This window comes from Coregonus clupeaformis, unplaced genomic scaffold (assembly GCF_020615455.1).
Source record: "Coregonus clupeaformis isolate EN_2021a unplaced genomic scaffold, ASM2061545v1 scaf0145, whole genome shotgun sequence".
Classification (NCBI taxonomy): Eukaryota; Metazoa; Chordata; class Actinopteri; order Salmoniformes; family Salmonidae; genus Coregonus; species Coregonus clupeaformis.
In genome coordinates this window covers 443,194-502,768 of record NW_025533600.1, presented here as the reverse complement: position 1 = coordinate 502,768, position 59,575 = coordinate 443,194, and the positions used below count along the sequence as shown (strand labels likewise).

The 59,575-nt window shown below is 43.9% G+C and overlaps 6 protein-coding genes across 10 annotated transcripts; 3 read left to right on the top strand and 3 right to left on the bottom strand.

Moving 5' to 3' along the window:
* Window positions 1-1,306: 1,306 nt before the first annotated feature.
* On the bottom strand, window positions 1,307-13,596 carry LOC121557109 (ankyrin repeat and SAM domain-containing protein 4B-like). The gene is made up of 2 exons (XM_041870983.2): window positions 13,326-13,596; window positions 1,307-3,026 (listed from the first exon to the last, which is right to left on the bottom strand). Exons 1-2 carry the CDS (start codon window positions 13,484-13,486, stop codon window positions 1,865-1,867), a joined length of 1,323 nt encoding a protein of 440 aa, XP_041726917.2. The 5' UTR covers window positions 13,487-13,596; the 3' UTR covers window positions 1,307-1,864.
* A 2,170-nt stretch (window positions 13,597-15,766) lies between these two features.
* Window positions 15,767-20,266, top strand: LOC121557110 (peroxisomal membrane protein PMP34-like). Its single transcript, XM_041870984.2, has 9 exons — window positions 15,767-16,052; window positions 16,257-16,317; window positions 16,587-16,653; window positions 17,013-17,167; window positions 17,400-17,516; window positions 17,618-17,763; window positions 17,876-17,971; window positions 18,175-18,257; window positions 18,406-20,266. Exons 1-9 carry the CDS (start codon window positions 15,978-15,980, stop codon window positions 18,551-18,553), a joined length of 948 nt encoding a protein of 315 aa, XP_041726918.1. The 5' UTR covers window positions 15,767-15,977; the 3' UTR covers window positions 18,554-20,266.
* On the bottom strand, window positions 19,106-26,605 carry LOC121557113 (decapping and exoribonuclease protein). Its single transcript, XM_041870986.2, has 7 exons — window positions 26,528-26,605; window positions 23,627-24,126; window positions 23,120-23,346; window positions 22,664-22,883; window positions 21,885-22,020; window positions 21,623-21,717; window positions 19,106-21,480 (listed from the first exon to the last, which is right to left on the bottom strand). Exons 2-7 carry the CDS (start codon window positions 24,118-24,120, stop codon window positions 21,327-21,329), a joined length of 1,326 nt encoding a protein of 441 aa, XP_041726920.1. The 5' UTR covers window positions 24,121-24,126; window positions 26,528-26,605; the 3' UTR covers window positions 19,106-21,326.
* A 22-nt stretch (window positions 26,606-26,627) lies between these two features.
* Window positions 26,628-32,148, top strand: LOC121557114 (serine/threonine-protein kinase 19-like). 4 transcript variants are annotated; one of them, XM_041870990.1, is made up of 7 exons: window positions 26,628-26,727; window positions 26,940-27,038; window positions 27,142-27,287; window positions 30,349-30,584; window positions 30,968-31,065; window positions 31,260-31,348; window positions 31,901-32,148. In XM_041870990.1, exons 1-7 carry the CDS (start codon window positions 26,721-26,723, stop codon window positions 31,937-31,939), a joined length of 714 nt encoding a protein of 237 aa, XP_041726924.1. In that variant the 5' UTR covers window positions 26,628-26,720; the 3' UTR covers window positions 31,940-32,148. The 4 variants fall into 4 exon arrangements, with proteins under 4 accessions (XP_041726924.1, XP_041726923.1, XP_041726922.1 ...); XM_041870989.1 differs by having other exon boundaries at window positions 31,884-32,148; XM_041870988.1 differs by having other exon boundaries at window positions 26,629-26,727; window positions 31,260-31,407.
* Window positions 32,149-32,408: 260 nt separating this feature from the next.
* LOC121557115 (ras-related C3 botulinum toxin substrate 1-like) lies at window positions 32,409-41,086 on the bottom strand. Of its 2 annotated transcripts, none has more exons than XM_041870992.2 (6): window positions 40,720-41,086; window positions 37,006-37,077; window positions 35,516-35,633; window positions 35,203-35,265; window positions 34,413-34,576; window positions 32,409-34,085 (listed from the first exon to the last, which is right to left on the bottom strand). In XM_041870992.2, the coding sequence occupies exons 1-6, from the start codon at window positions 40,752-40,754 to the stop codon at window positions 34,025-34,027; spliced, it is 513 nt and encodes a 170-aa protein (XP_041726926.1). In that variant the 5' UTR covers window positions 40,755-41,086; the 3' UTR covers window positions 32,409-34,024. The 2 variants fall into 2 exon arrangements, with proteins under 2 accessions (XP_041726926.1, XP_041726925.1); XM_041870991.2 differs by having other exon boundaries at window positions 34,417-34,576; window positions 40,720-41,081.
* An 800-nt stretch (window positions 41,087-41,886) lies between these two features.
* On the top strand, window positions 41,887-46,970 carry LOC121557101 (small integral membrane protein 10-like protein 2A). Its single transcript, XM_041870970.2, has 2 exons — window positions 41,887-42,233; window positions 45,239-46,970. Exons 1-2 carry the CDS (start codon window positions 42,054-42,056, stop codon window positions 45,257-45,259), a joined length of 201 nt encoding a protein of 66 aa, XP_041726904.1. The 5' UTR covers window positions 41,887-42,053; the 3' UTR covers window positions 45,260-46,970.
* The last annotated feature ends 12,605 nt before the right edge of the window (window positions 46,971-59,575 follow it).

Here is a 59,575-nt window from a genome sequence, read left to right as displayed (position 1 = left end):
ACAACCCTGGCGTTGCAAGCGCCATGCTCTACCAACTGAGCATGTAAGGTTACACCCTAAAAGGTTGATCCATCATGTACCTGTTCAAAGTATAATGTAATAAAACACATTTTGGGTATATCAGTTAGTCATACTGTATTTTTTATCTAATTTGAAGCTCCACCTAGGTGTAACTCGACAAAAGATGTAACTCCACATATTATCACCAATAGCCATAATACCACTCCAGTGACTCATGGTTACATCAGAGATAAACTTTGAAAATGTCAGTGGTGATCCTATGCAATGTCTGACATAGTCTGATTTCATATAATGACCAAAATCTGCACACTGGTACATACAATACTGGTTGTAGTCACTTACAGTTCAGGTGAAAACAACTATTCAGATTTTTACATTTTAGTCATTTAGCAGACGCTCTTATCCAGAGCGACTTACAGTTAGTGAGTGCATACATTTTTTCATACTGGCCCCCCGTGGGAATCTAACCCACAACCCTGGCGTTGCAAGCGCCATGCTCTACCAACTGAGCTACACGGGGCCTTACTAGAAAGTTTCATAAGGAAAACATTTTAGACTTAAGTGATACTTGATCATCCTGACCATGACAAGTTGTCCACCAGACACATCCCATGTAGATAATTGGCATGAACTTGTCTTCTCCCTCTCTCTGTGTCCTCTCCATTGTAGCCAGAATCAAAAGCTTTCCGTCTGTGCTGCCTGCTGGTGCAGGTGACTCCTCTTCCCTTCATTGCCTGGTTGACTGGGTCAGAAGAACCTCCTGACCGTGGCCTGCTAGGATTAATTCTGTCTGCCTCTCTATCATACGAGCTATGTGTCTAATAAACATTTAAGATATTTTTTTAATTGGGTGGCAACAAAGGCTAGATTCACATTACTAGGGCTCAGAGTTTTTCCTGGTCAGGTCACGTGGTAAGGAGAAACTCATGGCACATTACAGTTCTGCATGGTATTTATCTACTTCATCAGTGATTCAGCAAGTGCCAAAAAATCCATAGTCAGAGAACATTAATGCATGCAACTCATATGGAATAATTTCACAAAATGAATTTTTAATGTTGATACAAAGGAATAAACAATAATTCTTTTCATTGTTCCTGTGTAAGTGAAATAGAGAGATACCCTTTGATCAACTGATTAAAAAACGTTATTCATTTTGGTTGTCATAAAAAAATCTATCAATGTACAAATCACAGCAATTAAAATTCACATACAAGATGGCACAACTGAATTAATCACAATGTCGTCACCTTTCTATCAATCATCAAAAGAGGGAACAAGAAAATCAAGATCAGAACAGTTTCCATTTAATAGGCTCTTACATTACATCATTATTCAAAATTAGTTGTGTGTTTCTCAGAGACATGCCAATGAGAGCATGCAGCTCAAATGGTGTTTGAAATCTGGCAGTGTTTCTTCCTTCTTCCTTCATGAATTGGTATTGCAAGATGGTGGTGGTGGTTGTGGTGGTATTATTGCCACTCCATTAATCTAAATGGCATTCCTGCTCAGTTCAACCATCTCCCATTTTCTCGTCACAGTGCCAGGCTTATCCAGCCTATTGAACCCCATTGTTTTGGGGTAATCAATGCTAACGTTAGTCTGCGGCAGCTATAGCAAAGTAATGACGGGCTGCAGTCTCTCCTGGCCCATTGACTAATTCCAAGATAAGAGAAAGATTCAAGAATTTGTCTTTAAAGGATAGAAAACCAGGATATTTATTTCCACTTCAAACTCTCAACTTCTTTCATTCAAAGGTATTGTCACTCTACATCCTCCTACTTGCATCCATCCTACTTGCTCCATTCAGCCATATTCAACCACCTCCAATATCATAATTTAATCACAGAAAGCTGTCCTTGATGGCGCCAGGTTTCTCCAGTGCACTTTTCCGGCGAGCGGCGGCTTCCAGGATCTTCTTGCGGGGCCCCAGTTGGATGCGGATGCCCTTGAGGTCGTTGTCGGAGCAGAGCATCAGCGCCTCCAGGTCCAGCTGTTCGCGGGTGAAGGCTGGGGAGAAGTCTGGCAGGGAGATGGATGAGAGGAAGGCGTCCAGCGGGGAGGTCTCCTCATCCTGGTCGTCATCCAGGCCTATCTCCTCCTGGTTCCAGGGCAGGTCGCTGTCCTCCTCGTCCTCAACAAAGCCTGTGTCCTCCCCTTCTGTGTCGAACCCCTCCCTGCGGATGAGGAAGCCCAGGTTTTCATTGTTCCCGCTGGGGAAGTCATCGGGCTCTATCCCCATCTCCATGGAGAAGTTCTTCCTGAAGACCATGTTCCCCAGGCCGGGCCGTTTGAAGATGGACTCCTTGGCTCCTGGGCCATCTCCTCCCTCGTCATCGTCATTAACTTCATCATCCGCAAATCTTCTAATCCCTTGGTCCTCTTCCTCCTCGATCTCGTCCTGCTCGGAGAAGACGCCCATGAACTCGGGCTTCCCAGAGAGGGTGCCGTTCTCCTGCTTGACGAAGATTACGTTCCCATCCCCTCCCACCTTCTCCGTCGTTCCTTTATCCTTTTTCCCGAATACCCTCTGGAGCGTCCCCTTCGACCGGGCCGTGAGCGAGCCCGAGGTATCGGAGGCGATCAGCTTGGAGAACTGCTCGTTCACACTGTTGATGGTGCCTGTCTTGGAGAACGACGGAGATGCCATGCTGGCCTCTGACACTGACCCTCGGTACATTTTATCCATCTTGCTCTGGTGTCTCTTCTTGACCCTCTCACACAGCTTCACCCGCGTTTCCGCCTCTTTGGTGGCCTCCTTCTTCAGCCTGGCCACTTTCTTGGCGTTCTGGATGGTCTGCTGCGATGCGGCGCTGTCCAGGAATCGCACGCAGTCCATGCGGTCGCGCGATGCTGCCACATCCATAGCTGTGTGGAAGTCGTTGTCCTGGGAGAAGAGGTTGGCGCCAAAGTTGACCAGGAAGCTGAGGATGTGCATGTGACCGTTGGTGGCGGCGTGGTGCAGTGGCGTGTTGCCCCAGATGTCGCTCCTGTTGGGGTCCCCTCTGGAAGAACACAGAAACATCTGTCAATCAATCAACCAACCAATTAACCAACCAACCAATCATACATTTCTAAGACACAAGATTGGATCAAATATGTTTTATCTCTGTGACTTCTGTTCAGCTTTGGCTTATCGTTGTAGGTGTGTAAGGTATGCAGTTGGACAGGTTTTATGTTGTAAGTCAAAAAGTGAGTACATGAGTACATGGACAAAGTTGCACAGCTGCGAAGGAAAGCCTTTGTTCAACTAGGAACACTGACTTTGGTACATTTGCTTTTGGATTATTCCACAGTTTTTCTGTGTGTATTGTTTCTCTAAACGCTGATATGACAGTATTGATTCCTGATTTGAAGTTATGGAACTCATTGTCTTGATAATTTGTGTAATCGTAGGCAGTTTTTAAGTACACGTAACTGTGGATCATTTGGCCAATATCGCTTGTTTATTGATGGTGCTGGCAGCGCCCAGTCGGAGGTTTCTTTCTCTTTCTACTCTTGGATCTGAACGGGTCTCTAGGATCTGAACCGGCACTGGTCTGTTTGTGTCTGTTTTTCCACTGGCCTTTTCGGAACGGGTCTGACTGTCCTCGGGTCCATTCGGAACGGGTTGCTGTTTTTTAATTTATTTTAGATGCATTTCGGGTCGGGTGGGAAAGCCACGGATCCATTTCAGAACTTTTTGGACCCGTGAAGACCTCTACCTCAAACCCGGTATCAATGTTGAGGATATGAGAATGGAATGGTTTAGACTCCCCCACCCAGGCACTGCTGTCCATCTTTACCAATACGGAAGAGACAACTATAAGGATCAGATGGTCTCCTACAGGGGAAGGACAGCACTGTTTAAAGATGAACTGAAAAAAGGCAACACCTCCTTGAAACTGACCAGGGTACAAGGCAATGATGGTGGATTTTTGCAAATGCTTTACTAAGGCAAAGTCCGGGTATGATGATTTCACCGTTCAAGTCCGTATTAAAGGTAAGGTTTCATTTTCTGTCAAATGCAATAACCTATACAGTCTACCTCTATAACATGTATTTATTTTCTCAAAACCTCACTTCAGTATTTTAAATCCTGTCTACCCTCGTGTCTGTAGCTGTTGGATCCCAGCCAGTGATCTCAATTGAGGCACTGAGAAGGGTAGCCATTGTTCTGAGGTGTGAATTTATGGGCTGGTATCCGGGAGAGTGAGGGAACCAAGGGAGCCAAATGATATGGTTGGTATCCAGAGATATAAAGGAACACTGAGGGATTCTACTCTGCCAAACTAACAGCAATCGATTTTCTATGTATTGTTCAACAGAGCCAAATGATATGGTTGGTATCCAGAGATATAAAGGAACACTGAGGGATTCTACTCTGCCAAACTAACAGCAACCGATTTTCTATGTATTGTTCAACAGAGCCTGCTCAATGAAATGATGAAGACAGAATTTCACGTCCCTAGTCAGCTTTTCCGGTGTGTTAAGTACATATATGAAGATGAAAATCATGAAGGGATATTTTGAGGATGCTCTCTAGTGTTTATCTTATTGGTTGCTTCTACTGTGATTGGACTATCTGTGACCATCGTCCGTCTAAATATAAAGGATCAAGTTAAACAGCAGTCAGATGACAACATTCAGGAAAATGAAAACCTCATCAAGGAACTACTTGTAGTCAAAGATGAATGCATTTTAGCTCATGGTGAGCGAAGGGGTCTCATTCAGGAGAGGGATCACATCGAAGAAGACCTCAACAATCAGCTGAAAAACCTAACTGAGGAGCAGGATCAGATCAAAGATGACCTCAATCGTCAGCTGATTGTACTCAATAATCAGTTAGACTTTGTGTACAGGAAGGGGAGTCAAGATCTTGAAACCATCCAAAAACATGCAGTGGATGTGACTCTAGACCCTGATATGGCACATCATCGTCTCATTCTATCTGAGGATGGGAAACAAGTGGAACATGGAAACATACATCAGACATTGCCTGCCAACCCAGAGAGGTTTGATACTTTTCTCAGAGTTCTGGGAAAGGGGGGCTTTTCCTCAGGGAGATTTTACAATGAGGTGCAGGTTAAGGGGAAGACTGAATGGGATTTAGGAGTGGCCAGAGAGCCCATCAACAGGAAGGGGATGAGAACAGTGAGTCCTGAGGATGGATCCTGGATTTTGTGGCTGAGGAATGGGAATGACTACATGATTCTCACTAACCTCCCTGTCTCGCTCTCCCTGAGAGAGAAGTTCCAGAAGGTGGGGGTATTTGTGGATTATGAGAAAGGTCAGGTCTTCATCTACAACATGGAGGCCAGGTCTCATATCTACTCTTGTTAGGCCTACTGCTGCTAGGTAGCTCTCTCTGCTCTCTCCCTCCCCTCTGTCTGTCCTTGATTGCAGGAGTGAAGTCTGGTGTGCGGGAGTCAGGGTTCCAGCTGCAGCTCATTCACCATAATCACCTCAGCCTTTAAGACCCGGTCAAACTTACCACTCATCGTCAGATCATAGTCAAGACGACCATGTTAGTCTCGCTGCCGACTCAACCTGGTTATTTTGCTCTTTGTGTTTTTGGTCTGTTCTATTTACTTTTTCTCCTGTGCCACAGATATTTGGAACCTGACTCCTGCCTCCGCTTCACTCCTGCCACCACCATCCTGCTCTCCAATACCGGACCTCTCTTTTGGACTCATCACGGACACTAGGACATTACGGTACCACACCTGCCCTGATCTGGATCTGTTACCCTCCCTGTAACCTGGACTTGCTCTTCCCATATATTTGGAAACCTGGACTTTGAACATTGTAAATAAACCTGTTAAAACTTCTATGGCTTCGTGTACTTGTCTGCATTTGGGTTCTTATCCAGTTAAGTCATAACAGTATGATCTGACCAACATGAACCCAGCAGACAGTAGCTCGGATACCACCCCAGAGTGCACTGAAATTTGGACTGCCATAGCCAATCAGGGCATTTTACTTGGCCAACATGATACCCTGTTTAAGACGATTGCTGAGGACAGTCAGGTGCTGCTTAATCAGGTTCAATTACTCACCAATCAAGTGTCTGCCCTTACTACCCCTTCAGCCCAGATCAGAGAGCCTTTTGTTCCTGCTCCAGAGCGCTATGACGGGAACATGGGAACCTGTGGCGATTTTTTGACTCAATGCTCGTTAGTGTTTGAACAACAGCCCCTCACCTACGCCTCAGAAAGAGCCCGTATTGCCTACCTTATTAACTCTACTAGCGGTTCCGCTCGTGCCTGGGGATCCGCGGTATGGGAGAGTCAGTCGGACATTTGCAACGCTTACGTTGCCTTCACCACGGAGATGAGGAAGGTTTTTGACCACCCCGTACGAGGCAAGGAGGCTGCGAAACGGTTGTTCTCTCTTCGACAGGGGGCTCGTAGTGTGGCGGAGATGGCAGTGGAGTTTCGGACTTTAGCAGCAGTGAGTGGTTGGAATGACGAGGCATTACAAGGAGTGTTCATCAATGCTTTGTCTGAGACTTTAAAAGATGAATTGGTGTCATATGATGAATCGGCTACGCTGGATAATCTTATTTCACTCACTATCAGGTTGGATAATCGGATTCGGGAGCGCCGCCGGGAGAGGAGTGTTAGTTCCAAGCAACCTGTCTGTCATCAACAAACTCCTCCCTGCATCTTCCCCTACGGAGAAAGCCGTGTCTTCCCGAGTCGATACGAGGAGCACTGAACCCGAAGCCATGGAGGTGGGTCGTGCACGGTTGTCCTCAGAGGAGCGTGCACGTCGTATTCAGGCTCGGGTCTGCCTGTATTGTGGAGAAGCTGGTCATTTCGTTCCTTCCTGCCCAGTTCGTCCGGGAAAAGGGCCGGCTCATCATTAATGGGAGAAGTTTTGGTGAGCCGAGCAGCGGATTCTTCCTCTTCTCCCCGCATTCTGCTCCAGGCATCCCTCCAGTGGCAGTCCCAGAATTTCTCTGTTAGTGCGCTGATTGACTCTGGTGCCGACGAAAGCTTTTTGGATAGAGAGTGGGCTCAACAAATGGATTTGGAGACTGTTCCTATGGACTGTCCGCTGCAGGCTAAGGGTCTAAATGGACAATTGTTGACCGTATTACCCATCAAACTGTTCCTGTTTGTCTTAGAGTGTCGGGAAATCATCAGGAGAACATTCAATTCCATATTATCGACTGCCCACAGACACCCCTGGTCCTTGGTATCCCCTGGCTCATAAGACACAATCCACACATTGATTGGGTGACAGGTAACATTGTTTCATGGAGCACATTTTGTCATGTGAATTGTTTGTGTTCTGCTCAGACTCCTGCCAGTACTGTGCCTCAACCTCCACTGGAGTCCATGGATCTCTCTGCTGTCCCTGACGCGTATCATGACCTGGCATCCGTTTTCTGCAAACACAGAGCTACTTCTCTTCCTCCTCACCGGCCTTACGACTGCGCCATTGACCTCCAGCCAGGAGCCCCGCCTCCCCAGCAGTCGCCTGTACAATCTCTCCCGGCCGGAGACGGAGGCTATGGAGAACTACATTCGGGACTCCTTGGCGGCAGGTATTATGTGTCCTTCCTCGTCACCTGTAGGAGCGGGATTCTTTTTTGTTGCTAAGAAGGATAAGACCCTCAGACCCTGTATTGATTACCGTGGACTTAACAACATCACCATTAAGAACAAGTATTCTCTGCCTTTGATTAATTCTGCTTTTCCCCTCCTTCATGGTGCTACCATCTTTACGAAACTGGATCTACGAAATGCGTATCACCTGGTGCGCATTCGTAAGGGTGATGAATGGAAGACTGCCTTCAACACACCCTTGGGACATTTTGAGTATCTGGTTATGCCTTTTGGGTTGTCCAATGCCCCTGCTGTTTTTCAGGCACTAGTCAATGATGTCCTTCGGGACATGTTGAATCGGTTTGTTTTTGTCTATCTGGATGATATCTTGATTTTCTCAGAGTCCTCCCAGGAACATGAACTACATGTGCGCCAGGTGTTGCAAAGGTTGTTGGAGAACAAACTGTTTGTGAAGATGGAGAAATGTGAATTTCATGTGTCTGAGACCTCTTTTTTGGGTTACATCATAGCTCAGGGGGAGTTGCGGATGGACCCAGCTAAGATCTCTGCTGTCACGGACTGGCCAGCTCCCTCTACCCGCAAAACAACTTCAACGATTCCTGGGGTTTGCGAACTTCTATAGGAGGTTCATCAAGGACTACAGCCGCATTGCGGCGCCACTCACCGCTCTCACCTCCATCTCACGACCGTTCGCTTGGAATGAAGGGGCCGAATCAGCGTTCGAAGAACTGAAACATCGCTTCGCCTCGGCTCCCATTCTGATGCAGCCGGACCCGACCGCCAGTTTGTCGTGGAGGTGGATGCATCCGACACTGGGGTAGGTGCAGTGTTGTCACAACGTTCTCCTGAAGATAACAAACTGCATCCCTGTGCTTTTCTCTCAAGGAAACTTTCTCAGGCAGAGAGGAATTATGATGTTGGCAATCGTGAACTGCTCGCCGTTAAGCTGGCTCTCGAGGAGTGGCGACATTGGTTGGAGGGGGCGGAACAACCCTTCATCGTTTGGACGGATCATAAGAATCTGGCTTACCTCCAGTCAGCGAAGCAGCTCAACCCCCGTCAAGCCAGGTGGGCACTATTTTTTGGGAGATTCAATTTTTCTCTGTCTTACCGTCCTGGGTCACGCAACGTCAAGCCTGACGCCCTGTCTCGTGTTCATTCGGCTGTTGATACTGGTAGTAACCCTGAACCCATTTTGCCTCCTACCTGCAGTATTGCAGTCATCACATGTGACATCGAGGGGATTGTTAGACAGGCTCAACATCATCAAGCTGACCCTGGGAGGGGTCCTCCTAACCGGATGTTTGTCCCTGAGTCTGCTCGCTCCCAGGTACTTCAGTGGGCTCACTCGTCTCCCCTTACCTGTCACCCTGGAGTTTCGCGGACCCTTGACTTTGTGCGACGTAAGTTCTGGTGGGCCACGATGGAGGCGGACACTCGAGCCTTCATTGCTGCTTGTACGGTATGTGCACGAAGTAAGAACTCCACCCAGGCCAGCGCTGGTCATCTACGACCTCTACCTATACCCAGCCGGCCCTGGTCGCATATCGCTATGGATTTTGTCACTGGACTTCCCCCTCGTCTGGTAAGACTGTCATTCTTACGGTGATTGATCGTTTTTCTAAGTTCGCTCATTTTTTGGCCCTACCTAAACTGCCTACTGCCAGAGAGACGGCTGATATTTTGGTTGAACATGTGTTCCGCTCTCATGGTCTACCCACGGATATTGTCTCTGACAGGGGTCCCCAGTTTGTCTCCCAGGTGTGGAAAGCTTTCTGTAAAGCTTTGGGCATTACATCCAGCCTGTCCTCTGGATATCACCCCCAGACCAACGGGCAAGCCGAGAGAGCGAACCAGGAGATGGAGACCGCTCTTCGCTGTGTCACTGGGTCTAACCCTGGGTCATGGAGCTCCATGCTCCCCTGGGTGGAATATGCTCATAACACCTTGACTAACGCTTCCTCTGGTTTGTCTCCTTTTCTGTGTGCTCTGGGTTATCAACCTCCCCTGTTCCCTTCCCAAGAGAGGGAACTGGCGGTACCCTCGGTGCAGTCCCACATGCGCCGCTGCTTCAAGGTCTGGAGGAAGGCCAGGGTAGCTCTGTCCCGAGCTTCGGCGTACATGCAGAGGCAAGCCAACCGGTCACCGGTCCCAGGCTCCCGGTTACTCTCCTGGTCAAGAGGTATGGCTGAAGTCACGGGACCTTCCATTGAAGGTGGAGTCTAAGAAGATGGCGCCTCGTTTTATAGGACCGTTCAAGATACTGTCTATTGTTAACCCCTGCGCGGTTAAGCTACAGCTTCCTGCCTCCCTACGGGTTCATTCCACCTTTCATGTTTCCCAGATTAAGCCTGTGTCGGTTAGCCCTCTGTGCCCGCCCTCTCGTCCCCCTCCTCCGCCCAGGATCGTGGGTGGGGGTCCGGTCTACACTGTCCGGCGACTTCTGGATGTTCGCCGCCGAGGTCGTGGTTTCCAGTACCTGGTGGATTGGGAGGGTTATGGTCCCGAGGAACGTTCCTGGGTGCCCAGGAGCTTCATTGTGGATCCTGCTCTGGTCCGAGAGTTTCATAGGTTACATCCCGATAAACCCCGGCCGGCCGCCAGGTGGCGTCCGTAGAGGGGGTACTGTTAGGCCTACTGCTGCTAGGTAGCTCTCTCCTCCCTCCTCTGTCTGTCCTTGATTGCAGGAGTGAAGTCTGGTGTGCGGGAGTCAGGGTTCCAGCTGCAGCTCATTCACCATAATCACCTCAGCCTTTAAGACCCGGTCAAACTTACCACTCATCGTCAGATCATAGTCAAGACGACCATGTTAGTCTCGCTGCCGACTCAACCTGGTTATTTTGCTCTTTGTGTTTTTGGTCTGTTCTATTTACTTTTTCTCCTGTGCCACAGATATTTGGAACCTGACTCCTGCCTCCGCTTCACTCCTGCCACCACCATCCTGCTCTCCAATACCGGACCTCTCTTTTGGACTCATCACGGACACTAGGACATTACGGTACCACACCTGCCCTGATCTGGATCTGTTACCCTCCCTGTAACCTGGACTTGCTCTTCCCATATATTTGGAAACCTGGACTTTGAACATTGTAAATAAACCTGTTAAAACTTCTATGGCTTCGTGTACTTGTCTGCATTTGGGTTCTTATCCAGTTAAGTCATAACAACTCTTTCACCGGCTGCACCTTCACTGAGAAAAGATATCCCATCTTCATCCCCTGTGGTAAAGATGATGTTAAAAACTTAACCCCACTGATCATCTCTCCTGTAGACGATACTGACACTGACTGACTCTATAATGGATGTCACTGCCGGACCATTTTGAACAAAGCAGGGCAAATTAACTGTTTTAAGAGTGATTACTTTTGCTTCTCAGTTTGAGTGACCTGTAATTTGTTTATCATTATATCTTTTGCATGGAGGTTTACAACTTCGGGAGAAATGTAAATTCAAACCGTATTATTTGTGACAGTGAATAACGTGAAACGTGTTTTCTGTATTTTTAAGGTATTTTTAAGGATACTGATCATCTCTCCTGTAGACGATACTGACTATAATATTGTGAAAAACCTATATCTACACAGTCTATAAAACGTTAGGAACACCTTCCTAATCTTGAGTTGCACACCCTTTGCCCTCAAAACAGCCTCAATTTGTTGGGCATGGACTCTACAAGGTGTTGGAAGCATTCCACAGGGATGCTGGCCCATGTTAACTCCAATGCTTCCCACAGTTGTGTCAAGTTGGCTGGATGTCCTTTGGGTGGTGGACCATTCTTGATACACACGGGAAACTGTTGAGCATGAAAAACCGGTGTGCCTGGTACCTACTACCATACTCAAAGGCACTTAAATCGTGTGTCTTGCCTATTCACCCTCTGAATGGCACACATACACAATCCATGTCTCAATTGTCTCAAGGCTTAAAAATCCTTCTTTATCCTGTCTCCTCACCTTCATCTACACTGATTGAAGTGGACTTAACAGGTGACATCAACATGGGGTCATAGCTTTCACCTGGATTCACCTGGTGAGTCTATGTCATGGAAATAGCAGGTGTTCCTAATGTTTTGTCCTCTCAGTGTATATAGCGATGTATACATATTAACACAGATGTCCATATCAACCTGTATCTAACAATGCAATATAATGAACAACACTTAAACTAATTAATGAGTCATTAATTGATGTTGTATAATAGTATTCCTATAAATAAATGAATGAAAAAGCCCTGTCACCAACGCTATACTCATGAAGTACAAACCAACCCTACCTTATGGGTTAATTGGTAAGCCATTAAGAATGAAAGTCCTCCCTATGTTCCATCACTACCTCTATAAAACTCCCGATTGCAGTATCTTAGCAACAGGTGATCATAAAACCGAGTTTGTTGCAGTACATCCCACTGCTGACGCCCAACATGGAAATACGCTGCTATGATCACAAAGATGAAATTTGGGTCACAGAATTTACCACTGCCAGAGTATGATAGACATCATTCCAACAATTTTGTAAAAATATACACTGAGTTCAATGTTGTGTAAACTTCATAATCCATTGTTAGTGTGCTTCAATTAAATAATCAAGCAATTGGTCTTGGTTGTCATCTTGACAGAAATAAATAAGAGAGATGAAAATCAGGTCTGTTTTTTTCCTGCAGTATGAAAGTAGGGGAAAGCTGTTAGGGAAATGAAGGGCTCTATTGTTTGTCATTAATTACATGATTCCCCTTGGCTGATTAACTATTTGGCTCTGCTCATGGGAAAATGTGGTCTAAAAGGCTGTGGGGGGACGGTTTCAGAGTGGCATGCATGTGTAATGCACAAAAAGAACATGGATGAAATGTGACATGGACATACAGTACATTGTAGAATATAGTTAAAATCAGTCACTATTTGAGGACAATGGTTTTAGTTGATAGAGAAACCTATGAGGTTGAGACCCATGAGACACAGCTAACGGCACCTCTCTCACCTTTGAATCCTGAATGAGGATAGTCTCTAGTAGGTTTATGGGCATCAGGAATGAAGTGTTGGGCATTCCTTCTATCACATGAATTAACAATAAAGCCCACCTTTGCTCTTCGATCAAGTGTTTGTTTTGGAAACGAGCAGCAGTCCTGGGAATATGATCAGCATTAGGCCACTTCCAAACTTTTATCCTTCAACTGCAGAAATGTATCCCTCCTAACAAAACATGTGTCATCAATATTAAAGGAGATCAAATATTACAGTATTCATTGGATTGGTACTATAGGTTTAGTGACTATTGTTGTAGGTTACTGGAGGAAACCTTTATTATTGTGTTTTAGCAACTCATCAATGTAGATTTGCGATTGGAAATATCAGTCTTCATATGAGGAAGAATTCAGAAAGGTACTGACAGTAATGGACAAGGACTACATCTAGGAAGATGTCAAAAGGCCAACCATAACCTATAGCTTCTGTCCTTCCTCCTTGTGTCAGGCAGAGTTTCTGCTATTTTTTCATTGGATTAAAAGTAAATTGATCTAAACATACATAGGGTAAATTAAATCAAAAGAGGTCCAAATAAATTCACATTCTAATAGTTTAAAATGAGTTAAATCAGTTATGAGAAAAATCATTTCTGAATTTGGTTTCAATTGATTGTCATTAGTGATTGTAAAAACTTCACAATAGGCATATATTGCTAATATGCCACTAAAAAGCTTTTGGGGTGTTAGGAATGGGAAGGTAGGCTATGACTTCTGAATATCAATTGCACTCACCCTCGGCTACATATAAGTTGAAGGGCCTCGGCGTGTCCATGAAAAGCAGCCCATAGCGTAGGCGTCATCCCGTCCTCGTCCGGAGTATTCAGGTCTTTCCTGGTGGCCTCTTTCAAGAGGTCCAGGTAGCCATCGATCGCTGCTTTGTGGTACCTAGACATGTTTACTCTGGGTTTAGAACACTACACTGTGAAAAAAGGCACGTCTTTTAGCAGAAGAAGTCTGGCATTTTGTTCTTCCTTCCAGCACGTTGGAGCGCAACAATTGCGCATTGGAGATGTGAGTGGTTTGGTCAGAGCGCTGGGCGTCATCATATCCGTGGAACTCACTGCCATAAAACAAAAGCAAAGTCCATTTGCGATTTTCATGCTGTCCCATTGAGGAAATTCAATAATCTACAATGGATATGCCGAGAGAAGTTATTAGGCTACTGTATAGGCCTAGGTTACAAGTTGCTAAATGATGGAATGGCAATGACAGAGACAATATATAGTCAACATAGGCTCAATGAATTGTGCATCTATATCTCAAGTAGGCTTTTATTAATAAAATGTAATGAGGTCATAAAACAGGACAGTGGCCATACCTGGCTGGGCGCGACAGCCGTATATAGGGAGGTCGTTATTTGCAGATGATGGGGCCTCATGGAAGAGGGGAAGAAATGTGCCATACATAGTCAGGAAGGTACAGGAAGCAATTGATGAGGTAGAGCGGTGGGCATTAATGTGGGGATTCAGGTTCTCTATAGAGAAAACTCAAACAGTGTTCTTTACCAGGAGGAAGGTGGGAGATTAAGTATGCTTGAGGTTATGTGGGAGAAACTTGGAGAGGGTGGGGGCTTTCAGGTTCCTTGGGATATACTTTGACACTAGACTGACCTGGGCAGAACACGTTGAGAGAGTGGTGGGAAAGTGTAAGAAGGTGCTAAATGTGATGCCCTGTCTGACGGGGAAGGAGTGGGGGGCTGGGCGTTCCTCATTGAAGAACATGTATGTTGCATTGATCCGATCTGTAATAGACTATGACAGTATAGCATATGGTTCGGCAGCCCGGATCTCATTGGAAAGATGTCATACAGGGACAAGGACTCAGAATATGTAGTGGGGCGTTTCGGACATCCCCAGTGGCTGCATTACAGATGGAGATGGGGGATATGCCATTGCAGGTTAGGAGACAGCAGCTGGCAATGAATTATTGGATCTACCTACAAGGACGTCCTGCGAAAGGGATTTTACAGGCATGCTGGGAACATGACAGAACACAAGCTTTGGGTAGGTGGGTAATACCCAGGCGAAGGAGATGGGACTGTATGGAAGGGAGTTTAGCACAACGGTAGCTATTTCTGTAAATCCACCATGGCTACTCCCGCCTCCAGTAGTTGATCTAGAAGTGTTGGAGAGACTACAAAAAGATAGGGAGAGTGTTGATCCATCTGATTTGTTTAAGAGACGTCTGGATACTGTGTATCAGGATTTTGTGGCCATTTACACAGATGGTTCAAAAGATCCAAGGACAGGACGTACTGGGTCAGCATTTGTAGTGCAGGAATGTGGGATGGAAGTCAGGAAACGTATTACAGATCATCTGGCTGTATATACGGCCGAGCTGATGGCCCTACTGTTGGCCTTGCAGTGGGTAGAGGAAGTCAAACAAGACAGAGTAGTTATTTGCTCTGATTCATGTGCAGTGTTAATGAGTCTCCAGTCCTTTAGCTCACGTAGCAGACAAGACCTGCTTTATGAGGTGCTACAAACCCATGGAAGGATTCAAAAGATGGGTATACAGATAAGATTTACTTGGGTCCCAGCCCATGTGGGGGTGGAGGGGAACGAGGCAGTAGATGTACTGGCTAAACAAGCACTTAGTAGTGGGGATGTTGAAGTTGAAGTTTCAATGAGCAAGGCAGAGGCAAAAAGACTGATATATACTGTGATGGTGCAGAGATGGCAGGAGCAGTGGAATAGAGATAATAAGGGAAGGCATTTATTTCAAGTACAGAGGAAAGTCGGGGAAGGGAGGACGGCAGGAAGGGACAGAAGAGAGGAGGCTATTTTTTTAAGATTAAGGGTGGGACAGCCAGTTGAATACGACATTAAATGTGATAGGAAAGCACCCAACAGGAAAGTGTGATTATTGTCAGGAAACAGAGACCGTGGAGCATGTATTGCTACAGTGTGAGCAGTATCAGAGGGAAAGAGAGAGGATTAGATCTAGTATGAGGGAGAAGGGGATACAGGAAATTAGTTTAAAGAGTATATTGAGTAGAACGTCATTAGATATAGTCTCAAATATTTTGTTATCTTTTTTAAGAGCAACGGGGCTGGTAGGTAGGATTTAGATTATCCGTCTCTGGCCCACACTCCAGTACAGTAGGTGGCAGTAATGCAACATAACGTTGGATGCCAACCGCCGATAAACCCCACTGAAGAAGAAGAAGAAGACACAACGAAATTTGCCTTGTTTATGGCACTGTCAGAGCACACAAAAGTCACTCAGCCACTCAACATGGAATGACAGCTGGTAAACTTACTCCACCACAACCAGTCTCACGGCGAAACTCGACCACCGCTTGTTTGAACGGGGTGCACTGCGGTCGCTGACAGATTTGGCTTTAGTACTAGCTCGAAGGTCTGCGGCCCTAAAGAATCAGAGATGTCCGACAATGCTGCATCGGCGATCAGCCTTCTGTCGTATGAGACACTGGTACACGCCGTGGCAGGTGCAGTGGTAAGGACATCTCAATGTAGTTTACCTATGCATGAACAGTCCTTTTATAATAAGACTTCTAAAACGTTCGAATAGCTACACTGAAATGTCACAACCGGTGCCACTAGCTAGTTTGTTAGTTAGCATACTGTGTCAGATTGTATCAACTTTTTGAATTTGTCGTGTAACTTAGGTTTAACTATCTCATAATGCATTTGTTTCTAGGGTAGCATGACGGCGATGTCCGTCTTCTTTCCTTTGGATACAGCAAGGATCAGACTTCAGGGTGAGTTGTAGAGTAATTGATTATCAGCAGTCAGTATATACCACCATCTTTGTTGTCAGTGTGGCCATACTTGTCTGCTATAACGTTGGACTCTGCACCCAAGGGTCAGTGAGTTCATAAGGAGATGAGTGATGGATATATAGAAGTGGAAACATTGACAAGCGAGACCTTACCACTGCATGAGCATACCAGAGCTGCAGACTACTTACAATGTTACAATAATACAAGAAGGATAACACTCCCTTTCCTGCCTTCGTTTTCTGTTGCAGTGGATGAGAATCGGAAGTCCAAATCCACTGTCATTCTACTGGCTGAAATAGCAAAGGAGGAAGGCCTGTGAGTATTGTATGGAACTGTACACATACTTTAATACAATTTATAATCCACATTAGTTTGATTTGAGTAGTTGACTGGAAAGGCAAGCTGGCCTCGTACCACTGCATACAGGGCTTCCATTGTGCTGTTGTACCCATAGATCCAGAATAGAGTAGTAGAATGGCATTCCTTTTAGTTCAAAGGAATGTTCCATGATATGTCCATTCCACCCATTGTATTTCTATGACTACTTTTATGTGTCGGGACAGGAGTTTTTCTCAGTCAGATCACATGCACAGGAAAAACTCCTTGTCCTGGGTTCCCATGGCCCAACGACTAACTATGCTGATTTCCCTGGTCTCTCTCCTCTCCCCTCCCAGGTTGTCTCTGTACAGAGGCTGGTTCCCAGTCATCTCCAGTCTGTGCTGCTCCAACTTTGTCTACTTTTACACCTTCAACACGCTGAAGCAAGTCATGGTGGGTAACCAGGGCCGGTCCAGACCGGGCAAAGACCTCCTCATGGGCTTCATCTCAGGTAGGAGGACCAAACAGAGACCTTTTAGTGGTAATGGCCAAATTGTCACTGTCAACCATTTCAAACCTACTGACACCTATTTAGATGGACTCTATCATTGTTGCAGTTATATTAGGGAACGGGAGTCTGAGAGGCGATAAACAGAGAGATTAATTGAAGAAAGCAGATTTGACCTCCATATTGAAATGTATTTAAATGTCTCTCTGTTTCCCGTGTTTTGTTTCTCCCCCAGGGGCAGTGAACGTGCTCCTGACCACGCCCATGTGGGTGGTCAACACCCGGCTCAAGCTGCAGGGGGCAAAGTTCAGGAACGAAGACCTCCAGCAGACCCACTACAGAGGCATCTTTGGTGTGTGTCTGTCTGTTTTTGCTATTCACTGTTGTCTCTTTTCAGTACCAATAAAATTGTGACTTACTATCATCATACAATGTGTGTGTTTTCCATTGCAGATGCTTTCTCGCAGATCATAGCCAGCGAGGGAGTGGGGACTCTTTGGAACGGTACACTGCCTTCTCTGATGCTGGTCTTCAACCCTGCAGTCGTGTTCATGTTCTATGAAGCCATGAAGAGGAGAGCAGGCCGAGGAGGGAGGAAGGTGAGAGAGGGAAGGAGAGGAGGAGGGAGCCAGCTTTGACACCTCTGTGGTGTATCTGAGTGTCAGTCATGCTGAAAGTTTAAGCCTTTGTTTTGTTTTTGTCTGCTCCTAGATTACATCAGCAGAGATCTTTCTCATTGGAGCTGTGGCCAAGGCCATCGCTACCACGGCAACGTACCCCCTGCAGACCATCCAAGCCATTTTAAGGGTAAACAAATACACATGCACACTTGTATATATAAACGCACACACCTGCTAACTGAACACTCATAGCAGTGTTTCCCCTATGTTACCCATCAAACAGTGTCCAATATCATGATCACGTGTCCTGCTCAGTAAAAGAAGTCCATCATATTTCCTGTACCCACAGCTCATTTTGTTGATTAAACTACTGTCTTTCTCTCCCCCCAGTTTGGGCAGCACAAAGCTGAGGGCAAGGGAGGTCTACTGGGCAGCCTCCGAAACATAGTCTACCTACTTATGGACAGAATCAAGTGAGTAGATCACACACACAATGGAACTCTTGCATCTCAACAGTCTGACTACAGCAATGTGGTTGGACATTTTCAGACCGTCTTGTGCCAATGAGTGCATCTTGTGTTGATCCATCAATATGTTCCCTCCCTGTCCTCTCCCCTGCAGGAGGCATGGTGTGCTGGGCTTATACAAAGGCCTGGAGGCCAAACTGCTCCAGACGGTACTAACGGCAGCACTCATGTTCGTGGTGTACGAGAAGATCACCGCAGCCACCTTCAAGGTCATGGGCATCAACAAGAAACTGAAGCACTGAGGTGTGAGCTAGGACACCTAGCCCCTAGACCTCAACCTGCACTGGCTATACAACAGTGGTCACCACCCACCCTGGTCCTGGAGAGGAGCTTGTAGGGTGTGTGCGGGTTTTGTTCCTGCCCAGCAATGAAACACCTGGTTCAACGTTCAGATTGACCTATAGATATTACCGAAAATCTGGAACTTGATTCAAGTGTGTTAGTGCTGGGTTTGAACAAAAGCCTACACACCTGTCTCCAAGATGAGGGTTGGTGACCACTGGGCTACAGACTCCCCATCCCAACCTCCCTCTCCTCATTCCCAACATACATCTCAACCAGAGATGGTCTGTCTCTCCTCTCTCTTCCCCTTACACTCAGGGGTTTATTCCACATACAGTATTCACACCTGCCTTCCCTACGCTGCCACTATGGGTGAATCTCTCTGGAAACGGTTGTACGTGGTCTTGTAGGAGGTGGCATAACTGTCTGGCATATGCATTCTGTGGCAATTACTAGGATTACACTTTTTTATTATACCTGAATGAATGGCATTACATTTGAATCTTTTTCTACTGTCAGTTATGCTTTCTCCACCCCTATTACTTTGGAGTGCTGATAAGAACTATCAGCTTTACTAGCCAACTCCTTTTGGTTTAGACATTGACTTGCCAAATAGTTGTTTGGCAAGCAGATGCCAAAAAGTGTTTCTGCTGTAGTCAACTGACTAGTAACACACAAGCTAGTTAAGAGCAATATTCTCAAGAACCTTGAGGGCTTGAGTGAAGCATCAAGGCATTTGCACACATGACTGTATTATATTTAAAACTCTGTATATGTCACAGTGCTCCTTCAGCCCTGCATTAGGACCACTGTGAACCCTTTCCGGAGAGATGTTACTGCTCTTGAAAGGTAGGTGTTGATTTCTCAGCTGGCTGTGACAGTTTGGTGCCTATGTGCTGAATGGCCAAGCAGATCAAACAAAGGCTATCTGTGGTACTATTGGCACAGGACAGAAAAAACATGGGATGCTATGAGAGTTTTGTATGACTTGAGTTTCCTGAGTCGTCATACATTATGTCCATTCGCGTCCAATACAACAAACATATCTTGGCTTCAATGACTTACTAGAAGGGGATCCCATTTATTAATTTTTTTACTACTGTGTCATAATTACCTTGTATTGCCTTTAATGAAGCCAGTTAACCATTCCTCACATCAGTCTTATGATTTAATTCAGAATACAATAACCATTATTCTAAGTGCTTCTCTTATTTAAAGGAGTTTTCCCCAACCACCTAACAAGGAAAAACTCTGGGCCCTAGTTATTATTAAAATACTGATTTACCATAGGATTTTAACCTAGAAGAACATCTGCAAGACAAAATATTTATTTAGGGTGTCAGTATTAGATGAGTGTTACGTCATGTTTCACAAAACTGTTCAGTCAGTTTTACCAGTTTTGCTGTTCAACAGGTTCGTGTTCATTAGGCACCAACCGGACTGAAACAGGGAGGGACTACATGGACTTGTCAAATAAGAAACTCATTTTCATTTTACGTTGCATTAACGTTTTCTGTTGCGTGCCCTAATGAACATAACCCAGATGAAAAGGAGAGTTGGTTGGGTCTATCTAGAGAAATTTGATAAATACTTTTTAATAAAACAGAATATTTATTTTTGTAATATCAAACCTATTTAAGTTTGGACAAATAATAAAATATTCTTAATCTCTAGATGGTGCTTAACATTTTTTCAAATCGAAACACATACTATGAATTTTTCCATGCTATCTTGGAATATATCTTGTCTACTTTACTTGCACAGAACATGTGAAGGGGTTTATATTAAAATCTAAACTAGTTAAATGAAAATGGGCCAACTAGAAGAATCAATACATGTACATTTGGGAGGGATAATTATAATTGCACTGCAACATTTTGAAACCTATGTGATGTTCTCATGCATTGTCACTGTTCACTGGAATTCTTGAGATTGTACTTTCTTTATGCCAAGTGCCTCCAAATCTAGGAACTAGCAACTGTGATGGACCAGATCTGTTGATAGCACTGTAAAGATGGATGACACACATCGCATACTGACTGTGCTGATTTTTAACAAAATTTAATGAATTAATGTACTTATTTTCAGGACATGATAACTTATTGATATACCCATGGGGTTAATAATAATAAAAGGTTTGATTGGGAAATGAAAAATCTTGTTATGGAAATATTGTTCAACAGTTTGAGCAGACACTTCAAACCGCAACTGTTACATTCAAATCACTGAATTTTGTAATTTAAAAAAAGATACACATCAGAGATGAGGTGAAAAACGTAAATACATCACTTTAAAAAAGACGGCACAACCCATCAGGAAATACATGTTTTCAACCTGGACACCATATGTGAGAATGTCCCAAAAGCTGGTTTGTGAATGCTGATCCACACTATATAACTCAGCCACTCTGGGAGGAAAATGGAAGTTCAATAAAAGGGGTTTCTTTATAGTCGTCAACCGACCGGTCAGAACCCACCTACTCCTTCAGGGTGCTTGGTGTGTTTCTACCTCATTATCATAACAGGTTTCAGTGTTCAAGTATTGCTTGAAGTCCATACTGGTCTAAGGTGAAAACCTGGGCCTGTATGCATAAAGCGTTTCAGAGTAGGAGTGCTGATCTAGGCTCAGTTTTGTCAACTAAATCATAATGAATGGGATGAGGGAACTGATTCTAGATCAGCACTCCTACTCTGAGACACTGTGAATACGGGCAATTGTCAGGTTTGTTCTGAATCAGGTCTGAGGTGGGTGGTGGTGGTGTGTCTCACGACTGGTTGAACTGGTCATCTCCCTGACGTACCAGTCTGGTAGGAAGGAGTACTGAGAGTCTCTGTGGATGGAGTAGGTGACGTCTCGGTGTGGATCCCATGAGAACAGGTGCACCACCCTGAGAGAAAGAAATAACATAGTTAACTAGAGTCAGAACGTTTCTAGGGAAACTCGACTGCATGCAATAGCAAGTTCTCTTAAGCTTAAAAAAAAAAAAAAAAAAGTACTGTAAAAAGATTCTTGACCATATCAAGCATCACCTGGGATTGTCTTCTGTGACCACACTCTTCACGAAGGACAGGAATTCACAGCAGAAGTTCATGCAGACAGTTGGCTTCCAGCAGTTGGTTTCATTCTATATGAGAGAATAGAGACGACCACTTAGGACAAACACGCATGCACATTGTTTTTAAACTCACAAAATAGGCATCCTATATTTCTCAGACATACTGGGTTTCTGGTATGAGACTTGTTACAAATGTGTATGTTCTTTTTCACAAGAAAATAAAACACGAACTGTACCTTGATAAGCTGAGATATCTTGGAGATGTGGTAAGTCTCCACAGACACAACCACTCCGTCATGATCACGGAAACCGGCTACGATTCGCGGCACCCCAGGAAGAAAGGACTGGGCCCACCACTTTAGTAGTTTAAACCTGGATGGAGAACATACACAAGAGAAAACACACATTTTCACTCTCTTGGGAAAATGTTCAAACTGAAGAACAACCAACCTGTGTATATTCATCAGCCAGTCTTTACCTGACAGTGACAACAGAGCTGGTTACTGGGCAATTCCATGGTAACAGAATTACGCTGAGACTCTGATTTTTCACTTTAAAATGTATGTATAAAAAAAACAATTTAAAAGTTTAACAAACCATTCAACTCTATGCACAAAGACTACTTTAAGAATTTCCACAGAAAATGTTACAAAAACACATTTACAGGAAGAACTGTGCAGATACAAAGTTTGGTAACAGAATAAAACTGAGGAAGATTTTACCGTAATTATGTTACCAAACTTTGCACCTGCACAGTTTTTCAAGTAAATGTTTTTTTTTACTGTGTAAATTGTTCAATATAGTCAGTGTTCATAGAGTTGTAGGGTTTGTTAAACTTTGAAATCAATAGCTTTTGTTTGGTATACATTTTAAAGTGAAAAATCTGAGTCTCAGCCTAATTCCATTAACATGGAATTGCCCTACTGCAGATATCCAGAGATATAAGATATAGATGTGCAATCATCTCCATAATAGGGCAGTAGGGCTAGTGTAGAGTGTATCTGGGATAGATTACCTGTGGAAGTTGCTGCGTTGTTTGGGGGTGGAGATTTCCAGTGAGGTCTTCATCTCGATGTAGCAGGCTGGAGGAGACGGGGCCTTGGGGTCTTTGTCCCGACAGTCCACCTCGCCAGAGAACAGCAGTCTGTGCTCAGCTAGCCGGGTCTGGACCACAGTGCAGAAGGCCTCGTTGGTGTTCACAACCCCACCTGGATCTGGAAGACTCCGGGCGTCATCTGAAAGAAGATTAGAGACATTTCAAAACCATCCAAGGCTTCCAACTAGCATCCCAAGTATGAGAAATATCATGCATGTCTGGGTGTAGGTTATTCAGGTACTGTACACCAATCTCAAGTCATATTGATATAAAACCATCAATAAAAACGATCAGCAATCAACCATCTGAAAGTAGTCCACCACAACATAACTCAGTGCATACAGCAAAAGAGGAATACAAGAAGCCATCCTCTACCTGCACAGGTGTACTGTTCAAATTTGTACCCCCAGTACATCATCTCCTCGTGCCTCTCGGTGCGGTTCTCCCGGTCCCGGCGTGCAGCCTCGGTCTCCACCTCACTGATGTACAGTGTCCCCCCCATCCTGGTCACAGCCAGCAGCCAGCCCTCCCGGGTCTCATAGGGCGTGGTCAACAGCTTGGTCAGGTGGCCGCGCCATGTCACAATGTCTACACCTAATGCACTGGTAGGAGAGGTCGATCAAAGAATACATGTCCGACAGAACACAATATAGTCCCAGTCATTCCTGGTGACTGGGAATCACAGGATTGACTGAGGATATTGAGTGTGTGTATATTGAATATTGTGTCCATCACAACTGATCCCATTCTGAAATGTTTATGGCCTTGATGACTGACGATTAGTGGGCCTATATCTGTATAACTAGACAGAAAAGTGTTGCTATTGATGAATATTGTATCAATCAAAATAACATCTCTTAAACTGCCACTAGTGGTGCTTACCATGGGGAAGAAGAAGCAGCTGTGTCCTTCGACTGCAGCTTGGACCTGTTTGCCAGGATCCATCTGAGGATGTGGTCCAGTTTCTCCTTCACCCTGTCGTCCCTCTTGACGAAGCGGCCCCTGTACCCGTCCCTCAGGTCGAAGTTAGGACAACTCTTCTCTGGCTCCATGTAGTAACGCAGCTGCCGGGCGTCGTTGAAAAACCTGCGCTCAGAGTCCAGGGAGAAATTTCCCACCTCCACAGGCTGTTTGTATAAGGGGAAGTCTCTCTCGTACAGCTGTCGTTGTACGCTCAGGCTCTGGGTCGGGGGGCTGGATGGAGGTGTTGAAGGGCCAGCCTGGTGATGGTTCTGATGACCGGGTCTGAAGCGCTTGTGTTGGAAATGACCTCTCCCACTGTCATCCATGTCTCTCTTGAATGTTGACTGGTGGTTGTCGTGGTGATTGGAGTTTGGATGTTGTGGTCTGTGGTGGGACTGGTGGCGTTGGTCCATGGTGATCTAGGAAGAGACAAATATATCTGGTTATTAACAATTAAAATAACAACCTCAGTCTGTGTCTGACTCAATCTCTTCCAATCTTTCCTTTTTGTATATTACTCCTAATTAATGGCCCAGTGCAGACAAAACGTGAAATTAAAAAAATGATAATGCCCTTTTAGCTGTTTGAAAAGACCGCCTGAAATGTCAGCTTGTTTAGGTGGGATGGAGTTTTAGCCTGCCTGTTGACATCACCAGGCGGTAAATTAATTAATAAACCAATAAGAAAGAGACTTCCAAACCTGGGGCAAAACAGACGGGGTTGGCTTAGATTGTTGACAGGAGGAAGGATGGCGGAAGCAGACACTGATGTGGATTGTGAATCTAATGGCGGTAGAATCAAGGTGAATTTGAATATTGTCCAAAAGAATGGAAAACAAAGCAAAGTAGTGTACAGTGCTGAGAATGTCCCTTCGTACCTAGTAGGAGTACGGTTTGTTAATGATGAGCAGCTGATCGGATTACCAATTTTGAAGACTCCATTTGATATATCCAAACTGGTGGAGAGAGTGCTGGGTAAAGTGAAGGCTGTGAGGATCACAAGAGGCGGGCTTGTTTTGATTTTTTGTACTTCTGCGGATCAGAAGGAACGTGTGTTGCGTCTCACCCAATTTGATACGTTTCAAGTGTCGTGTGTGTCTCTTCAGAACAGGGCACCCCTCAAGGGGTTAATATCTAGCGTCTCGTGGGAAGTCGATGTTGAAGAGATTAAAAATATTCCTGGAGTGATTGATGCACGTTGGATGAATCGTGTGGTGAATGATGAAAAGGTGAAGAGTATCTGTTCTTTTGTTTTGTGATATGGAGTCTCTCCCTATGCAGTTGGGGTATATTAACTACAGAGTCAGAGGATTTATCCCAAGACCAATGTAGTGTGATCACTGTAATGCTTTTGGACATGTTTCAAGTGTTTGCAGAACGGAAAAGCAGAGATGTCCAAGTTGTGTAAAAGCTCATGTCATGTGTTTTAAAAGTGATGTAAATGTTGCAATTGTGGTGGGAACCATGAAGCCACGTCTTTGGAATGCCCGACAAGGGTGAAAGAGAATGAGGTGGCCAAAGTCAGGGTTGTCCAGAGCATTTCATATGGAGCGGCTGTTAAAAGGGTTGAGGGTTCGAATGGTGCTCCTGAAGAGTCCATGGTGGTGGATAGGCCTTCACTGCAGGCTGCAGGGGTTGCCTTTCACCAGCAGGACCCATATATTGTAAAGGTTAAGAAGGTGGACTTTGTGGCCTATATAGCTATGGTGATTAATAGCACTGCCAAGGTGGAGAGAAGGTCCAGGAAAATAGATATCATTGTGGATGCGGCGGAGGAGTTGCACGGAGTATTGTCACAAGCCGTACCACCCTCTCAGGCCTTAGTGCTTGAGAAGGGAGATATTGAGATTTGAAGGAAGGAAGAAGTGGGAGGTTTGGTTTTGTCAATGTACCATTTTTATTTGGGTGGATTAAGTTTGTTTTCCCTATCACGTATGGATTTTGTTTTTCAACCATTCCAGCTGGTGGCGGCAATACACCTTTTGGGGTTCTAGTCCGCCATAAAACCCACAGAAGAACAACATGAACAAGAAGAAGAAGAGTTCCAAACCTCTCTGCCAATAACAGCTAGTTTTCCCCCTCTCCACTCGTAGCAAAATTCTTGCTTGAGAAATGTATCTTTGCTAATAAGCTATTTTTGTTTCTATTTGACCATTTAATTCAAAACAATCACAGTAAGGTACTTAATTGTTACTCAGAAATGATTTGATATTGAGATAAAAAAGAAAACGTCTGCATTGGACCTTTAACTGATCTGGAAGAACAGGATGGAGAGCCAGAATGGGTCAATCACATTGCTTTCTCCAATTATTCATGGGCACTGCAGTCTTTCTAGAAAATGTTGAAACATTGCTCTCCTTTGGTATGCAAACCACAGAAGTAGGCTAGCTAGCTAGCTACTAACATACAGTATACACCAATGACACACAGACCCACAACACACACTGGACCCACCCTTTCGGCCACTGCTGTCTCATATGACTAAATTAGGTAGCTATGTGGGCTAGACAGGTAATATCACTGTATTGGTTATTACATCAATGCTGTAGATGTTACATTAGACGTAATAACAGATGTTTTATTTATTATTACACTACCCTCCAGTCAATGAAACTTCAGCTTTGCGAATGCATGGCTAGTAGCAGTCTAGCGAGCTAGTTAACGTTAGCTAGCTAGCAGTTGATGTAAATGCACAGTGATATTAGTAGCTAGCTGTTGTCTTCAACAGCATGCATGCTACATTATGTTATTCATGCTGCTTTCTATGTTTTGATAAAGCAAAGCCGATACAACCCATTTTGCAAAATGTTAATTTACTCACCACCGTCTTAATAGCTAGCTAGCTACTTCTGTTTTGCGGGATGTGTAAAAGTTGACCCCGACCGATAGGTGGCGGTATGTTTCGGAGTTGGGTGCTGTCTGTTGTCATTCTGACAGTATAATTTTGGCCGGTGTATGTTCAAACGATTTGAAAATCTTGTTTGACGAGGAGTTGCTCCAACAATGCTTACTTTATGTCAGGTATGGACATCCATTGTATTGCTAGTGAATAAATAATAATAGCCTTATTATAAAGTTTACTCCAGTGAAATAAATGAGCTTCTAGCCATTTGGCTAACGTTAGCATGCTGCTGTCTGTGTCTTCATAACAACAAATAGCTACTGTAACTAGCCACTAACGTTAGCAGTCCACAACGATTGTTAATGTCAATTTATGTTTCCATGCCTCTCAGTTATGAACAGAAAACGGGCCCTTATATCAGACACGTTTAAAGTGAAGAAACGAAGAATTGGCAATGAGAAGCAGTTTGGAGCTGTCAACAATGGAGAAGGTGCCTTTTCTCAAACATAAATGTAGCTAGCTTGCTAAATGTGTCAGTGTTTAGTATGTTTGACTTGTTGTCCGTCTCCTTTGTTGTTCCTGTCTTCTCCCAGAGGGACCACTGGACGTCAAAGCCACCCTGCAGGACCTTATGACATTATTCCCACGCAAACTCTTCAATGACGCCCTTCCACAAATTGTCCTAAAACACCAGCTCTACAGCATACACAATGATAGGACCCAAGTGGACAGGCAGCTGGTAAGCCCAATGAATATTGCTGGAGCAGTGTTCTTCAATCCTGGTGGTCTCAATCAAATATGTTAGTACTGGGCACGAACAAAAACCTCCACACCTTGTTGGTCTCCAGGGCTGGGTTTGAAAAACACTGCTAGTCCTGGTGAAATATTCACATTTGTTGTAAATTTAGACTTGGTTGATCCCTCTATATCAGGGGTGTCAAACTCATTTTAGCTCAGGGGCCACATGGAGGAAAATCTATACCCAAGTGGGCCGGACCGGAAAAATCATGGTATATATAACTTAAAAACAACAACTTCAGATTGTTTTCTTTGTTTTAATACGATCAACATACAACATAAAGCTGGAGCCTGAGGACAGTGTGTCCAAAATAGTACAAGCACAACATCACTATTAATCATAAAACACCTCAAGTTATTTGAAAGTTCTGAGGACAAAGAACACACAAACACACAATGCCTCAGTGATTAACAGAACTGTTTCACAGATCACAGAACTATATCAGGGTGTCATTTCTCAGGCAGAAATGTAGATAAAAATAATGAAATCCTGTTCCCCAAACAAGTGCAAGAACCACAGAGTCAAGAATAGGTTAAATATACAAATAAAATAAAAACAATTAAAAACAATAGCACATCAACATAAAAACATATAAACATAAAGCTGGAGCCTGAGGACAGTGTCCAAAAGCACAACATCACTATTAATCATAACACCTCAAGTTATTTGAAAGTTCTGAGGACAAAGAACACACAAACACACAATGCCTCAGTGATTCACAGAAGTATATCACAGATCACAGAACTATATCAGGGTGTCATTTCTCAGGCAGAAATGTAGATAAAAATAATGAAATCCTGTTCCCCAAACAAGTGCAAGAACCACAGAGTCAAGAATAGGTTAAATATACAAATAAAATAAAAACAATTAAAAACAATAGCACATCAACATAAAAACATATAAACATAAAGCTGGAGCCTGAGGACAGTGTCCAAAAGCACAACATCACTATTAATCATAACACCTCAAGTTATTTGAAAGTTCTGAGGACAAAGAACACACAAACACACAATGCCTCAGTGATTCACAGAAGTATATCACAGATCACAGAACTATATCAGGGTGTCATTTCTCAGGCAGAAATGTAGATAAAAAATAATGAAATCCTGTTCCCCAAACAAGTGCAAGAACCACAGAGTCAAGAATAGGTTAAATATACAAATAAAATAAAATCAATTAAAAACAATAGCACATCAACATAAAAACATATAAACATAAATCTGAAAGCGTTGCTCAAACTGCCGTAACAGTCCCGTTATTTTATCTTTGAACCGCTTCATGTCTGCCACATGTTGGGTCGCGCACACATTTTTCTGACAGGGGAAGTGAGCTGCATCACCACCGGCAAGTTGCGTCTCCCACAATGACAGCTTCAACTTGAAAGAACGTATGCTGTCATAATACTGCGTGACAACTTTGTTGCGCCCTTGCAGCTGTTTGTTCAAGTTATTCAGGTGCTCTGTAACATCCACCATAAATGCAAGGTCCTGCATCCATTCTGCGGAATGAAATTCTAACACTGGTTTGCCCTTTTCTTCCATGAACTGTTCAATTTCTTCTCGTAAATCAAAGAAACGCCTCAGCACAGCACCTCGGCTTAACCATCTTACCTCAGTGTGGTATGGCAGGCCATAGATGTGGTCTTTCTCTCTGAGAAGGCTGTCAAACTGACGGTGATTCAGGCTTCTGGATCGGATGAAATTAACAGTTTGGATGACCACCTTCATGACGTTATCCATCTTTAATGACTTGCAACACAAAGCCTCCTGGTGCAAAATACAGTGAAAAGTCAAAAAATCACGTCCTCCATTTGCAGATTGCACTTTCTCTCTGAACTTTGTCACAACGCCTGCTTTTTTCCCGATCATTGAGGGCGCACCATCTGTAGTCAGGCTGACAGCGCGGGACCAGTCCACTCCGACCCTGTCCAGCGCGCCGACGAAAGTGCGGTAAAAATATCAGCTGCTGTCGTTGTATCTGTCATCGGCACCAACTCCACGAACTCCTCGGTGACGGTCAATGTGTCATCAACTCCGCGGATGAAAAAATGGCCAGTTGTGCAACATCTGTAATGTCCGTGCTTTCATCAATTGCAACTGAAAACGCAATAAATGACTTTACTTTTTGCTTCAACTGGCTGTCCAAATCCACTGAAAGATCGGAAATCCTGTCTGCAACTGTGTTTCTTGTCAGGCTGATATTTGCAAAAGCCTGCCGCTTTTCAGGGCACACAATCTCCGCTGCCTTCATCATGCATGTTTTTACAAATTCACCCTCACTAAATGGTTTTGAAGCCACTGCGATTTCATTAGCAATGAGGTAGCTAGCTTTCACTGCAGCGTCACTGATGTCTCGGCTGTGAGTAAACACAGACTGCTGTTTCTTCAGACCCGCCAACAGTTCATTCACCTTCTCTCATCTCCGCTGTCCTTGAAAGTTGTCATATTTGTCGGCATGAAGACTCACATAGTGGCGACGAAGGTTATATTCTTTCAGCACTGCAACATGCTGTGAACACACCAAACATACAGCTTTCCCATTCAATTCCGTGATTAAATAGGATGACCATTTTTCTTGGAACACTCTGCACTCTGCGTCCACTTTTCTCTTTTTTGACAGAGACATATTGGGGCAATGAGGGTGCCAAAGCACATAATGTTAAAAGTAGAAGCCGTAATAAATATCGAGGGCAAAACAAAGTAGCTCATTGGCTGCACGTGCTTGACCTACTTGCTCTGCCCCGGTATAAACAGTTTGCTTGCTTAACACAATTGCTATTGCGCCATCCAGTGGACGCAATTGGAACAGCAGTTTATTTTATTGAAAAATTGCAGCGCATTTTTATACTTTACAAATGTTTTATTTATTTTTTATTTTTTTTTATCATCTCGCGGGCCGGATTAAACCCGTTTGCGGGCCTGATCCGGCCCGCGGGCCGTACGTTTGACACCCCTGCTCTATATTAATGTCCAAAATCTCATTTTCCTCATCTCTTTGTTAGAGTGACTTGAGGGAACAGGGGGAGCTGTTGATGTTCCAGTTGGGCTTTGACGCTGAGGCCTTTGGGTTGGTGTTCGCTGCAGACTACAAAGCTAAAGTCCTGGCCGGGGAGGAGGGGAGAGGGACACGGGGCACAGTGGAGAAGTTCCTGGAGAAAGTGCTGCCCTCTTGCAACGACCTGAGCTTCAACAAAGACACAATTCTCAAGGAGTTTCTCTTCACAGACTCAGAGATAACGTACGAGAAAAAGCCTTTTTCCCCCTCATATCTTGGTCACTTTGTGTATTGAAAGTCTTTGTTTGAATGTGTTTCTTCTATTCTATTAATGCGTTTCTACTATAGCTGGTTTGTCAGACACAGATTAAGCCTAGTCCTGGACTAAAAGGCTATTTCAATGGAGATTCTCTATTATACATACTTTTTAGTCCTGGTCTAGCCTTGATCTCTGTCTAGGAAACCAGCACTGTGTGTAAGATTTTAAATGTTGTTTGAGAGGGGGGTCATTTTGTCCTATGCTGCATCTTATTCTTTTCATGTATCTGAAAGTATCTGTTTGGATGCGTTTGCTCCATTTGTAAATGAGTCACAAATAACTTGTGCTATTTCCCACCCCCACCCAGGCAACTGGTGAAGTCGGGGGTTCTGACTGTAAGGGACGCTGGCAGCTGGTGGCTCTCCATCCCCAACTCTGGCAGATTCACCAAGTACCTAATACAGGGTCAGCCACCAAACAAAGGAAGCTAGCTACATAGACTTATACTGTCTAAAACGATCACTTTTCCTCATAGATAATTAATTGGAATGATCTGTTTTGTGGACTCTGACTTGAATGTACACATTCCACATTGAGTTATTAGCACTTCTTTGCTAATGGAGTGTTGACAGTTTACTCTCTTCCTCCCCCTGACCCAGGTCGTAAAGCTGTTTTGGGCATGATTAAGAAGTCCAAATATAATGAAGTCTTAAAGGCAGAGCTGGAGGAGAGACAGACCAACTCACAGGTTAAATTCCAGATCAAGTACCACATCCATGACATCATTGGTGCAGAGCTAGTAGAGTGGTGAGACTGGTTTTCATGTCAGTAGGACCAGGAGTTTTCCCTGAACATAATGACAATCTTGCACGCACACACCCACCACTTATGCTGCTGCCATATTGTTTACTATTATTATTTGTCCTGCTACGTCGCTTTCTCCTAATCTCAGCATACATGTACATATCTACCTCAACTAATCCAGTATCCCTGCACATTGTAAATCTGGTACTGGCACTGACCCTGACCCTGTATACAGCTTACATGTTCCTTTTTTCCCCCTGTGGCTTTTTAGTTATACTATTTTGATATTGACTGAATACTGGAAAGGGCTTGCAAGTTAAACATTTCACTGTACTTGTGCATGTGACAAATAAACAAATAAAACTTGACCTGACCACGAAAAACTCCTGGGGCGTAGCCATCAACTATTCTTGTCGACTGAAGTGAATCTAATACAATTTGTCATGCTGTACCCAACTGACCAGCTCTTTTTTTTTTAGTATACCCACAACTTCAGGAACATTGTTACGGTGTGTGGACTAATGAACTCAACTGACTGAATGGATACAACAACCTGTTTCATGGAAGAAACCCTCAGAGCAACTGAACATAATGAGTGGCCATGTTACACCAAATTAACCTGTGGTTAATCATTTGTTATTGCCTTGTTTTTGTGGAAGTTTTTTCTGCCAATTGTACAAAGTGAAACCTTGTAGGTTGATGAAATGCCAATGGTGTAAAATAAAACCTTGTCTGGTTTGTAAATCGTTTAAGGTTCCTTTTTGACTGTCCTTTGGCACTTGTTTTAAGACAATTGCAATGTGAACCCTACAACTAGGTATCCTTATGCTCAGTCCTCAAAGAAGGAAGTACAATAGCATATAAGTCCTTAAAAAAAAAGGCTTAAGAAACACTAATTGAGAAGCTAAGTGCTGTAACAACTGTAAATATGAATACCTCGATTGAGAAGCTTAGTACTGTGACTAAAATATGAATACCTCAAACGTAAAGTAAAATGCGCACGATCTGTTTAATTCAAATTTATTGGCTCTCAAAAAATTTACAAATCGCTTTATCCATAAAACTGAAGGGTCACAACATTGGCTCTGAGTTGGAGCGCAGCTTGATGCCTGGATAACAGTTACGTAATATCTTGTACTTCTGATCTAGTAGTTGAAAGATGTAAAAAAAAATATATAAAATGTATATAGCGATCCTAAATCACGCTTCAGTATATGTTGCACATTTCATGCTATCTGCATTAATTACAAAAGGCTAGACTTGTAGGAAAATTAAAGGTTTATTTGTAGGAGGTAAACAATATAGCATTCATAGTGTTAGTTTAAAAATACAGTGAGTGATGTGTAAATTAACTTCAGTGGAAAAAATTAATGATACAAAATAGCCAATTGAATTCACATGATTATAACCAAAGATGAGTATATACAAACACTACGCCGTTACTGACCGTAGCTTTGTTACCGTTAGAACATTCCTCAGTCATTTAAATGCTCTCTTTGTTACTTCACTTTCCAAGTAGTGGTGGCTACTGTGAATCAAAATGGGCTATTCACAAATAAAATACACAGAAGAAATCGCTGCATGAATGTTCTGATAAATGCCCAAAGACTAATATAAAAGGTGCTTTTATCGCATATCTCGACACCCAAAACAGTCCTCACATCCAATCTTCTCATATAAAGTTGCAAGCTTTGCATTTCTCAGGCAACGATTCGGTTCAGACAGTAGAGGGAGGACACATCAGGAGGGGTTGGGGGAATAAAACATTATTGACTGACAGTTCCAACCGTGCAACGAGGCATGCCAGCTCCCCCATTAAATACTGAAGGATCATGCTTTTTCCAATCGACAAAAAGCACTGTTGGCATAGACCAGCGTTTCCCAAACTTGGTCCTGAGCCTAAGTTGATCACTATTAGTAAAATTAGATTAATGGTACATTAATTTGTATTTGGACCTGAAAATAAAACTAGTGATGCTATTAACTTGGCAAGTTCTGGATTTACATAATGTTATACAGAATGCCCCCCCCAAATAGAATGCCATCTTACCCATGTAACCATTAACTGCAGTGCATCATGCCAAATTATTAGCTGTACTGTTAGGATGTAAATCAAAAAAATGTGCAACACGTTTAGTGTCTGCTGTACAGCTTCTAATATCTGCAGTATGCAGTTTGGCAACGTCACGCTCCGCCTAAAACAACCTCTAAAGACTGTAAACAAACAATATGGACTACGAGTGGAAGAGCAAGAAATACAAAAACATTTAATCATCAGAAGTTTAAATCCATTTTTAGAAGGCCTCTGGAATTTCTTAGACTTCAGTGATGTGTGTGTCTATGCAAAGAAAAGGACTGGGTTCGGATTGTCATCAAAACCCATCTGTATGTTCAGTTTCTTTTAACAAAGGAACAGTTTGTCCCAGTGCTGTACTAGTAGTGAATATATAAAGGAAGGAAAGAATCGGAAGTAAAATGCTTTTGTGTCTGTGTTTTCTGTCTCCCCGCAAGGCGAGTGCCCACGTCCCGACACTTCCTGTCTGCAGGGTTCTAGAGCAGGGAGCACTTCCTCCTCCTCTTCTTGACGGGCGGGGGGCAGAGGACCGCCCGGATGGCCTCGTCAAACACAGTCTTCAGGCCGCGCTGGGTCAGGGCCGAGCACTCCAGGTACTTCACCGCACCTGAGCGACAGGAGAGAGAATGAGGAGACTTACTACTAATGCATGGCTCTGAATGGTGTGCATGTGTGTGTGCTGTCCAAGCAGGAGAGAGAAGCTAGTTACTCTTCACTCACTCCCTTTGAGATATCACTTTCTAAAGCTTTACTCAGAGAGCATGACTACATCCTCAGTAATGCATGAGTACAACCACTTTCTCCTGGTTAAGAAGGTTATCTGCATTCAAAGCATGAATTGTCCCTAACAGTAAACACACTCCCTAAACCTGCCTTCAACTTCATTCACATTCCGTCCATCCATCCATCATTGTCGCTGATGAACACTGAACACGTACCGATCTCTTTGGCCATGGCCAGGCCTTGGGGGTAGGTGATAGGGGTGAGCTTCTTCTCTCTGAGCTTGTCGATGGTGTCCTTGTCGTCCCTCAGATCCAGCTTGGTGCCCACTAGGATGATGGGCGTGTTGGGGCAGTGGTGCCTGACCTCTGGGTACCACTATGAAGAGAGACCACATCGGGAACGTCACTTTCACAGGGTTCCCATTAAATTTGTCATTACAGTTTCCATGACTTTTCAAAAGATGAAACTGATTTTTACTGGTTATATTATCAATCTTATGAAGAATCAATATGGACTGTATTTTCCAAAATGCAGCTCTGAAAAATAGTCCTAGACAATATAAACTCCTGAGTGGCGCAGTGGTCTAAGGTACTGCATCGCAGTGCTAACTGTGCCACTAGAGATCCTGGTTCGAATCCAGGCTCTGTCGCAGCCGGCCGCGACCGGGAGATTCATGGGCGGCGCACAATTGGCCCAGCGTCGTCCAGGGTAGGGGAGGGGAATGGCCGGCAGGGATGTAGCTCAGTTGATAGAGCATGGCGTTTGCAACGCCAGGGTTGTGGGTTTGATTCCCACGGGGGGCCAGTATAAAAAAAAAAAAAAATGTATTCACTAACTGTAAGTCGCTCTGGATAAGAGCGTCTGCTAAATGACTTAAATGTAAAATGTAAATAAATGTGTTTGAACTGAACATCATGTGCTGTGTTGTAGACAAGCTCCTTGTATTGACTTGTTAAGAGCTATGAGGAGTTACGATGAGTTGCTTCAAACAGGGCACCCACCTTGGCACGGACGTTTTCAAACGAGGCAGGACTCACGAGGGAGAAACAGATAAGGAACACATCCTGGAGAGAAAGAGAGAAGGAATAATCTGTCAGTGCCCGTGACAATCACTTCCGTAATCACAGTGTTCCTTACATACAAAGGTGTGCGTTTCCTTATATCTAAAATGTCCTTATTATTCCCCACAGAGATGAGGACTAGGCTATTTTTGACAGACTTTCCCGTAAGTACACAAAGGCTTCATTTCAAACAAAACAATGAGGAAGTTTCAGTTGTTCCCATGGCAACGCATGTCTGGTCTGTCAAACTTACCGTCTGTGGGTAGGAGAGGGGGCGGAGTCTGTCGTAGTCCTCCTGTCCTGCTGTATCCCACAGGCCCAGGTTGACTGGTTTTCCATCCACCATCACATTGGCAGAGTAGTTGTCAAACCTGTAGGGATCAGTCAACAGCTATGTGTGGGTATAGGCTAATAATCAACTTCAGACAACAAAGGAGAGAGAAGTGTATCCTATTCAACTTGATGTGAAAAGCTAAAGAGCGTAGCTGTATGTATCAGACTAACTAGAAATCATATTTCTACAAGGGAATAGAAGAATGTGAAGTAAATGTATAGATATTATTACATAAGCTCTTAATCCTTATTTAAAGGGACAATCAACAAGTGAAACAATAACAAAGCGTCATAAGACTGAGCTATAGATGCAAGGACTGACCATCCAAGATATCAAAATTATAGTTTAAAGCATGTTTTGAGGCTGTACAGCCCTCAAACTCAACTCTGGACCTCAAAGCCCGTTCCACTGCGTTTTTTTTATTGTTCTCCTCTAATTAGGGACCGATTTAGACCTGTGACACCAAGTGGGTGCAATTAATTATCAGGTAGAACAGAAAACCAGCAGGCACCGAACCTCGTGGGGTAAGAGTTGAATACCCCTGCTATACAGTGTTGGTTTACAATTACAATGTTTTCAAACTTTGGAGTAAAACAAGCTTACATTTTGGGTTCTGATGGGGTACAACAGTTAAACTAAGCTCATGGAGCATTTATCTGTTATATTCTTCAAGAATCAATGTGTATATATATCATTCATTTATAAGTCCAAAAATGGATGTAGCAACTGCAGATTTCCCCTTTAACCTTTTCATTTGAATGTTTTACAGTATTTCCTCTTAAGAACAACTGGTTCAAACTGGTGAAAAACTATTGGTAAATCTGACCAGTGACCATCAATAATAAAACCTGGTCACTTATCTAAACTCAGGTGGCATAACCAGTTCATGTCACACATACAGATCAACATAACAAGTTAGTTCCAGGTCTGAGGTCAGATAAGACCTAAAAACCCTTATGGTGATTTACACCTTTGTTTTCCACAGGTATTTCTTCCCCGAAGGGAGTGCACACACCCAACCGAATGTTGATCTGCCGTTCATCTGCCGTTTGTTCGGACCGGTGTGTTTTAGGGACCACCCCGCCGGTGGACGTCTGACTGCCAACATTTCCGTCTGGCACTCTGTTCAGAGATGCTAAGTACTCTTGGCTGGCAAACGCTACCGGTGTGATGCTAAGGCCCTCAGGTTAGCATCCCCAGCTGCCAACAAACATTTTGTCACCAAATCCGATTTGTAGGTTTAGGTGGGGGGCAAAAGACAGCAATGTAGAGATGCCCACCCTGCCTAGCCCGAATAATGGTTGTGGAGACAGACATGGAGAGAAGTAGAGAGGTGTGGTGCTGGGGGTGTCTGGCTCCAGAGGGTTCCCAGGCCATGCCTCCCCGCTGGGGGCTGTAGAGGTACTCACACTGTGGGAATGTACTCTCCAGGGAAGGCATTGGTCGTGTAGCTGATCAGCAGACATGTCTTACCCACAGCTCTGGAAGAGGAGAAGATAACAGCACATGTCAATGTTATGGAACAAATCATAGGCTTGTAGGGGTGGCAGGTAGCTTAGTGGTTAAGAGCGTTGTGGCAGTAACCGAAAGGTCGCTGGTTCTAATCCCTGAGCCGACTAGGTGAAAAATCTGTCAATGTGCCCTTGAGCAAGGCACTTAACCCTAATTGCTCCTGTAAGTCGCTCTGGATAAGAGCGTCTGCTAAAATGTAAATGTTGTATGCCATATGCCAATTTTATAGCATGATGTCAATCCTCTGAAAGAACCAAGCTAAAGACATGGCTATGGTCTATTATAGAGAGCATTGAGGTCCCTACCAAACTTGACTCTGGGTGGATGGACAACACACACTTCAAAAGCTACCTTGAATGATTGTATGCCCTGCAGCCAGGAACTCAGAGACTTGGTTCAATTGAATAAGATTGAGATTCATGCTACCATCAGTCCTGTGTCTGAAGCCATGCAATGCCATCCTCTACACATTAATACATTGACAATCACACATTTCAGAGGATCATCTGCTTTCTTTTATGATCCGAGGTTCAGTAAAACCAACTCATGTCCGTAACTCTTTGAAATGTGGCCTAGTCACTATTTCAAAAGATAGCCGACGAATGGGAGTGAACAGTTATATTACCTCCTTAAATCAAAGAATAGAACAGTTCAGCCGTGGTTCCATCTATGACGTGTGGGCTTTAATTTCTCCTGCTGCCTGCAATATCCACCACACCCAGACCAGAGGATGCATACTCTGTAGTGTACACCCTCCCTCCCTCCTACACATTATGAGTGGAGTGCCCAAACAGATCGGATGCTATATGTAGATAAGAGCACCCTCCCACCACATAATTTAGGACCAGAAGTCCTTCTTTGACTACATGACCTGACCAGGAAAAACAAAACCACTACTTGGGCCTGTCTGGAGTTTTTTTTCTGATACGGTCATCCAAAAGTGCACAGTTATTTGAGTGGCTAACTACCAGCCAGGTGAGGAACAGGTTTGACCAAGCACCACTAGGGTAACTGAAATATGTTTGTTACTTAATTGTTGGGTAATACCTACCTACCAACCACTAGCAAAGGCTTTGTATCGACCTGGTTGGCAAACAGAGGTCGGTGAAGTGCAGTGAGTCAACATGTCTTATTACCATGCTCACACCTAAATGTTTGACCGGAGGCCATTTAACTTAGTTGGGAACTGCAAACATCAAGGAGTTATTCAGTCTAGATTAAATACTCCCTATGATCCAGACATTCATATTTGTATATAGAGTGAGTCAGTCCACCGGTCATGTTCTGGGATAGTTGAATGCATTCAGTTGCGCAACTGACTAGGTATCCCCTTTCCCTCTCTTTACTTCACACCTGGGACATTTTTCTACGGAAACATTAGCTTGCTGGCAATGATGATGAATACCGGTTAACTGTTTTCACAATTTAGATTCAATGAAATGACCAAGTAAACGATGACAGAAATAAAATGGAGACAAGGTTTACTTGAGCCAAAAAATATATAAAAGCTTGAAATACAGCTTGCCAAGTACCTCAACTCATCCACGGAGTTGAACGCAGACTAGAGTTTTTTAAATGCATTTCAGCCCTGCCACAAAAGGACCAGCTGACATCATGTCAGTGATTCTCTCGTTAACACAGGTGAGAGTGTTGACGAGGACAAGGCTGGAGATCACTCTGTCATGCTGATTGAGTTAGAATAACAGACTGGAAGCTTTAAAAGGAGGGTGGTGCTTGAAATAATTGTTCTTCCTCTTAACCATGGTTACCTGCAAGGAAACACGTGCCGTCATCATTGCTTTGCACAAAAAGGGCTTCACAGGCAAGGATATTGCTGCTAGCAAGATTGCTCCTAAATCAACCATTTATTGGATCATCAAGAACTTCAAGGAGAGAGGTTCAACTGTTGTGAAGAAGGCTTCAGGGCACCCAAGAAAGTCCAGCAAGTGCCAGGACCGTCTCCTAAAGTTGATTCAGCTGCGGGATCGGGGCACCACCAGTGCAGAGCTTGCTCAGGAATGGCAGCAGGCAGGTGTGAGTGCATCTGCACGCACAGTGAGGCGAAGACTTTTGGAGGATGGCCTGGTGTCAAGAAGGGCAGCGAGGAAGCCACTTCTCTCCAGGAAAAACATCCGGGACAGACTGATATTCTGCAAAAGGTACAGGGATTGGACTGCTGAGGACTGGGGCAAAGTCATTTTCTCTGATGAATCCCCTTTCCGATTGTTTGGGGCATCCGGAAAAAAGCTTGTCCGGAGAAGACACGGTGAGCACTACCATCAGTCCTGTGTCATGCCAACAGTAAACCATCCTGAGACCATTCATGTGTGGGGTTGCTTCTCAGCCAAGGGAGTGGGCTCACTCACAATTTTGCCTAAGAACACAGCCATGAATAAAGAATGGTACCAACACATCCTCCGAGAGCAACTTCTCCCAACCATCCAATAATAGTTTGATGACGAACAATGCCTTTTCCAGCATGATGGAGCACCTTGCCATAAGGCAAAAGTGATAACTAAGTGGCTCTGGGAACAAAACATCAAAATGTTGGGTCCATGGCCAGGAAACTCCCCAAACCTTAATCCCATTGAGAACTTGTGGTTAATCCTCAAGAGGCGGGTGGACAAACAAAAACCCACAAATTCTGACAAACTCCAAGCATTGATAATGCAAGAATGGGCTGCCATCAGTCAGGATGTGGCCCAGAAGTTAATTGACAGCATGCCAGGGCGGATTGCAGAGGTCTTGAAAAAGAAGGGTCAACACTGCAAATATTGACTCTTTGCATAACCTTAATGTAATTGTCAATAAAAGCCTTTGACACTTATGGAATGCTTGTAATTATACTTCAGTATACCATAGTAACATCTGACAAAAATATCTAAAAACACTGAAGCAGCAAACTTTGTGAAGACCAATACTTGTGTCATTCTCCAAACTTTTGACCACGACTGTATTTGATTAACGTTTTATAAAAAGTATGATTTCAGCAAACAAAGAAAGGCCTGCAACAAAAGAGGACAAACACAGGTAAACGGTAAGGGTTTAATAATTTAACAAATGAAAGTATCGACGCATAGCAACTAGTGATGGGGGAAAAATCGATAGTTACATATCGCAATATAATTTATAATTGACTTCAAGTATCGATTTGTAAAAAACATAAAATAATAATTGGTAGCGTGGAGGAGTTGAGATACTTGGCTAGAATAGACATGTTTCAGCATCTGAATGTACACAACTATGGCAGAGAAGTGTCAGTGATTTGATTTATAAAGTTAGCACACCCACTTAATTTAGTCCCATTGATGATAAATCCAAACAATGAGGCATGCACAACAAATTAGGGAACCAGCTGATTTGCACAAATAACAATTGTGAGAATAACCATGTATTTGCTTGCCTAATGTTGTATTGTCATTGCTGAATTTGTTAATTTGGTAGTTAGTTACCTTTAGCTAACTTTTCACCTAGCTAACTAGCTACTAACAAGTTAACACATTCGCTAGCAAGCTATATAATTTATTTATTGACATCCACACCAAAGATAGATAGCTACTTAGCTAATGTTACATCATGTATTTAAACTTAGTAAACGTTCATAAACTTACCCGTCCCCAACCACGACACACTTTATGGCCTGCATTGTTCTGGACCGTACTACCAGACTGGTCCAGATGCGTCGCTCAGACCGTTTACTAGGTTGGGTGCTAGCTAGCTTAGCTACCCACTCTTTTGTCTGAACTTGTTCAAACTTGAAATGTCTGGAATTATTTGGTCAAAGTAAGACTGATTGGCAAGGTTAGTGTGTGTCTTGTCCAAAGTGTCCGAGAAGATATCCGTAACTTCAATGTAACTTTGTTTTGAAGTGATCTTCCTACATTCCCATGCTTTCTCAACTGGAAGTTTTGGAGCAAACAGCTGCTATCACCCATTGAGGAAAAAAACCAAGAGGGAGAACTATCCGTTCACCGAGTCCCTTCCGGTTGCTGTAGACGCCCACGCACTGATTGAAATCACTGATGTGCAGTAGTTTAATCCTAAAACCAAAGACAGTACATTGTGATAAAACGAAGGAAGCATCAAATAAAGAAAAGGGATATGAACGTGTATCTTTCACACAACATATATCCAATTATTTGGAAGTAAATTAGCCGTTTGAAAAAGTGTCTGAGTACCAAAATACACATTTGAGAAGTGTGAACAACTTTTTCAGGTAGTGTGGAGTTATTTACATTTATGTCATTTAGCAGACACTCTTATCCAGAGCGACTTACAGTTAGTGAGTGCATACATTTTTATTTTTCATACTGGCCCCCCGTGGGAATCGAACCCACAACCCTGGCGTCGCAAACGCCATGCTCTACCAACTGAGCTACATCCCTGCCGGCCATTCCCTCCCCTACCCTGGACCAGTTGTGCGCCGCCCCATGGGTCTCCCGGTCGCGGCCGTCTACGACAGAGCCTGGATTCGAACCAAGATCTCTAGAGGCACAGCTAGCACTGCGATGCAGTGCCTTAGACCACTGTGCCAATCGGGAAATAATCAGAAAATTATAGGCTGACATCATGATGTTGATATACGGTATGGTATGCAAAGGTATCTGGTATACTTAGTAATCAGAACAGTATTAGAGAGACTAGTTTATCCAAATTATTATAGTCTCTGAAAAATAACTGATTATTTACGGACACCTTAGACTGTTACACCATGATGACGTTACCAGATATCATTGCATTGCAACTTCCGTGAGTCACACTGTTAATGTTCCGTTTGACCAAAACGGGAAAATAACGGTGGAATTCTCGGTTGGGGAGTACCTCGTCAAAAGACGAATGTTATAAACTCCAGACAACGATGGCAATATGCACTGTTGTATCTTCTTAACTAGTAAATAAGCTAGTTTTAATTCCGGGGGATAATCGCTGTGGCAGACATTGTTTTATGGCGGGTCTGTCTTATTTAGTGTTCCGTTTTTCGGGGTCCGCTGGTCGGACTTACGGGGTGTTTTCAAAAGGGTTGACGAGGACTTTGTTGATATTTTTTGATCTCGCTTGGCGACTGCGAATCAGATTCCCATACCTCTACCTCATCGCTTCGATGATGTTCAATGTGCGATTACAGGTAAACATATTCCTGGTTTAGGTGCACACAGTTTGCTTGAGCGAACATCTTATCTCATCTTCGCTGATTGACTGAGCTAGCTATAACTAACTTAGCTGCTAGCTCGCTTGCTAGATAACGTTTGTTAACTCGACAGCTAAATAAAAAATAAAGGTAATTTGCTAGTTTGCTAGCTAGTCTAAGAAGCCACAGCATAAGGTTTGGCAATGCAAATCAAGTTTGAAGTACAGTATCATCACCTTAAAGGAGGCAGATTTAGAAAGCCACTGCCCACTTCAAATCAAATCAAATGTTATTGGCCACATGCGCCGAATACAACAGGTGCAGACATTACAGTGAAATGCTTACTTACAGCCCTTAACCAACAGTGCATCTATTTTTAACAAAAAAGTAAAAATAAAACAACAACAAAAAAAGTGTTGAGAAAAAAAGAGCAGAAGTAAAATAAAATAACAGTAGGGAGGCTATATATACAGGGGGGTACCGGTGTAGAGTCAATGTGCGGGGGCACCGGCTAGTTGAGGTAGTTGAAGTAATATGTACATGTGGGCAGAGTTAAAGTGACTATGCATAAATAATTAACAGAGTAGCAGCAGCGTAAAAGGATGGGGTGGGGGGGCAGTGCAAATAGTCCGGGTAGCCATGATTAGCTGTTCAGGAGTCTTATGGCTTGGGGGTAGAAGCTGTTGAGAAGTCTTTTGGACCTAGACTTGGCACTCCGGTACCGCTTGCCGTGCGGTAGCAGAGAGAACAGTCTATGACTAGGGTGGCTGGAGTCTTTGACAATTTTGAGGGCTTTCCTCTGACACCGCCTGGTATAGAGGTCCTGGATGGCAGGAAGCTTGGCCCCAGTGATGTACTGGGCCGTACGCACTACCCTCTGTAGTGCCTTGCGGTCGGAGGCCAAGCAGTTGCCATACCAGGCGGTGATGCAACCAGTCAGGATGCTCTCGATGGTGCAGCTGTATACTTTTTTGAGGATCTGAGGACCCATGCCAAATCTTTTCAGTCTCCTGAGGGGGAATAGGCTTTGTCGTGCCCTCTTCACGACTGTCTTGGTGTGTTTGGACCATGATAGTTTGTTGGTGATGTGGACACCAAGGAACTTGAACCTCTCAACCTGTTCCACTACATCCCCGTCGATGAGAATGGGGGCATGCTCAGTCCTCTTTTTTTTCCTGTAGTCCACAATCATCTCCTTTGTCTTGGTCACGTTGAGGGAGAGGTTGTTGTCCTGGCACCACACGGCCAGGTCTCTGACCTCCTCCCTATTGGCTGTCTCATCGTTGTCGGTGATCAGGCCTACCACTGTTGTGTCGTCGGCAAACTTAATGATGGTGTTGGAGTCGTGCCTGGCCATGCAGTCATGGGTGAACAGGGAGTACAGGAGGGGACTGAGCACGCACCCCTGAGGGGCCCCCGTGTTGAGGATCAGTGTGGCAGATGTGTTGTTACCTACCCTTACCACTTGGGGGCGCCTGTCAGGAAGTCCAGGATCCAGTTGCAGAGGGAGGTGTTTAGTCCCAGGATCCTTAGCTTAGTGATGAGCTTTGAGGGCACTATGGTGTTGAATGCTGAGCTGTAGTCAATGAATAGCATTCTCACGTAGGTGTTCCTCTTGTCCAGGTGGGAAAGGGCAGTGTGGAGTGCAATAGAGATTGCATCATCTGTGGATCTGTTGGGGCGGTATGCAAATTGGAGTGGGTCTAGGGTTTGTGGGATAATGCTGTTGATGTGAGCCATGACCAGCCTTTCGAAGCACTTCATGGCTACAGATGTCAGTGCTACGGGTCGGTAGTCATTTAGGCAGGTTATCTTAGAGTCCTTGGGCACGGGGACTATGGTGGTCTGCTTGAAACATGTTGGTATTACAGACTCAGTCAGGGACATGTTGAAAATGTCAGTGAAGACACTTGCCAGTTGGTCAGCACATGCTCGGAGTACACGTCCTGGTAATCCGTCTGGCCCTGCGGCCTTGTGAATGTTGACCTGCTTAAAAGTCTTACTCACATCGGCTACGGAGAGCGTGATCACATAGTCATCCGGAACAGCTGGTGCTCTCATGCATGCTTCAGTGTTGCATGCCTCGAAGCGAGCATAGAAGTGGTTTAGCTCGTCTGGGAGTCTTGTGTCACTGGGCAGCTCGCGGCTGTGCTTCCCTTTGTAGTCTGTAATAGTTTTCAAGCCCTGCCACATCCGACGAGCGTCAGAGCCAGTGTAGTACGATTCAATCTTAGTCCTGTATTGACTCTTTGCCTGTTTGATGGTTCTTCGGAGGGCATAGCAGGATTTCTTATAAGCGTCCGGGTTAGAGTCCCGCTCCTTGAAAGCGGCAGCTCTACCCTTTAGCTCAGTGCGGATGTTTCCTGTAATCCATGGCTTCTGGTTGGGGTATGTACGTACGGTCACTGTGGGGACGACATCATCGATGCACTTATTGATGAAGCCAGTGACTGATGTGGTGTACTCCTCAATGCTATCTGAAGAATCCCGGAACATGTTCCAGTCTGTGCTAGCAAAACAGTCCTGTAGCTTAGCATCTGTGTCATCTGACCACTTTTTTATTAACCGAGTCACTGGTGCTTCCTGCTTTAGTTTTTGCTTATAAGCAGGAATCAGGAGGATAGAGTTATGGTCAGATTTGCCAAATGGAGGGCGAGGGAGAGCTTTGTATGCGTCTCTGTGGGTGGAGTAAAGGTGGTCTAGAGTTTTTTTTCCTCTGGTTGCACATTTAACATGCTGGTAGAAATTAGGTACAACGGATTTAAGTTTCCTTGCATTAAAGTCCCCGGCCACTAGGAGCGCTGCATCTGGATGAGCGTTTTCCTGTTGATTTATGGCCTTATACAGCTCATTCAATGCCATCTTTAATGCCAGCATTGGTCCACTTTGACACATCATGCTTGGTTGAGTGTCATTTCTTGTTTTCATACATTTACCAATGTCAGATTTACAAATTTAGCTAATTGTCTTTACCAATGTGTTTGTTATTTTCCTATTTGCAGGTCCATATCGAGATTCACTGAGTGAGTTACAACTGCCACAATTGAGGACCCAACACCCCTGACTCTGCTCATTAGTGTGCATCATCAGTCAGAACTTCCCAAAGAGACACCCTGCAGACCTCACACAATCAACAATGTGGAAGAGGGCACCAGAATCAGGAGCCAGTACACAACAGTTGTCTCAGCCACCCCTTGTCATAGGAACCCAGCGCCTTTGCTTGGGAAGGACACCATGATGATGTCATTAACAATGGCCGCCGGGGTGTGCAGAGATCTGTGAGGCTATATTGGGATACATCTCTCACAGCCACTCGCCAGCAAAGATTCTTGAGCCACCCATCTGGTCAGAGGAGACATCGGGAAGGATGACCAGTGGAATACGACACTGCCTTTTTGTCGCAGACCATAAGGAGGACTGAGAAACGGAAATGATGATGACAATGGAATTAATGTTTTTGGAACCTTTGTCTTGTTTCTTCTTCCTCTTAGAGTTATGTTTGAGGTGTTCATCAGTGCTCATCTGTAGTCGTCTCTGAAGGGAAAACTGGAACCTTGTCATATAGTTCCTCTCATATTGAAACATAAGTATCCACTAGCTTACATCTCCACCGCATGACATAAACCAGTGCATGTTTTTTGTTCTCAGTGGTTTGGGCATTTATTTTAGCGGTTTTGGAAAAGTGTGTTTGCCAATGGAAGGACGGTGAAGTGAGTTGGACAGAGGAAGAGGAGAAATGTCAGTGTAGGTCAGCAGGGCTATTGTTACAACCTTTCAGTGTGGGAACGGTCACCAATCAGTGTTGGAACGGTCACTTTTCGGTGTGGGAACGGTCATCTTTCAGTGTGAGAACGGTCACCTTTCAGTGTGGGAACGGTCACCTTTCAGTGTGGGAACGTCCCCTTTCAGTGTGGGAACGGTCCCCTTTCAGTGTGGGAACGGTCCCCTTTCAGTGTAGGAACGGTCCCCTTTCAGTGTAGGAACAGTCTCCTTTCAGTGTGGGTACGGTCACCTATCAGTGTTGGAACGGTCTCCTTTCAGTGTGGGAACGGTCATCTTTCAGTGTGAGAACGGTCACCTTTCAGTGTGGGAACGGTCATCTTTCAGTGTGAGAACGGTCACCTTTCAGTGTGGGAACGGTCACCTTTCAGTGTGGGAACGGTCACCTTTCAGTGTGGGAACGGTCACCTTTCAGTGTGGGAACGGTCCCCTTTCAGTGTGGGAACGCTCCCCTTTCAGTGTGGGAACGCTCCCCTTTCAGTGTAGGAACGGTCCCCTTTCAGTGTAGGAACAGTCTCCTTTCAGTGTGGGTACGGTCACCTTTCAGTGTGGGAATGGTCACCTTTCAGTGGGTACGGTCACCTTTCAGTTATAGAAATAGCAAGGTGCTTGTTGTGTAATGTAATCTATCCTTAGTGTCACAACTCCTCACAATTATTTAGAATGGAATTTTGCAGTGTAGGTGTAATGCAAAGAGTAAGGATCCAGGAAAGGAATGACTGCATGACACACACTTGTGTCACCGACTTGTCTGTATCGGTCATTGGCGCTAACGAGGTGGCATTTTAGGTTTGAAATAAATGGTTTATGATTTTGTCTTTGGTATGTACTCATCCTTATTTCTCAGTAAAGCATTTGTGGGTTTTGTCATTTCTTATAGTCACTTAATTAAAAGGGTAAGGAATGTAATATGTTTGTACCTCCTTGGAAACAATAAATTATTAAACAATTGACTATTTCTGTCATTTTATATTCTATTGAAATTACTATTAGGCTATAATCTTCATCTTGCATCCATACCCTAAAGACTAACCTCTGCCCTCTACCCTTATACACCCTCATGGTAATGTTTACTTAAGTGGGATCTATAGTAAGGATTTTAGTGTTAAATCTGTTATTTAACCCATATATTTCATCCAATCTATTATTAGAGGGTGACCAGAGGGCATAGCAGAGATACCATTTCAAAGGAGAACAGTGTGACTATTGACGTCATTCATTCATCCACCCAAGATGGATTACATAGCCCACAGATGATTTACAATGTGGATCAATTCATTTAATTAAATGTGGGTTTCAGATCAATTTAATTTCAGTCAATTCAACATATCACCTTATGGGTGAAGCAGGATATTGTCTCTGCAATCAAGATGATCCATTGGTAAAGCTGGAGCTGATCTGTTAAAGATTGTCTTAGAAAAATATTGTAAGGGAGTGAACGTTATTTATAATAAGGGTTACATGGAGAAAATCAGACCTCTGAAATTAAAATGGTTCGCCCTCCAGCAAAATATATTTTACCTAAACCCTCCCTGAATGCTTGAAAAAAACTAACAAGTGACCCTCTATACCCCAAATAATAATTTAAACATGAAGTGAATAGCAGAGAACATGTCTACCGTTTACCCTCACTTCTTGGACAGACCAGAACCTTAGATATGCAGTTTTAGAAACTGTTCTTCGTCCTGTAAGCAATGGCATTGAGGAGTATAACACCTCAGTCATCGGCTTCATCAATAAGTGCATCGACGACGTCGTCCCCACAGTGACCGTACGTACATATCCCAACCAGAAGCCATGGATTACAGGCAATATCCGCATCGAGCTAAAGCTGCTGCTTTCTAGGAGCAGGACACTAATCCGGACGCTTATAAGAAATCCCACTACGCCCTCAGATGAACCATCAAACAGGCAAAGCGTCAATACAGGATTAAGATTGAATCCTACTACATCGCTCGTTGGATGTGTCAGGGCTTGAAAACTATTACGGACTACAAAGGGAAACCCAGCCGCGAGCTGCCCAGTGACGCGAGCCTACCAGACGAACTAAATGCCTTTTATGCTCGCTTCGAGGCAAGCAACACTGAAGCATGCATGAGAGCACCAGCTGTTCCGGACGACTGTGTAATAACACTCTCGGTAGCCGATGTGAGCAAGACCTTTAAACAGGTCAACATTCACAAAACCGCAGGGCCAGACAGATTACCAGGACGTGTACTCAAAGCATGCGCGGACCAACTGGCAAGTGTCTTCACTGACATTTTCAACCTCTCCCTGACCGAGTCTGTAATACCTAAATGTTTCAAGCAGACCACCATAGTCCCTGTGCCCAAAGAAGCGACAGTAACCTGCCTAAATGATTACCGCCCCGTAGCACTCACGTCGGTAGCCATGAAGTGCTTTGAAAAGCTGGTCATGGATCACATAAACAGCATCATCCCGGATACCCTAGACCCAATCCAATTCGCATAACACCCCAACAGATCCACAGATGACGCAATCTCAATCGCACTCCACACTGCCCTTTCCCACCTGGACAAAAGGAACAACTATGTGAGAATGCTTTTCATTGACTACAGCTCAGCGTTCAACACCATAGTGCCCACAAAGTTCATCACTAAGCTAAGGACCCTGGGACTAAACACCTCCCTCTGCAACTGGATCCTGGACTTCCTGACGGGCCGCCCCCAGGTGGTAAGGGTAGGTAACAACACATCTGCCACAGTGATCCTCAACACGGGGGCCCCTCAGGGGTGCGTGCTCAGTCCCCTCCTGTACTCCCTGTTCACCCATGACTGCATGGCCAAGCACGACTCCAACACCATCATTAAGTTTGCTGACGACACAACAGAGGTAGGCCTGATCACCGACAACGATGAGACAGCCTATAGGGAGGAGGTCAGAGACCTGGCAGTGTAATGCCAGGACAACAACCTCTCCCTCAATGTGAGCAAGACAAAGGAGCTGATCGTGGACTACAGGAAAAGGCGGGCCGAACAAGCCCCCATTAACATCGACAGGGCTGTAGTGGAGCGGGTCGAGAGTTTCAAGATCCTTGGTGTCCACATCACCAACGAACTATCATGGTCCAAACACACCAAGACAGTTGTGAAGAGGTCACGACAACACCTTTTCCCCCTCAAGAGACTGAAAAGATTTGTCATGGGTCCCCAGATCCTCAAAAAGTTATACAGCTGCACCATCGAGAGCATCCTGGCCGGTTGCATCACTGCCTTATATGGCAACTGCTCGGCATCTGACCGTAATGCGCTACAGACGGTAGTGCGTAAGGCCCAGTACATCACTGGGGCCAAGCTTCCTGCCATCCAGGACCTATATAATTTACTAGGCGGTGTCAGAGGAAAGCCACAACATTTTTTAAAGACTCCAGTCACCCAAGTCATAGACTGTTCTCTCTGTTACTGCACGGCAGGCGTTACTGGAGCACCAAGTCTAGGACCAAAAGGCTCCTTATCAGCTTCTACCCCCAAGCCATAAGACTGCTGAACAATTAATCAAATGGCCACCTGGACTATTTACATTGACCCCCCATTTGTTTTCACACTGCTGCTACCCACTGTCTATTATCTATGTATAGTCACTTTACCCCTACCTACATGTAGAAATTACCTCGACTAACCTGTACCCCTGAAATTGAAAAAGCATGACCCTCCCCCGTTTTCCCCCAGACCCATTATGTAAATGTCGAGCCATCCCAAATATATATATATATATTTTTTTTTTACAATAATACTGTATTGCATGTGCATAACAGAATATTGTTTGAATAGTCATAATGGCGGTTGTCCTATAGCTCACCAAGAGCTAAGAATTTGTGAGAATTGTTGGGTAGTACATTCTTTACAGGAAATTGTTGGGTAGTGTATCCTTTTATCTGGACCTAGCGACAAGTGACTCAGCTGATGTTCGATGTTTGTCCACACGGTGGCAGCAGCTCCTCACTGCTAGTTTACTACCTTCCCAACTCTTGCTGAAAGCACATCACTCATTCCCGCTAGAACGAGTATAGATGGAAAATATAGAAGTGAGAAGAAATAAATCATTTATTTTTTGGTCAATAGTAATGCCTATCACTGGTGACTTACCTTTGAAAATATTGTTTAGTTGAAAACAGTCATACAATGAAGTCATTGTAGTAGAGGAGAACATTAGGCCTACCATCATTTTTGCAGCGAGCAGCTCTCTGATTCTCCTCTCTTCTCATCTCAGATACTCTCTCCCCAAAACTCTTTAACTAGATGTACTTGTAATGTAAAAGTGTCAGTGTGCAGTGAAACAAACACTGTGCTGTAAGCCCACCAACAGCCCTACTTTGCATACGCCGATTAAACTCAACTCCATGATTTACGATGGAGTTGATTTACGATGGAGTTGAGTGACGACTAGTGTGGGTGGACTGGAGCTCCGACGTCATATAAAGTGATTTTGTTTGTAAAAAAAAAAAAAAGATTTCAGCACCCGTAGAATAGCCTGCAAATACACACGACATTGTTGTGTGCTGAAATCAGTAGTTTTTATAAAAACTTCGGAGCTCCAGTCCGCCCACACTTGTCGCGCAGCTCAACGCCATCGTAAATCGTGGAGTTCAGTTTAGTTGGCTACCTTGGCACTTCCCTGTGCCATGTCTTGCACTCTAGATTTGTAGATTTGCAAACTGCTGACACCTCGGACAGTGCAAACTGTACCCAGACGAAAACTTCCGACCCAGTAATTTAAATGGCAGGCTCTTGTAAAAACCATCAAGAGTTGCTAAGGCAACTGCATTATAATTCTCAATGTGACAACGCCCCACCTCCTCTTTGGAAAATAAAATTGATTTATTTCTCTGTGATTTGCCACATGAAAATATTTTAATAATAGGGTTAACATAAAGTCGGTTTAGTGAATGAGTCGGTTTATCTTTCCCCTCAAATACAAGGATGCAACATAAAGATAGTCTATTTAGCCTCTAGCTTCTATAGCAACAAGGTTGTGTGCTTTAGGTCCTCTGTAGCTCAATTGGTAGAGCATGGCGCTTGTAACGCCAGGGTAGTGGGTTCGATCCCCGGGACCACCCATACGTAAAAATGTATGTACACATGACTGTAAGTCGCTTTGGATAAAAGCGTCTGCTAAATGGCATATTATTATTAGGCTACTTCTCTGTGTGATTTGGCCTGATGATGATGATGAGTGTGTGTCTGAGTGAGTGATAATTATGCTACAGAAGGGTGTGTTTGTGTGTTTGTTCATACTAGGTCACACAGGTGAATTGTCTGTGTGCATTATGGCATGCGCGTCCATGCGTACATATCGGAGTGTGTCCATATGCTGCATTCCATGTGTTTAATACAGAGTGATAATTAACCTTGTTTTGATGTGATAATTATGTATTTTTATGTGTAATGTAAACCTGCTGTAGGTGTAGACTGTAGGTACAGTGGGGAAAAAAAGTATTTAGTCAGCCACCAATTGTGCAAGTTCTCCCACTTAAAAAGATGAGAGAGGCCTGTAATTTTCATCATAGGTACACGTCAACTATGACAGACAAATGGAGAAAAAAAATTCCAGAAAATCACATTGCTGGATTTTTAATGAATTTATTTGCAAATTATGGTGGAAAATAAGTATTTGGTCACCTACAAACAAGCAAGATTTCTGGCTCTCACAGACCTGTAACTTCTTCTTTAAGAGGCTCCTCTGTCCTCCACTCGTTACCTTTATTAATGGCACCTGTTTGAACTTGTTATCAGTATAAAAGACACCTGTCCACAACCTCAAACAGTCACACTCCAAACTCCACTATGGCCAAGACCAAAGAGCTGTCAAAGGACACCAGAAACAAAATTGTAGACCTGCACCAGGCTGGGAAGACTGAATCTGCAATAGGTAAGCAGCTTGGTTTGAAGAAATTAACTGTGGGAGCAATTATTAGGAAATGGAAGACATACAAGACCACTGATAATCTCCCTCGATCTGGGGCTCCACGCAAGATCTCACCCCGTGGGGTCAAAATGATCACAAGAACGGTGAGCAAAAATCCCAGAACCACACGGGGGGACCTAGTGAATGACCTGCAGAGAGCTGGGACCAAAGTAACAAAGCCTACCATCAGTAACACACTACGCCGCCAGGGACTCAAATCCTGCAGTGCCCCCTGCTTAAGCCAGTACATGTCCAGGCCCGTCTGAAGTTTGCTAGAGTGCATTTGGATGATCCAGAAGAGGATTGGGAGAATGTCATATGGTCAGATGAAACCAAAATATAACTTTTTGGTAAAAACTCAACTCGTCGTGTTTGGAGGACAAAGAATGCTGAGTTGCATCCAAAGAACACCATACCTACTGTGAAGCATGGGGGTGGAAACATCATGCTTTGGGGCTGTTTTTCTGCAAAGGGACCAGGACGACTGATCCGTGTAAAGGAAAGAATGAATGGGGCCATGTATCGTGAGATTTTGAGTGAAAACCTCCTTCCATCAGCAAGGGCATTGAAGATGAAACGTGGCTGGGTCATTCAGCATGACAATGATCCCAAACACACCGCCCGGGCAACGAAGGAGTGGCTTCGTAAGAAGCATTTCAAGGTCCTGGAGTGGCCTAGCCAGTCTCCAGATCTCAACCCCATAGAAAATCTTTGGAGGGAGTTGAAAGTCCGTGTTGCCCAGCGACAGCCCCAAAACATCACTGCTCTAGAGGAGATCTGCATGGAGGAATGGGCCAAAATACCAGCAACAGTGTGTGAAAACCTTGTGAAGACTTACAGAAAACGTTTGACCTGTGTCATTGCCAACAAAGGGTATATAACAAAGTATTGAGAAACTTTTGTTATTGACCAAATACTTATTTTCCACCATAATTTGCAAATAAATTCATAAAAAATCCTACAATGTGATTTTCTGGATTTTTTTTCTCAATTTGTCTGTCATAGTTGACGTGTACCTATGATGAAAATTACAGGCCTCTCTCATCTTTTTAAGTGGGAGAACTTGCACAATTGGTGGCTGACTAAATACTTTTTTCCCCCACTGTAGACTTGGACCAATGTTTTTTTGGGGGAAAAGCTGATAATAGGAAGCCTCTGTCTTTAAGAGGTCAGCATCATGTATAGCTCTGAGCTGCATTTCCTCACATGAGGATCTGACATTGTTGTTGGTTTACTTAACAAAACACCTCAAATATGTCAGTTCCTTGTAGGGACACTACTACATCATCAACAAGAGTGGCAGTCACTCACTCACTCTCACGTGCATTTGTAAATGATACAGTCCTACATTACTATTCCAAGTCCACCATGCATGGAAAATGTGCTGTTCTAAATGTAATCAAACATTAATCCAGTTTATGTAATCTCAAATGCATTAGTAAAAAACTGTGATTGCACATGATCCTTCTGGATTGGACGTTGATCATTTGTTATAATGATATGAGTATGAGATTACTGATGTTGTTTGAGGCAGCAGAATGAATGTACTGCCGGCTGCGTTCAGCAGAGCAGGCAACAGCATTGTGGAAATATAAATATTATGTAGAACAAACATGCCTCTCTCTGACATGTAGATTAGAATAAGGAATCTCTATTCATGACATTTCTATCTACAATGCTCCACAACGGTTGCCTGCTGAACATGCCCATGCGTTGGCACCAAGGCTGGTTACGGTATATGGGTCCACTTGATGGTTAAGCAAAAAATACCAGGTTTTTGCATGTACACTTGTTCACCGGGAAGGAGAGGGAGGAATATGCAAAGTGTGAACAAGGACGAGAACAGGTGACAGATACTTTGCATGTAACCTGACCTCGCAACTGAATTAAAGTTGTGTGTTTGTTTGCATCTGAGTCTGTGTGTGTGTATGAGCGAGAGAGAGAGAGATTGGAGATGTTATCTCGACTCCTGCCAACATGTTGGGATTAAAATGGGACATAAGCACAAAAGAGCATTTCAATCTTCACAGTGTGTGTATTAGTATTACATGAGGGATTTTTTCATCACGTGTTCCATCATTTGTTTGTGTGTTTCTGTTGCTGTAGTCCCTAAATTGACCCCATAGCTGAAGTGTTGAATCATGCAATATTGGTAAAGGTAATATGGCTGTCAATAATGATACAGTTGATTTATTAGTAGTACACATTAGAATGATTTAAATAACAAATCATAATTTGACTGTGACAAACTCTGTAAATGTTTGACTCACTCAGAAGTCTACTAATGAAAAACTGCACCAACATAATGTGTTCAATTTAGCAGCTTTTTGGCTTTTGTTCCAATATACCCCCACAGCAAATACAGATATATTGGTTTTAGAGGGATCATAGTTAATCTAAATTAGTTTGTATACCTATCACACTATTGTTTCATATGTTAGTATTATCCTTTTTCCGTTAGTAAAATACTCTGCCACTGAGCTGATTCCCCTTGAGCTACTTTCCTGATGAGGACTGATATAGTTTAGATGGCTCAGATGAGCTGCTTTTTGACACACAACATGCTTAGAGAACCAACAAAAATATATATAGTATATATATTCCGTATTGACTGACCTTCATGTCTTAAAGTAATGATGGACTATCGTTTCTCTTTGCTTATTTGAGCTGTTCTTGCCATAATATGGACTTGGTCTTTTACCAAATAGGGCTATCTTCTGTATACCCCCCTACCTTGTCACAACACAACAGATTGGCTCAAACGCATTAAGACGGAAATAAATTCCACAAATTAATTTTTAAGAAGGCACACCTGTTAATTGAAATGCATTCCAGGTGACTACCTCATGAAGCTGATTGAGAGAATGCCAAGAGTGTGCAAAGCTGTCATCAAGGCAAAGGGTGGCTACATTGAAGAATCACTCTCCCGAGTGGCGCAGTGGTCTAAGGCACTGCATCGCATTGCTAGCTGTGCCACTAGAGATCCTGGTTCGAATCCAGGCTCTGTCGTAGCCGGCCGCGAACGGGAGACCCATGGGGCGGCGCACAATTGGCCCAGCGTCGTCCAGGGTAGGGCAGGGAATGGCCGGCAGGGATGTAGCTCAATTGGTAGAGCATGGCGTTTGCAACGCCAGGGTTGTGGGTTCAATTCCCACGGGGTGCCAGTATGAAAAAATAATGTATGCACTCACTAACTGTAAGTCGCTCTGGATAAGAGCGTCTGCTAAATGACTAAAAATGTAAGGATCTCAAACATAAAATATGTTTTGATTTGTTTAACACTTTTTTGGTTACTACATGATTCCATATGTGTTATTTCATAGTTTTGATCTCTTCACTATTATTCTACAATGTAGAAAATAGTAAAAATTAAGAAAAACCCTGGAATGAGTAGGTGTGTCCAAACTTTGACTGGTACTGTATATATACACAGTACCGTTCAAAAGTTTGGGGTCACTTAGAAATGTCCTTGTTTTCGAAAGAAAAGCATTTTTTTTGTCCATTAATATAACATCAAATTGAACATAAATACAGTGTAGACATTGTTAATGTTGTAAATGGTTATTGTAGCTGAAAACAGCTGATATTTAATGGAATATCTACATATCTACAGAGGCCCATTATCAGCAACCATCAGTCCTGTATTCCAATGGCACGTTGTGTTTGCTTATCCAAGTTGATCATTTTAAAAGGCTAATTGATCATTAGAAAACCCTTTTGCAATTATGTTAGCACAGCTGAAAACTGTTGTGCTGATTAAAGAAGCAATAAAACTGGCCTTCTTGAGACTAGTTGATTATCTGGAGCATCAGCAATTGTGGGTTCGAAATGTCCAGAAACAAATAACTTTCTTCTGAAACTCGTCAGTCTATTCTTGTTCTGAGAAATGAAGGCTATTCCATGCGAGAAATTGCCAAGAAACTGAAGATCTCGTACAACGCTGTGTACTACTCCCTTCACAGAACAGCGCAAACTGGCTCTAACCAGAATAGAAAGAGGAGTGGGAGGCCCCGGTGCACAACTGAGCAAGAGGACAAATACATTAGAGTGTCTAGTTTGAGAAACAGACGCCTCACAGGTCTTCAACTGGCAGCTTCATTAAATAGTACCCGCAAAACACCAGTCTCAACGTCAACAGTGAAGAGGCGACTCCGGGACGCTGACCTTCTACGCAGAGGTGCAACGAAAAAGCCATATCTCAGACTGGCCAATAAAAAGAAAAGATTAAGATGGGCAAAATAACATAGACACTGGACAGAGGAAGATTGGAAAATTAGTGTTATGGACAGACGAATCGAAGTTTGAGGTGTTCGGATCACAAAGAAGAACATTTGTGAGATGCAGACCAAATGAAAGATGCTGGAAGAGTGCTTGATGCCATCTGTCAAGCATGGTGGAGGCAATGTGATGGTCTGGGGGTGCTTTGTTGGTGGTAAAGTGGGAGATTTGTACGGGGTAAAAGGGAAGGCTATCACTCCATTTTGCAACGCCATGCCATACCCTGTGGACAGCGCTTGATTGGAGCCAATTTCCTCCTACAACAGGACAAAGACCCAAAGCACAGCTCCAAACTATGCAATAACTATTTAGGGAAGAAGCAGTCAGCTGGTTTTCTATCTATAATGGAGTGGCCAGCACAGTCACCGGATCTCAACCCTATTGAGCTGTTGTGGGAGCAGCTTGACCATATGGTATGTAAGAAGTGCCCATCAAGCCAATCCAACTTGTGGGAGGTGCTTCAGGAGGCATGGGGTGAAATCTCTTCAGATTACCTCAACAAATTGACAACTAGAATGCCAAAGGTCTGCAAGGCTGTAATTGCTGCAAATGGAGGATTATTTGACGAAAGCAAAGTTTGAAGGACACAATTATTATTTCAATTAAAAATCATTATTTCTAACCTTGTCAATGACTACATTTCCTATGCATTTTGCTATATTTCCTATTCAAACTCATTTCATGTATGTTTTCATGGAAAACAAGGACATTTCAAAGTGACTCCAAACTTTTGAACGGTAGTGTACAGTCGTGGTCAAAAGTTTTGAGAATGACACAAGTATTGGTCTTCACAAAGTTTACTGCTTCAGTGTTTTTAGATATTTTTGTCAGATGTTACTATGGTATACTGAAGTATAATTACAAGCATTCCATAAGTGTCAAAGGCTTTTATTGACAATTACATTACGTTTATGCAAAGAGTCAATATTTGCAGTGTTGACCCTTCTTTTTCAAGACCTCTGCAATCCACCCTTGTATGCTGTCAATTAACTTCTTGGCCACATCCTGAATAATGGCAGCCCATTCTTGCATAATCAATGCTTGGAGTTTGTCAGAATTTGTGGGTTTTTGTTTGTCCACCCGCCTCTTGAGGATTGACCACAAGTTCTCAATGGGATTAAGGTCTGGGGAGTTTCCTGGCCATGGACCCAAAATGTAGATGTTTTGTTCCCAGAGCCACTTAGTTATCACTTTTGCCTTATGGCAAGGTGCTCCATCATGCTGGAAAAGGCATTGTTCATCATCAAACTGTTCTTGGATGGTTGGGAGAAGTTGCTCTCTGAGGATGTGTTGGTACCATTCTTTATTCATGGCTGTGTTCTTAGGCAAAATTGTGAGTGAGCCCACTCCCTTGGCTGAGAAGCAACCCCACACATGAATGGTCTCAGGATGATTTACTGTTGGCACGACACAGGACTGATGGTAGCGCTCACCTTGTCTTCTCCGGACAAGCTTTTTTCCGGATGCCCCAAACAATTGGAAAGGGGATTCATCAGAGAAAATGACTTTACCCCAGTCCTCAGCAGTCCAATCCCTGTACCTTTTGCAGAATATCAGTCTGTCCCTGATGTTTTTCCTGGAGAGAAGTGGCTTCCTCGCTGCCCTTCTTGACACCAGGCCATCCTCCAAAAGTCTTCGCCTCACTGTGCGTGCAGATGCACTCACACGCAGCTGAATCAACTTTAGGAGACGGTCCTGGCACTTGCTGGACTTTCTTGGGTGCCCTGAAGCCTTCTTCACAACAGTTGAACCTCTCTCCTTGAAGTTCTTGATGATCCAATAAATGGTTGATTTAAGAGCAATCTTGCTAGCAGCAATATCCTTGCCTGTGAAGCCCTTTTTGCGCAAAGCAATGATGACGGCACGTGTTTCCTTGCAGGTAACCATGGTTAACAGAGGAAGAACAATGATTTGAATTTTTTGTAAAGTATAAAAATGCGCTGCAATTTTTCAATAAAATAAACTGCTGTTCCAATTGCGTCCACTGGATGGCGCAATAGCAATTGTGTTAAGCAAGCAAACTGTTTATACCGGGGCAGAGCAAGTAGGTCAAGCACGTGCAGCCAATGAGCTACTTTGTTTTGCCCTCGATATTTATTACGGCTTCTACTTTTAACATTATGTGCTTTGGCACCCTCATTGCCCCAATATGTCTCTGTCAAAAAAGAGAAAAGTGGACGCAGAGTGCAGAGTGTTCCAAGAAAAATGGTCATCCTATTTAATCACGGAATTGAATGGGAAAGCTGTATGTTTGGTGTGTTCACAGCATGTTGCAGTGCTGAAAGAATATAACCTTCGTCGCCACTATGTGAGTCTTCATGCCGACAAATATGACAACTTTCAAGGACAGCGGAGATGAGAGAAGGTGAATGAACTGTTGGCGGGTCTGAAGAAACAGCAGTCTGTGTTTACTCACAGCCGAGACATCAGTGACGCTGCAGTGAAAGCTAGCTACCTCATTGCTAATGAAATCGCAGTGGCTTCAAAACCATTTAGTGAGGGTGAATTTATAAAAACATGCATGATGAAGGCAGCGGAGATTGTGTGCCCTGAAAAGCGGCAGGCTTTTGCAAATATCAGCCTGACAAGAAACACAGTTGCAGACAGGATTTCCGATCTTTCAGTGGATTTGGACAGCCAGTTGAAGCAAAAAGTAAAGTCATTTATTGCGTTTTCAGTTGCAATTGATGAAAGCACGGACATTACAGATGTTGCACAACTGGCCATTTTTTCATCCGCGGAGTTGATGACACATTGACCGTCACCGAGGAGTTCGTGGAGTTGGTGCCGATGACAGATACAACGACAGCAGCTGATATTTTTACCGCACTCGTCGGCGCGCTGGACAGGGTCGGAGTGGACTGGTCCCGCGCTGTCAGCCTGACTACAGATGGTGCGCCCTCAATGATCGGGAAAAAAGCAGGCGTTGTGACAAAGTTCAGAGAGAAAGTGCAATCTGCAAATGGAGGACGTGATTTTTTGACTTTTCACTGTATTTTGCACCAGGAGGCTTTGTGTTGCAAGTCATTAAAGATGGATAACGTCATGAAGGTGGTCATCCAAACTGTTAATTTCATCCGATCCAGAAGCCTGAATCACCGTCAGTTTGACAGCCTTCTCAGAGAGAAAGACCACATCTATGGCCTGCCATACCACACTGAGGTAAGATGGTTAAGCCGAGGTGCTGTGCTGAGGCGTTTCTTTGATTTACGAGAAGAAATTGAACAGTTCATGGAAGAAAAGGGCAAACCAGTGTTAGAATTTCATTCCGCAGAATGGATGCAGGACCTTGCATTTATGGTGGATGTTACAGAATACCTGAATAACTTGAACAAACAGCTGCAAGGGCGCAACAA

What these genes read in the sequence shown, in the direction of transcription:
- LOC121557109 (XM_041870983.2), bottom strand. Translation starts at nt 13,486, where the DNA reads ATGTCTAGGTACCACAAAGCAGCGATCGATGGCTACCTGGACCTCTTG. An exon ending in CAACTTATATGTAGCCGAGG is followed by an intron (nt 3,027 to 13,325) that starts GTGAGTGCAATT and finishes GTGTTCTTCCAG; the next exon opens with AGGGGACCCCAACAGGAGCG.
- LOC121557110 (XM_041870984.2), top strand. Translation starts at nt 15,978, where the DNA reads ATGTCCGACAATGCTGCATCGGCGATCAGCCTTCTGTCGTATGAGACA. An exon ending in ACGCCGTGGCAGGTGCAGTG is followed by an intron (nt 16,053 to 16,256) that starts GTAAGGACATCT and finishes ATTTGTTTCTAG; the next exon opens with GGTAGCATGACGGCGATGTC. An exon ending in CCACTACAGAGGCATCTTTG is followed by an intron (nt 17,517 to 17,617) that starts GTGTGTGTCTGT and finishes TTTCCATTGCAG; the next exon opens with ATGCTTTCTCGCAGATCATA.
- LOC121557113 (XM_041870986.2), bottom strand. Translation starts at nt 24,120, where the DNA reads ATGGACCAACGCCACCAGTCCCACCACAGACCACAACATCCAAACTCC. An exon ending in TGAACAGTACACCTGTGCAG is followed by an intron (nt 22,884 to 23,119) that starts GTAGAGGATGGC and finishes ATCTTCTTTCAG; the next exon opens with ATGACGCCCGGAGTCTTCCA. An exon ending in CAACGCAGCAACTTCCACAG is followed by an intron (nt 22,021 to 22,663) that starts GTAATCTATCCC and finishes TTCTCCATCCAG; the next exon opens with GTTTAAACTACTAAAGTGGT.
- LOC121557114 (XM_041870988.1), top strand. An exon ending in AGCTGTCAACAATGGAGAAG is followed by an intron (nt 27,039 to 27,141) that starts GTGCCTTTTCTC and finishes GTCTTCTCCCAG; the next exon opens with AGGGACCACTGGACGTCAAA. An exon ending in CCCAAGTGGACAGGCAGCTG is followed by an intron (nt 27,288 to 30,348) that starts GTAAGCCCAATG and finishes TCTCTTTGTTAG; the next exon opens with AGTGACTTGAGGGAACAGGG.
- LOC121557115 (XM_041870991.2), bottom strand. Translation starts at nt 40,754, where the DNA reads ATGCAGGCCATAAAGTGTGTCGTGGTTGGGGACGG. An exon ending in GGAGAGTACATTCCCACAGT is followed by an intron (nt 35,634 to 37,005) that starts GTGAGTACCTCT and finishes TGATCCCTACAG; the next exon opens with GTTTGACAACTACTCTGCCA. An exon ending in GGCCATGGCCAAAGAGATCG is followed by an intron (nt 34,086 to 34,416) that starts GTACGTGTTCAG and finishes CCTGTCGCTCAG; the next exon opens with GTGCGGTGAAGTACCTGGAG.
- LOC121557101 (XM_041870970.2), top strand. Translation starts at nt 42,054, where the DNA reads ATGGCGGGTCTGTCTTATTTAGTGTTCCGTTTTTCGGGGTCCGCTGGT. An exon ending in TGTTCAATGTGCGATTACAG is followed by an intron (nt 42,234 to 45,238) that starts GTAAACATATTC and finishes TCCTATTTGCAG; the next exon opens with GTCCATATCGAGATTCACTG.